The sequence below is a fragment of the Schistocerca nitens genome, chromosome 11 (assembly GCF_023898315.1).
Source record: "Schistocerca nitens isolate TAMUIC-IGC-003100 chromosome 11, iqSchNite1.1, whole genome shotgun sequence".
In the NCBI taxonomy this organism is placed as follows: domain Eukaryota; kingdom Metazoa; phylum Arthropoda; class Insecta; order Orthoptera; family Acrididae; genus Schistocerca; species Schistocerca nitens.
This window is the reverse complement of record NC_064624.1, coordinates 177,576,858-177,648,946: the sequence shown is the minus strand read 5'-3', so window position 1 is coordinate 177,648,946 and position 72,089 is coordinate 177,576,858. Positions and strand designations below refer to the sequence as shown.

The window sequence follows — 72,089 nt, the reverse complement described above, 5'->3', positions numbered from 1 at the left end:
GTTTGAATCTCGATTTTCTTCCATCTTCGCAAATCACTATGTGGGAACAACAACAGAGTCACGTCACTGCCACAGCTCTATTCCAAGAGCACTGATGTGGCTCATGTTTACAGGCAACAGTCCAATGAATATCATGTGAACGACTCGCACTTGCGCTGACATCTCGTGGTGGTTCCAAGAACTTTTCAGTCCACCTTCGTATTTAGCTTTCTTTATCACTTTCACAATATTTTTCTGTATGCTCAATGCCTCTTTGCAAATTGTGGTATTTCCCCAGAAAATAATTCTGCGCGTCTATAGTAGCTCTATACTGTAATTGGACATTGTCTCCGCTGATGAGGAAATTGTATTTTGAGGGAGAAGAGCTTTTTGATTTTGATTACTAGGATGGAAGTCCTCATTTAAAATCCTCCATAATACACTACTGGCCATTAAAATTGATACACCACGAAGATGACGTGCTACAGACGTGAAATTTAACCGACAGGAAGAAGATGCTGTGATATGCAAATGATTAGCTTCTCAGACCATTCACACGAGGTTGCCGCCGGTGCCGACACCTACAACGTACTGACATGCGGAAAGTTTCCAACCGATTTCTCATACACAAACAGCAGTTGACCGGCGTTGTCTGGTGAAACGTTATTGTGATGCCTCGTGTAAGGAGGAGAAATGCGTACCATCAAGTTTCCGACTTTGATAAAGGTCGGATTGTAGCCTATCGCGATTGCGGTGTATCGTATCGTGACATTGCTGCTCGCGTTGGTCGAGATCCGATGACTGTTAGCAGAATATGGAATCGGTGGGTTCAGGAGGGTAATATGGAACGCCGTGCTGGATCCCAACGGCCTCGTATCACTAGCAGCCGAGATGACAGGCATCCTATCCACATGGCTGTAACGGATCGTGCAGCCACATCTCGATACCTGAGTCAACAGATGGGGACATGTGCAAGACAACAACCATCTGCACGAACAGTTCGACAACATTTGCAGCAGCATGGACTGTCAGCTCGGAGACCATGGCTGCGGTTACCCTTGACGCTGCATCACAGACAGAAACGCCTGCGATGGTATACTCGACGACGAGCCTGGATGCACGAATGGCAAAACGTCATTTTCTCGAATGAATCCAGGTTCTGTTTACAGCATCATGATGGTCGCGTCCGTGTTTGGTGACATCGCGGTGAACGCACATTGGAAGCGTGTATTCGTCACCGCCATACTGGCGTATCACCCGGCGTGATGGTATGGGGTGCCATTGGTTACACTTCTCGGTCACCTCTTCTTCGCACTGACGGCGCTTTGAACAGTGGACGTTACATTTCAGATGTGTTACAACCCGTGGCTCTACCCTTCATTCGATCCCTGTGAAACCCTACACTTCAGCAGGATAATGCACGACCAGTTCAGAAAATGTTTGACTGCTGCCCTGGCCAGCACATTGTCCAGATCTCTCACCAATTTGGTCAATGGTGGCCGAGCAACTGGCTCATCGCAATATGGCAGTCACTACTCTTGATGAACTGTGGTATCGTGTTGAAGCTGCATGGGCAGCTGTACCTGTACACGCCATCCAAGCTCTGTTTGACTCAATGCCCAGGCGTATCAAGGCCGTTATTACGGCCAGAGGTGGTTGTTCTGGGTACTGATTTCTCAGTATCTATGCACCCAAATTGCGTGAAAATGTAATCACATGTCAGTTCTAATATAATGTATTTGTGGAATGAATACGCATTTATCATCTGCATTTCTTCTTGGTGTAGCAATTTTAATGGCCAGTAGTGTAGTTATGCCAAGAGTTTTTTCTCCTACCGTAGGGGTAAAAAAGATCTGCAGAATGGAGGTTTTATGCAATGTAAAAGTTACATGCCACAGATTTTTGAAAAATTATGATGAGCCTGTTAGTTCTCATCGTCATCATCGTGTTGTCTGGAGCATAGTCCCCCTTATAAAATTCCTCCATGATCCCCTATTCAGTGCTAACATTGGTGCCTCTTCTGATGTTAAACCTATTACTTCAAAATCATTCTTAACCGAATCCAGGTACCTTCTCCTTGGTCTGCCCCGACTCCTCCTACCCTCTACTGCTGAACCCATGAGTCTCTTGGGTAACCTCGCTTCTCCCATGCGTGTAACATGACCCCACCATCTAAGCCTGTTCGCCCTGACTGCTACATCTATAGCGTTCATTCCCAGTCTTTCTTTGATTTCCTCATTGTGGACACCCTCCTGCCATTGTTCCCATCTACTAGTACCTGCAATCATCCTAGCTACTTTCATATCCGTAACCTCAACCTTATTGCTAAGCTCCCATACAACAAAGTTGGTCGAAAAATGGAACGGTGCACAGATAACTTAGTCTCGGTACTGACTTCCTTCTTGCAGAAGAGAGTAGATCGTAGCTGAGCGCTCACTGCATTAGCTTTGCTACACCTCGCTTCCAGTTCTTTCACTATGTTGCCATCCTGTGAGAATATGCATCCTAAGTACTTGAAACCGTCCACTTGCTCTAACTTTGTTCCTCCTATTTGGCACTCAATCTGTTTATATTTCTTTCCCACTGACATTACTTTCGTTTTGGAGATGCTAATCTTCATACCATAGTCCTTACATTTCTGATCTAGCTCTGAAATATTACTTTGCAAACTTTCAATCGAATCTGCCATCACAACTAAGTCATCCGCATATGCGAGACTGCTTATTTTGTGTTCACATATCTTAATCTCACCCAGCCAGTCTATTGTTTTCAACATATGATCCATAAATAATATGAACAACGGTGGAGACAGGTTGCAGCCTTGTCTTACCCCTGAAACTACTCTGAACCATGAACTCAATTTACCGTCAACTCTAACTGCTGCCTGACTATCCATGTAAAGACCTTTAATTGCTTGCAAAAGTTTGCCTCCTATTTCATAATTTCTGTTCCACTCGTAACACTTCCCCATTATTTGCCGCAAGCTAAAGATCTGGTCTTGACAACCTCTAAGAGGCCTAAACCCACACTGATTTTCATTCAGTTTGTCCTCAACCAATACTTTCACTTTCCTTTCAACAATACCTGAGAATATTTTACCCACAACACTGATGAAAGAGATACCTCTGTAGTTGTTACAGTCTTTTCTGTTTCCATGTTCAAAGATTGGTGTGATTTCGTCCAGTCTGATGGAACCTGTCCCGACTCCCACACCATTTCAATTATCCTGTGTAGCCATTTAAGACCTGTCATTCCACTGTATTTGAAGAGTTCCAACTTAATTTCATCCACCCCAGCCGCTTTATTGCACTGCAATCTATTGACCATTTTCTCCACTTCCTCAAATGTGATCCTATTTCCATCATCATTCCTATCCCATTGTACATCGAAGCCTGAAACATTACTGGTCATATTTTCACCTACATTGAGCAACTCTTCAAAACATTCCCTCCATTTGCCCAAGGCATCAACAGGATTCACCAGCAGTTTTCCTGACCTGTCCAAAATACTTGTCATTTCCTTCCTATCTCCCTTTCGAAGACTGCTAATTACACTCCAGAATGGTTTTCCAGCAGCTTGGCCCAAAGTCTCCAACCTGTTTCCAAAGTCTTCCCAAGATTTCTTCTTGGATGCTGCAATTATCTGTTTGGCTTTGTTTCTTACTTCAACATAACTTACTCTGTCTACCTGAGTTCTATACGCCTTCTTTTTCCTTTTACGGGCTGCCTTGACTGTGTCATTCCACCAAGCTGTTTGCTTCATCCTACCTTTACACACTACTGTTCCAAGACATTCTTTAGCCACTTCTAGTACTGTGTCCCTGTACCTTGTCCATTCCTTTTCCAGTGACTGTAATTTACTACATTCAACTAACTGGTACCTTTCTGAGATCACTGTTATGTACTTGTGCCTGATTTCCTTGCCCTGAAGTTTCTCCCCTCTTATCCTCCCTACATATGGACCTGACCTCCTGCACTTTCGGCCTCACAATCCCAATTTCACTGCAGATTAAATAATGATCAGTGTCATCAAAGAATCCCCTGAATACACGTGTGTCCCTCACAGCCTTCCTGAATTCCTGATCTGTTGTCATATAGTCAATGACAAATCTGTTTCCCCTGCCTTCCCAAGTATACCGGTGAATGTTATTATGTTTAAAAAAGGAGTTTGTGATTACTAAGCCCATACTGGTACAGAAATCCAAGAGTTGTTTCCTGTTCCTGTTGGCCTCCATATCCTCTCCAAATTTACCCATAACCTTTTCATACCCTTCTGTTCGATTTCCAATCCTGGCATTAAAATCACCCATGAGCAGAACACTGTCCTTGTCCTTTACTCTAACAACTACATCACTGAGTGCATCATAAAAACTATCTATCTTATCTTGATCTGTCCCTTCACAATGCGAATATACTGACACAATCCTAATTTTCCTGCTAGACACTGTCAAATCTATCCACATCAGTCGTTCGTTTACATACCTTATTGCAACTATGCTGGGTTCCATTTCTTTCCTGATGTAAAGCCCTACACCCCATGTGCTATTCCTGCTGTGACTCCTGACAGGTAGACTGTGTATTCTCCCACTTCCTCTTCTTTCTCATTCATTACCCGAATGTCACTAACAGCTAAAACATCCAACCCCATCTTACTTGCAGCCTCTGCCAGCTCTGCCTTCTTCCCAGAGTAGCCCCCATTGATATTAGTAGCTCCCCCTCTCGTTACCATTCGTTTGCCAAGTCTTATCTTAAAGAGTCCCTGGTTTGTCAATTAGAGGTGGGACTCCATCACCTCCAAAGGTCTGAGGCATTTTGCTCTGATTGTTGCCAGCATCATATTTAAAGTACCAGGGAAGCAGGTTGCTAGCCTTACTTACCCTGGGTCCCATTGAGTTTTACCCCTAACGGTTGAGGGACTAACCGGTGGATTTGGTAGTCTTTGCCGTTTGAGCACAAAGGTGACCACGACTCAGAATATGTCCGAGATGCCCAGCCTTATTCCAAAGTAACTGGTATCCCGACTGCCGGGACCACTTACTTGGCCACTCATACGTTGCCCGTGGTTCATGAATGAGGACATGACAACAGGAACCCACACCATTCCTACTAGTTCTGAACAATTATATTAACCTTTATGAATATCACAGCTTCCTGCACATTTCTGTCACTGTGTAATCTAATTAGATTATTTATGTCATCAGCCAAATTATTATTATTATTATTATTATTATTATTATTATTATTATTATTTTAATATGTTACTCCACAATTTTACTTTTTGCTGTCATAATGTGTCAGTACTTTGATTTTGATTGATTTGTTATTTGTCCAGTTTTATCATACGTCACAAATTGTACAATTGACATTGGACAGTTCAAATTGAGGATAGTGTTATATGTAGTATCAGGAAAGGAAATGAAAGTGTGTAGTTAGGTTCTCTTATAATCTAAGTTTTTCAGTAACTGTTAAAGGGAAGGTCAAAATAAAGTTACAGTAATACATAGTACCAGTAGTGGGCAAATTAAAATCAGGTACCTATTCTTACAATTAAATTGTTAAGTAGCATTTACTACACATATTCAGGCATTATTTTTCAAAATAGACACTGTGCTTTATTAGATATGCCCTTAATTTTATTTTAAGTACTGGATATGCACCAATTTTTATGTCCTGTGGTATCTTGTGTATTACAAGGGTCATTCTTTAAGTCCTTAGAGAATCCAAGAGATGATGCTCATAATATCAAAACAGTTTGCTGTTAGTAAGTGCCATCTGTCACTAGAGAGCACGTAAAGTTCCAGCTGTGGTTTCATTTCCCAGTCAATTGAAACAACAAGCTCATGTTTATTTTGCAAGATAAAAAAGTGAGTTGTGAGCAGTGATTAAACACATCTATTTCAATGGCTTAACACAAAACAAATTAAAGTGGAGTTGAATGAAATTCACAGCACATCTGCTCCTGTGTCAGCAACTGTTTACAGTTTAAATGTGGTCATATAGCCACAAAAAGGTGAACAGCATTTGGGGCATCTGATGTAAGTGACTACCCCCAAGATGACTGACGAAATCCTCAATATGGTTTTGAGTAATCAACAAATCGGAGTGCATGAAACAGTTGAAGCTACAGGCGTATTGCAAGGTACAGTGTTTTCAATTTTTCATGAAAAAGTGTGTGTGAAAAAAAATCTTCGCAAGATGGATGCCGTATTTGCTCTTAGTGGAGAATAGATGCATCTTTACAGTCGACCTGGGGCTATTTTAGCACTTTTTCATCTAAATCCTGTCAGGTTTCTCCATCAGTGCATAATTGTGGACAAAAAATGGATACACTACTATCCTCCAGAGACTAAGGAACAATCAAAACTGTAGAATTTTTAGAGGTGAATGGGATTTGAAGGTGACAACAGTGAAATTGACCGGCAAGGTGTAGGCCATTTTTATTTGTGATGCACGCAATCGTCTACATCTGTGGTATCAAACCTGGTCCCTACTGCTGCCTATTGGCCATTTCTGCTTTCATGGCAGAGAGTAGAGTTTTGTAAACTGTTCCCTAAGGTTTTCATAAAATTTTGACACACAGTAGTTCTTAATTATTTATTGTTATAAGCTTTAACTTACTGTAGCTCTGCTTTATAAATTCTGTAAAGGAAGTTACTTCCCTACTTTATAAATCATTGGGTGGTTAGAAAATTTTAATACTAACAGAGATACGGAACTGGGCAGTAGGTAAAAAAGTTGACTGTCCCCAATTTACAATTATTACTTGAAAATGGGGCAGACAATAACTGTAGAGTATCAGGCATTATTATTGCACCAGCTAAGTTAAATAAAGGGAAAAGATCCTCTTTTGAAAAAGTAAAAGATGCTGTTCCATAAGGACAATGGATGGGTGCATACCTGCACAGATCTGATGGACAAAATTTATGGAATTAAAGTCGAAATTATTGCAAAATCCACCGGATTTATCCCCAGTGATTTTTTATTTATTTATTTATTTTTTATTTCTGAACTTGAAAAACTCGCTTGACAGATGACGGTTCAGATGAAATGAGCAGGTCATTGCACAAACAGATGCCTGTTTTGCAGATATTCCAAAATCCTTTTTTTTGAAAGGCGTAAAAAGTTGGGGCAATGCGTGGATAAGTGCTTAGAGCTAAAAGAGGATTATGTTGAAAAATAAAATAAAATCTGAAATAATTTGTTTTTCTATCAATTTGTAAGGACTTGTATGACACTCGTATGAGACCAGTGTTATTTATGCTGCTCTGCAGGATGTTATTCTGGAATAAGTTGTGGTGGTTCTTTTTTATGTATTGGTAGTTTGTTATATAAAGTTAGAGTTAGTATTATTCTGTCTGTTCACAACTGGACTCAGTAACGGTACTTCTCGCAGTTAGTTTGCCGGACAAGCTGTTTTTATATCAAAAGACACCACCAACACACAATATTCCAGATATACAGCTACATAATTACTTTTGTTAAATTGCAATGCTGAGGAGATTCTCGCAATGTCCGTTAAGTGGGGATCAAAAAAACTTACTGAAATCACATTATATGAATATGGTTCAATATTAGAAAAACTGACTACTATTACTGCTTCAAAAGAAGAACCGCTAATCAAGAGAAATCTCCTACATTTACATTTATTTCTGTTATTTGTCAAAATTAGCAAATATTAAAATATTTATTATAACTCTGGGCTGTTATCATATATAACAATGGTGTTGACCTCTGCACCAATGTTCCCCTATAAAAATTGCAAAAATTAATCAAGTGATTCACTTCATGAATATAGGAGTTGTTACAGTAAAACATTAGTGACACTTTTAAGTAATATTTGATTATATTTAGTCTAAATATTACATTAAACTTACACGTTTTCGTGCCTCATCACAAAATGGCTTCTTACACTAGCAAGAAACAAAAGGGAAGTGTGTCGATCCTTTTTCAAAAGGAACAGAGATTACAATAACATTCAAAGATCATATTAATTTATTACAGTCTTTGTTATTTTTCTGTGATAATATTTATTTCGTTACTACATCAGTTTTGTTAAATTTGCAAAATTCTTCAATATTATTTTTTCACGTTATGTGGTGTACCGCCACAATGTTTGGCATAAACCTGATTTCCCTCTAGTACAATAGCTTTGTATATTTTTGTTCTGTAATAGTTTACTCGTTTTAAAGCAGTAGTTCTGTTTTAAAGCATTAGTTCCTAATCAACAAGATAGTTTCATCAGTAAATAAGCATGGAACATTCAGAGCACCAAACTCAGTAAAGTGAAATTTACAGGGCTTCATTCTTTTAAATCACAAATTAGTCTTAGAGCTGTTTCTTTTTTTTTCTTTTTGCTTTTAAAAAGCATTTATACTATGAGTAGAGTGTCCTCAGAAAATGATCCCACATCAGAGCACTGAGTGGAACAGTGCATAGTTTGTCAGCAGTACTTTTGTTTTGTTTGTTGTGTACTTTAATTTTCTTAGACAATAGACTCATGAATGACAGTTTCTTTGAATAGTTATTTATATGCATGTCCCATTTTCTTGATAAACCAACAGACCCTAAAAATTTTGTCACATTTATATTTTCTAGGAGATTATTTTTAATAGTTCTTGAATAGACATTTGGCTAGATGACAGAAATAAATGGAAGTTGACACACACACACACACACACACACACACACACACACACACACACACACACACACACAGTTTTTTCAGTATTTGCACTTTTTTGTGGACCACTCTGTAAGTCTTTTCATAGAATATTCTCCTGTTGACTGCAAGGTTTCCGGGCTAGATCCAGTGAGCAATATGCTGGTTTCATTGACAAACAGGGTTTTTTCATGTGGTGGCTCACTGATAAAGCAAGCAGACAAGAAGAGCAGTGGTCCTAGGACTGAGTCATGAAATTCATACTGAAGTGATACCTTTTGCCTGTGTTTTTTTTTTAGGCGCGAACACAACCAGCTATTTGTGACACCTCTTACTCCCTGTCTTTCTTAAAAACATCTTTGTATAATTTTTGAGATGGAACTTAATTGTGGCACAGATCAGTTTGAAGTTTCATCGGCAGAGCCTTTTTTTTTAGTAGTAGCAGTGAAACTTTTGCTATTTTCAGAACATCTGGAAAGGCACCAGTTTCTAGAGGAAAGTTGAAAATTTTTGCCAATTGTTTTGCTATATGGTGTTCACATGCTTTTAATATTAAGTCAGGTATTTCATCGATGACTTTACATTTTATTGCTTAATCGTTTAATTTTTCTTATAATTGAATCAGGATTTATGTCATAAACATTCATAGAGGCATCTAATATAACCAACTTACGGGGAGGTTCCAATGAAATTTCAATCCATGTTGTAAAAAAAAACTGCAGTGGGGCTGACAATTTGTTTTATAACATATCTTGGTATGCTGAATTCAGCGGGTAAATCCAACCTGCTAAACAATTTATTCAACACTTCTGAATTTTTAGACTGTTGAAAAAAATCAATATTTTTTCAAACCCACACATGGAGTTGTTGGTCATTACAGAATGTACTCGCAAAAATGTTTTGTGCCAAAAAATTGTAAAATTGACAGAGGAGCAGCATTTTTTGTCTCAGACATTTTGACTGTTTTTTGTTAAAAAAAAAGAAGTATAGTGAGTGATCTTTTTAATAGTATTTACATATGAAAAGTGTAGATAAACATTCTGTTTTTATAATACATTACAAGAATTTAGCCACAAAATAGAAGTACTAAGAATTTACAGAAAATATGGCCCAGTATGAAAGAAAAGTAAATAAAAGATGATTTGACAGTTTGAAAATTTTACTCTTTGTTTTCAGTTTACATGAAACATCACATGTGCACTGTATATGTGTGATTAATACATAGTTACATCAAGACAACCCACCACCATAGCTTACACCATAATTTTAGAGTACAGCTTCTTCTCTTTGATATTTGGCAAAATCAATTTTTTGACAAACTTCTTTATATTTTTTAGAATTTCTCACATCAGCTTGCTGCAATGCTACTTTGTTATTTTTTGCTGGTGCTTGTGCTGTTCGATTAGCACGTTTGAGCCCTGATTTTGTCATTATTTCTGAAATAACTCTGTGAGACGCAACATTATACTCACAAACACTGATAGAAAAAACCGCTACTTGTACTCTCTCTACAGAAACATATGTCTCTTTGGGACACCTATTTTATATAATGGTGTGTAAACTCTCATTAACTTTTTATGTTAGACATTGTGTTAATAGTGATTCATCAGTCAAGGTAGTATAGCGAGGCAGTATTTTATCTAAACAAAATTGAGTTTTTTATTGCTGTTTTTATATTAGAAGCGGTAGATCAATTTCTCTGGCCGGTGCTGACTGATAAAAACACCATGATGACTCTCCTTTCGGGCAGTGAGAATGTTAAGGATTTTTCTCAGTATATGCGCAATAATGTATTGATGCATATATTGCATCTTTCATATTCTGTTAATAATAATTTAGTTGACACAATTGTAGCTGTATAATGAAACATATTGAAAAGTATTTTACACATACCTTCATATTACCTTTATTTCTATGTATTGCTTTTTTGTAATATGCTACAGTTTTTTTTGTCATAGTATCCTTCAGTTGTCTATGGCCCTTGCCACCCTACATAACTTTCTGCTTCTTTCTGTTTTCACAATTTATTTTGTACCTGCATAGACTCAGAAAAAAGTAAGAGTTGTATCATATCTGCATTTTTTATATAAATACTGAAAATAAAATGGATGCAATGTAGATATGTGTACACATCTATGTATATAGAAGAGACTTTATGTAGACATATTGACATATGATACCTTTTTGCAAGATGATTCACACATTATTCCTTTTGTATTTCATGATTATATCCATAAACTACTCAATGAGGCAACATGACTGAAAGGTTTTGAATCACCATCTGGAAGCATTTTGATATATTGAAATCCATAGCCTTCAGATCATTCCAATGTATTTTCAGCATTCCTACGGAAACTACCGTAGGATTCTGAGTGATTCATGAACACTTATTGATGTGCCCTTGAGTTCCCATGCAAATTTGACAAAACTTTGTTACAATATCAAAGGTGACAATTTATCCTGTGATCAAATTGGTAGAGCTGCCAAGACTGACTTTTGATCGGAGACCTCTAGTTGGCCAAGAACCATCATAACTCGCACCTAAATCTGTTTTGTCATCTCAACTTTGCTATATTATATCATTGATACCAATATTATTGTCACTAAGCTCACAATCAAAATTCACTTTCAAATTGCCCTCATGTTCATTATCAATAAGCTAGTTATCAGAATCAGTTTTGTATTTTCCTCAAGATCATTGTGAATAAGCTCCTTCTCAATATCTAATTTCAATTCTTCACCAGAGTCACTTTCGATAACCTCAATCACTGTCGAATTCTGACCTTTTATATGTGTATTTTACTACTACGCAATGTTCATCAGAAGTGAGATTTGTAGATTCAACAACAATAGTTTCTATACGTCGCATGTGTTCTTGGAAAGCGTGACAGGAGGAAGATCACATATTCATAATCGTCACAAACTGCCGAATGTTTGTACGAATGCATATTTTCACGGCGATATTCATTAATAAAACATTCTCAGGTTTCAAGCCGCATCAAGAGGTTTACTGCCCACAAGCTTTTGGCAGAGAGCTTTTGGCCATTGTTCAGTATTCAGTTTATTCACCATTGACCACTTACAGCGGAATAGGTCTGAACATTAAATATACAATTAACAATAACTTTACAGTAAAGTTTTTACAATTTAATTCCTTTTCTTTTAGGAATATTCTTATATACTAATGTCAATGATTACTTCGAAATATTCTGTTATCTTATAAAATAGATGTTTGAGTAACCAGTCATAAACCTTACATTTGAAAATATTACTGGTCAGTGACCGAGCAGATGCTGGAAGTTTGTTGAAGAGTTTTAAACTCATTATTTTGTGTGAGTTTGCAGTCTTTGTGAGTCTGTCTCTTGGTATGTCCAAGTCCAGTTTGCCTCTGGTGTTGTGGGGATGTATGTTCTCTCTCGTCCCGAACTCATTTAAGTTGCTTTTGACATAAAGCAGTGCTGTGTAGATGTATAGATTCACAACAGTTAATATCTTTTTGCTTGATAAAGAGCAGTGTTCCTTGGGCTTAACTTTGCTCATTATTCTGATTACTTTTTTTTTTTAATTTTCAGAATTTCACTGACAAAGCAAGAATGTCCCCATAACAATATGCCATAGGAAATGTGTGACTGAAAGAGGCCAAAATATACCACCTTTAGATACTCATCAGTGACTACATCTGTCAGTCTCCAGATGAGATAACACACTCTTGCTATTCTCTTGCAGATATGGCTAATGTGTTCCTCTCAGTTTAATTTTGAATCAATGTGGAATCCTAACAATTTTATTGATTTGCTTTCAACAGCTGTAGTTAAACCCAGAATTAGTTCTTGTGTTTTATCAGGATTACACAGGAGTTCATTAGAAGAAAACCAATCCATTACTAGTTCTAGTTTTTCCTGTGTTGCCTGATGCAGTTCTGTTGTGTCATGGTGTGTATTGAGCAATGTTGTATCATCTGCATAACACACAATTGAATTTGCTCCTACATGGTAAGGTAAGTCATTAATTGCAATGATGAACAGAAAAGGACCTAGGACCGAGCCCTGAGGCACTCCAGTCTGGACTTCCTTCAGTGAGGAGCATCTATTTTTAATTGATACAAACTGTCTCCTGTTACTTAAGTATGATTCGATTACATCCAAAGATGGTTTCTGTATGCCATAAAATTCCAGTTTTGCAATTAAGGTGTTAGATGGTATGGAGTCGAAGGCTTTGCTAAGATCACAAAGTACGACTGATACTAGATCCTTATTTTCGAATGCAGTTAACACCTGGTTAACAACTTCAGTGACAGCAGTAGTGGTATTTTTACCATGTTGATATGCAAACTGTCTGTTGGAGAGGAGATCATGCTTATCAAAATAGTCATTTAGTTGACTGTACATTACATATTCAAAAACTTTAGAGAAAATTGGGACAATAGTAACTGGTCGATAGTTTTGGGGCAGATGCTTATCTCCCTTTTTAAAGACTGGTATCACTTTAGCAGTTTTGAACGCATCTGGGAAAACTCCAGATTCTAAACACATATTAAAAATGAAAGAAAGAGGTTGACAGATAAGGTGTATTATTTTTTTCATTACATAGTTAGAAAACCAATAACAGTCCATACTTTTGGAGTTGGTGAACCTTGCCACAGCTTTTACAATATCCTCTGGGGTGACAACATTCCAGTGGAAAGTATACATCCTATGGGGCACAGCACCAAGATGATCTAGTGCACAATTGCCATTTTGCTTGATTTTGTTTTTCAGCTCACTCACTGAGGTTAGGAAGTAATTATTTACTTCTTCTGGGACCAGCATTGCATCTTGTCTATGGGTTTGTGAATTATATTGGTTGATGATATCCCATGCTGCTTTACATTTGTTGGGAGCACTTTCAATGTAATGTTCACATGCTTGATTTTTGGCCAAGGACAGTTTGTCTTTGTAGATTTTTTTACATTTTAGATAAGCTCTATAAGAAGTATTATCTAACTCAGATCCTTGTTTACAAGAATTTTTATATATTCTGTACAGTCCGAGCATCTCCTCCCTAGTGAGAGCTAGCTCATCAGTATAACATTTTAGCTGTTTGTTTTTCTGTTTATTCTTAGGGCTACTTTTGATTAATGGTGAGCAGGAGTACCATAACTCTATGAGTATTTCCAGGAAGTTGTTAAACACCATTTCACCAGAACCCTCCTCAGGTTGTGTGTTGTATACAAAGTCCCAGTTAACATAAGATATTCTGTCAATAAATAAATTAATATATTCATCTTTCTGCCCTGTTACCCATGTGGCATTAGACTTGATTCTGACTGATTTGTCTGATTTCGGCTACTGATCACAGCAGAATGTTAAAATCAATGGTTCATGATCAGCTAGGGCTCCACTGGCAAGTCTGACGTCATACATATCTCTAGAAAAATTTACTATAATATTATCTAAGCACGCCTTATCCCGTGTTGGTGTGTAATTTGTACATTGTAAATTTAGTGATCTTAAAATATTAAAAAACGTTCTAGTAACATGTTCATCACTGTTGGCCATTTCAATGTTGAAATCGCCACAGATAATTAGTTTTATGTTAGATTTTAGTATTTTCCTCATAAGCAGCTCAAATCTTTCGAAAAATGTATTCACATCTCCTCCTGGTGATCTATATAAGCTAACGATTATGGTATTCTCTACATTTAGTCTTATACAGCTAAATTCTCCATCTAGTTCTGCATAGTAAGAGCTAACATCTATTTTAGTAAACATTATACTATCTTTAACAAATATTAGGGCACCTCCATTCTTTCTTTCACTTCTACACATAATGTCTCCAACAGCATACCCTTGAGGAACAAAATATTGAACTTGATCTTCTGTCAGCCAATGTTCTGAGATACAAACAACATCAACGTTTTCAACACTGCAAAAATGTTCTAATTGTAATACTTTGTTCCTAATGCAGCGAATGTTCGTTTGCATCACAGTAACAGATTTATCTTTATTGTTTATTGTCTGTGAACACTCTCTCATTCGAATGTCGCTTTTAGCACCTAGTTCAAGTACAGGAGGTTTATTACCCGCCGATTCACAGACTTTTATACTAAAAAATGACGTGCATTCCAGGTATTACTCAAACCGCTACTTTCGTAGATTGTTTTATTCCGTGTGAGTCTTTCTTTAATTATTTCATTGACACGTCCGCACACAAACTTTTTCCCTTCATAGTTTAGGTGGTGCCCATGTCTGGTGTGAAGGTTACGCTGCAGTTTACTTATATCGACCACAGCACAATTTGCCTATTCAGAGCACAGTTTCTTTATTTTAATATTCGTTCTTCGAATTTCTTTATTAACGCACGAACTATAGATTAGATCGTGCCTATGAGGCACTGTAGCAACAACTGTATTCCTCGATTTATTTTTTTCGAGAAAGTTCTGAAGCACTTTTACGCAGACATCTGCTTCATTTTTCGCAACGTCATTTGATCCCGTTACGCATACGACAAAGTCATTTTCTTGCGTGGATTTTGTTTGAATGCAAGGGTCTAAAACGTTCCTTTAAAATGGCAGAGGAGATCTCTGCCGAAAGCTCGTGGGCAGTAAACCACTTGATGCTGAATGCTTGACTATCCTCTTCCTGCATATATTCACTGATCAGCCACAACATTATGACCATCTACCTAATAGCCAGCACGTCGACCTTTGGCAGGGATAGCAGTGGCACCGCATCACACTGAGGCCTTGTTAGGTCACTGGAGGGAGTTGGCACAACACCAGCACACACAAGTCACCTTATACCCGTAAATTTCGGGGAGGGGGGCGAAGAGCTCTGACGTGACATTCAGTCACGTCCCAGATACGTTCGATCGGGTTCAGATCGGGCGAGTTGGGGGACCGGCACATCGACTGGACCTCAAACTGTGTTCCTCGAACATCTCCGTCACACTCCTGGCCTTATGAATGGTGCATTATCTTGTTGAAAAATGCACTGCCACAATCGTCACAAAGGGGTGCACGTGGTCTGCAACGTGCATACGGTACTCCTCGGCTGTCGTGGCGCCTCGCGTGAGCTCCGTTGGACCCGTACGTGCCCACACGAATGTTCCCCAGAACATAATGGAGGTGTTGCCAGCTCGTCTCTGTCCTGCCGTACAGGTATCGAGGAGCAGTTCCTCGGGAAGACTACGGATTCGGCCCCTCCCGTCGGCACGATGAGGAAGGTAGATTCGTCAGACTGTGCAATGCTCTGCCACTGTAGCAATATGTAGTGCCGATGGACACACGGTCATTTCAGTCGTAGCTGCCAATGTCGTGATTTTAACATTGGCACGTGCGTCGGTTGTCAGCTGCGGAGACCCGTTGTTAGTGTGCTGGGTGCACTGTGTGTTCAGACACTTGTACTCTGTCTAGCTTTAAAGTCTGACGGTAGCTAGCCACAGTTCATCGCCTGTACTATTTTACCAGTCGGTGCAGCCTACACCGTCTGACATTTGCAATGAGGGGTGGCCACCCGACCCCGCGACAACTGGACACGGTTTCACCTCAGTTTTGCAATGTGTTGAAGACACTCTCCACAGAACCCCACGAACACCCGAAAAGTCGTGCAATTTTCAAAATGCTTGTGCTGAGCCTCTGGGCCGTTACAGTCTGCACTCGGTCAAACTTCCCCATTCTGCAGACAGACAACACGCTCTCTGACACTACGTGCATTGTGTGTGTGTCTGCCTAGCAATTATTCCGTGCCTGGTGATGCTGCTATCGGGGATGGGTTTATATTGGCAGTAGGTCGGTGTTAGTAATGACCTGGTTGATCAGTGTTAATACCGTGAGCAGATGTGTATTTACATCAAAAGGAGCTCTGCTTGCATTTTGTTTGAAACATCATCTCGACATAAAATATGTGATTTGAAAGATTCATTTCTACTCGGTTCACAAAAAGAACATTTTAACGTGATTCTACTTGGAAATCCCCAGGATGTTGGATTTAACACAAAATTCAAGGTACTTTGGTCGCAATCAGAGCACTTCATTTTTGATAATAATGATGCAAACAGCAAAAAAATCCAGTAAAATGTATTCAGATTCACCTGTCATTTCCTCAGTGTTTTTTCGTCACAAGTATTAGCAAATTTCCATTTTTCTATGCTATTCCAAGCAATACTGTCAGATTTGATTTGTATAGTTTTTTTCATACAATATGTTTACATTGGCACTTTCACTAATGTCATTGACACTTTTTTCCCCTTTGCTTTTCATATTTTTCCAACTCTTCTTCACTATCTCACTACAGTTTAGCAAGTGTCTCTCATGTCAGGGCACGTTTGGTACCATTAGTTACCAGTATTACACCATATCGAATAATGTGCATGCAAGTGATGAAGTAATGCACACAAACATTCAGCCTTCGAAGCAGAAATCACATTCCCATCCCTGCTGCGTCTGCATGGGTGGGTCATTGGCTGCTGGTATTGCAGACCATGTGGTGGAACAAAAGTGAGTCTTTTCTGGCTGCCAGGTGTCGTGCTGTCATCGATCACTGTGCTTGTGCACCGTGTTGGAGTTGATGGATTGCAGGGACATTGACCGCTAGAGTGGATGTATGTATGTATCACTGTATGAATAAAGTTATCTAAACAAACTGGACTGTGTTTGGATCACCTGCTCGTGCTAAGAACCTCACATCCGCCACCACCTGTCCTGTACCAGAAACCTTAATAAATGTGTACTTTACAGTTCACAGTTGAGTCTGCCATCCTGTAAATCTGAATGTCTGGGAAAAAAAGGATAGTAAATTATAGGCACATATACATACACAATTACTGGTGCATGTACAGGTTATGCACATATACAGAAATATTCAAATAAAATGAATGTTTCAGTTAAATTTGTGCACTGTCCATATCCATCTAGTGATAGAAAACTAACTATTCTTCAACTTTTCTGGAAAAAATCTAAGCATGCCAAGATATATTTCGAAACCAATTTTCAGTACTCGTGATTTTTTTATGACCTGGATCAAATGTCAACAGTAACTCCCCTTAATGGAGAAACATGGTGCTGTTCCTTTACATTTTATTTGAATGTGATCTTCAGCTCGGGAAGTGAAGTAGTCATTGTATTATTTCACAACTGATTTTGATTCTGTGACTTTTGAGTCCTCTATTGATAATGTTTCATTTTTTTCTTTTTTGCACTGAGCTACAAGTATCTTTCTTTATAATCCTCCACATGCATCTCATTATTTTGTATGAGTTTCTTATCAATTGTCTTTCCACATAATTTTTGCTTGTCTGACTACTCTACCATAGATTTGGTCCCATTATTATTAAACGTTTTCACTTCAATAGCAAATGCTACATAAAAATGATAAAGCAAGATGTTCTGAAAACACATGTACATTGTTCTAAATGGAAATGATCCACCCGTTTTACCTAGCCAGTAAGAAATTAAAAATTCTATATATATATATATATATATATATATATATATATATATATATATATATATATATATATATTTATTTTTTTTTGCGTCTACCTGCTGGCATTTCTATACACAGTAGCTGTGACTCGTGATCATTATAGTCCGTGTTCAGCACTCTGCTTGTTAATTTGTAGCTTTTGTCTGAGATGCATATTTGGTCAATGATGGAATTCTGTTAATCTTGATGCTCAATATATTGTGGGAGTAATATGCTTTTTATGCCGTACACAAGAAGGTTGTCTTACGAGGCGATATAACAAGTGACATAATTATGTCTGCAGTCCTTCCAGGAAATGGCTCCAGTAGTGATTGTACTGGTATTCTAAAATCTGCAGCATTTGTCAGAGTGAAATACCTGACTGTACTCCTGATGCATTCTGTAATAAGATTCCAGAATCCCAAAGTTTATTTTATAGTAATGTTTTTCTTGCCTCAGAAAAAAGCAGAAAAACAACCTCTTACACTATCTAAAAGCACAGAATATCTACAAAAACGTCTATAGAAACAACTGTACGAACAGCAGTAATCTTGTGGGTATAATGAAATATCAACAAAGTTAATTAAAGAATATGATTCCGAGTTAAGTAACATATTAAGCTATCTGTGTAACCAGTCGTTTATCAGTGGAATATTTCCTCAATGGTTGAAATATGCTGAAGTTAAGCCACTGTTTAAGAAGGGAGATAAAGAAATAGCATCAAATTTCCGTCCAATTTCAATTTTGCCAGCATTCTCAAAAATTTTTGAAAAAGTAATGTACAATCGGCTTCATAACCATCTTATCTCAAATAACATACTGTCAAAGTCGCAGTTCGGATTTCTAAAGGGTTCTCATATTGAGAAGGCTATCTACATTTACAGTGAAAATGTGCTTAATTCATTAGACAAAAAATTGCAAGCAACTGGTACATTTTGTGATCTGTCAAAGGCATTTGACTGTGTAAATCACAATATCCTTTTAAGTAAATTAGAATATTATGGTGTAACAGGAAATGCTTCAGATCTTAAATCTCTGGCAGAAAACAAAGGGTGTTATTAAGAAAGAGAGATGTATCAAGCTATCAGGCATCATCCAACCGGGTACTAATTACATGTGGGGTCCCGCAAGGTTCCATTTTTCTTGTGTATATCAATGACCTTTCATCAGTAACATTACTGGATGCGAATTTCGTTTTGTTTGCCGATGATACAAACATTGCAATAAATATCAAATCAAGTGTAGTCTTAGAAAGATCGCCTAATAAAATACACTCCTGGAAATGGAAAAAGAACACATTGACACCGGTGTGTCAGACCCACCATACTTGCTCCGGACACTGCGAGAGGGCTGTACAAGCAATGATCACACGCGCGGCACAGCGGACACACCAGGAACCGCGGTGTTGGCCGTCGAATGGCGCTAGCTGCGCAGCATTTGTGCACCGCCGCCGTCAGTGTCAGCCAGTTTGCCGTGGCATACGGAGCTCCATCGCAGTCTTTAACACTGGTAGCATGCCGCGACAGCGTGGACGTGAACCGTATGTGCAGTTGACGGACTTTGAGCGAGGGTGTATAGTGGGCATGCGGGAGGCCGGGTGGACGTACCGCCGAATTGCTCAACACGTGGGGCGTGAGGTCTCCACAGTACATCGATGTTGTCGCCAGTGGTGGGCAGAAGGTGCACGTGCCCGTCGACCTGGGACCGGACCGCAGCGACGCACGGATGCGCGCCAAGACCGTAGGATCCTACGCAGTGCCGTAGGGGACCGCACCGCCACTTCCCAGCAAATTAGGGACACTGTTGCTCCTGGGGTATCGGCGAGGACCATTCGCAACCGTCTCCATGAAGCTGGGCTACGGTCCCGCACACCGTTAGGCCGTCTTCCGCTCACGCCCCAACATCGTGCAGCCCGCCTCCAGTGGTGTCGCGACAGGCGTGAATGGAGGGACGAATGGAGACGTGTCGTCTTCAGCGATGAGAGTCGCTTCTGCCTTGGTGCCAATGATGGTCGTATGCGTGTTTGGCGCCGTGCAGGTGAGCGCCACAAGCAGGACTGCATACGACCGAGGCACACAGGGCCAACACCCGGCATCATGGTGTGGGGAGCGATCTCCTACACTGGCCGTACACCACTGGTGATCGTCGAGGGGACACTGAATAGTGCACAGTACATCCAAACCGTCATCAAACCCATCGTTCTACCATTCCTAGACCGGCAGGGGAACTTGCTGTTCCAACAGGACAATGCACGTCCGCATGTATCCCGTGCCACCCAACGTGCTCTAGAAGGTGTAAGTCAACTACCCTGGCCAGCAAGATCTCCGGATCTGTCCCCCATTAAGCATGTTTGGGACTGGATGAAGCGTCGACTCACGCGGTCTGCACGTCCAGCACGAACGCTGGTCCAACTGAGGCACCAGGTGGAAATGGCATGGCAAGCCGTTCCACAGGACTACATCCAGCATCTCTACGATCGTCTCCATGGGAGAATAGCAGCCTGCATTGCTGCGAAAGGTGGATATACACTGTACTAGTGCCGACATTGTGCATGCTCTGTTGCCTGTGTCTATGTGCCTGTGGTTCTGTCAGTGTGATCATGTGATGTATCTGACCCCAGGAATGTGTCAATAAAGTTTCCCCTTCCTGGGACAATGAATTCACGGTGTTCTTATTTCAATTTCCAGGAGTGTATTTGTGGGCATTAATCACTGGTTCCTAGCCAATTCTTTGTCACTAAACTTTGAGAAAACACACTACATGCAATTCAGAACTCGGAAGGGGTGTCCCATGAGTATATGCCTAACATACGATGACAAGCAGATAGAGGAAGTGCACAGTGCTAGATTCTTGGGATTACAGATTGATTATAAATTTAACTATGAGGAGTACACCACAGAACTGTTGAAGCGTCTTATCAAATCTCTATTTGCAATGTAAATTGTGTCAGACATAGGGGATATAAAAATGAAAAACCTGGCATACTATGCTTACTTTCATTCCATAATGTCCTTTGGGATTATGTTTTGGGGTAATTCATCAAGCCAAGCTAAAGTATTCCGAGCACAAAAACCTGCAGTAAGAGTTCTATGTGGTGCGAACAAAAGAACATTGTGCAGAAGTCCGTTTAGGGAACTAGGGATACTAACTACTGCTTCCGAATATATTTATTCCTTAATAAAATTTGTCATTAAAAACATATCACTTTTTCAAAGCAACAGCTCAATTCATGGAATCGATACTAGAGATAAGAATAATCTTCAGATGAATTTAAAGTCACTTTGTATTGTACAAAAATGTGTGCATTATTCAGGAACACACATTTTCAAGAACTTGCAGGATGCCATGAAAAGCTTAACAACCAATGAAATTCAGTTTAAGAGAAGCATAAAGGATTTATTGGTGGCAAACTCCTTCTACTCTATTGATGAACTTCTCAGTAGAACCAACTGATATGTGTGTGTTAAATACAATCTAACTTCTGCACCATTTCAGTGTAGTGATGTGTTCACTGTAAATAAGTATTATAGTAGTTAGATTACATGTTTATTACCTTACAAATAGAAAACAATTTTTTATTTTAAATTCAGTGCATTAGTGTTTGTAAAATGATTCATTCATATCATGTTCATTAAAAAAATTACGATCATGCCGCTTGGGACCTGTGGAAGGTACATTAGCTTATTTGTTTCGGTTTGTCATGTATTATTGTTTGTCTGACATGTTCTACACCATGGAGGGCCTCCTCACTACGGATCAATTGGAATGAAAGTAAATCTAATCTAATCAAAGGCTAATTGAATGGAAATTCTGAGAAATCGCCGCATATCAATTTTTCTTAACAAAATTAAGTTATCCTAAACACAGTGGCCGATCGTTATATAAGAGGAGCCATCTATGTTTCTGCCGTTTTCTTATTCATCCATTGTATCACTAAACCTAGTGGTGGGCAGGAAATCGCGTATCTGTTAGAAATCACAGTGATTGGGAAGTCACAGATATCACAATAACAACTTTACAGAATCTAATAGCGATTTCAGTCACAATTAGCATTTCACATTCACGCCGTTTGCCATCTGTTGGTCCAATTTCGTACTGCTTTCTGTTAACCTGGTGTCACGCTACGGAATTAGCTGCGATTTCAGTGACAAGTCGTTGTTAGAAGTCGCAAGTAGCAACTAAAAAGCGCAGTTAATAATGCCCGCTGTTGGCCAAAGTCCGTACTAAGCGCATTCACTGCGATTTGCTATCGAGTCCAAATGCGATTTATGTGACAAATCGCAACTAGAAGTTACAAGTTGCAACTGCATCAAACCAGTCTCAGGACTGAAGACTACAACAACATTCTTTGCCTAGTGCCATCTGTTGACCGACGTTCGCACTTCGTTTTAAGAACCTTGTGCCTCAAGAGATGAATTATATGACGACATGCACATTCAGCACCAGTTATGTGACTTTGAATGTATCATATCAATAAGAAGCAATATTGTCTTTTTCTCCTGAAAATATAATTTAGAGACAAGTAACCTAGAAAATGTGCTTGAGTCTGTTTCCAATTTGACAGTTGTGGTTAATGCTCCACATACCTACAGGACTTTGCAATGTTGAAATATCTTCAAGTATAACTGTGATTACCACCCTCATAATGGCCTACTAGGCAGAAGCATTATTTACATGACAATATAGTAAGTACAAACATTTGTAAGGGGAGAGTGTATCATACTGGCATAATGCTGTACAATGGCATACCATCCTATTTGAAACAGATGCAAAATTTACAGAAGTTTAAAGTGAAACTGAAAGAGTACTTGCTTGACCACTGCTTCTATTCTGTTTCCGAGTTTTTAGAGTACCAGAGAAGTATAATGTAACTGAACAAATATACCTAAATAATCTAGCATTTTATTTCATTGTATTAATTTTATCATCAATATTCAACATGTATTGATTAATTTTTAATTATTTATCTTTTCAAAATAACTATGTGTATGATGTTGTATATACTGCACCAACCTGACTTGTCCTACGTCGTTTGTACAAAATATGTACGTAAACACGATTTACAGGACCAATAAAGAAATACCAATTAACACGGCAGAACTCAAGACAGCTGTATAAGTGTAATGAAATGAAAACAATATTATTGAGTCATATGAATGCATCACTTTTGTTCTGACACAGTTCAATTTTACACCTATGTTCAACATGGCAACGGCATGCACAACTTTTTGCCGACACAACCACCACCTACACAAGTAAGCTTTTCCTGTCCTACCTTCAAGTATTGCACCTAAACTATTCCCGATTTAACTGGAAGACCGGTACTTCCCAGTCATATCAACAGCATCAAAACACATACTCTAGACCTCGGGCTATGTTACAGGTCAGCATCACCACACCGAGATTGTGGGGAAAGCGTCAACACACCATGATTGTGGGGAAAGGGATTGGGAGGTGGGAGGACGGGGGCACGTCACTCCCCAAGTCTTTACCAGTAATTAAATGGAGGAAAATTTACGGGTATAGGACGGCTTAGCATTGTGAAAACTAAAATTTCATTATTCACTCACTGTGTTTAACATTTATTTTATCTTTCCTTTTAAAAACGCATAATAACTTCAATTACTCACAGTTCACTCACTCATTCTACACACTTATTTCATAATTACGGCACTTTTAAACTGCAAATCCTCTTAAGAGTTGTCTTGAATCTTCACTATTCTCTCTCAAGAGCCTTGATGGGATAGAAAAGTACTGCAACCAATAATCAGAGTCGGAACTGCGTCTGCAAAATCACAAAGATTGTCAATCATTCATGCTGTCACTAATTACAAACAACGTAATTGACAGAGTAATACTGCTAATATTTCCTGTAATGAAAGCCACTCATTAGGGGATAGCTAATTTCCACTCGAAGTCACGGGGTCCAAACGATACATATCGGGCGTGTCTAAATCGATCACGCGACTCTGGTGGCGGACGTTATGATCAATTATTTGTTATCGTCATTTTCATATGTTTTCCGTCGTTCCCATAGTTGCTCTAAGTTAGACAGCTCCGCAAATTAATGGCAAAAATGGAATTGCTCCCTTAGCGTACACATCAAAAGGACTTTCACATGGCGACAACACTGACAACGAGTAAGGAAAGTCTTCTACTTTGTGATTACAAGTATTTTTGTAATGCTCTTCTATTGTCTTTGCTGTAGTGACCACCGTAAACATACTCATAACGCCCGCCACCAGATTCCCGTGATCGATTTAGGATCGCACGTTCGCTATGTATCGTTTGGATCCCGCTATTTCGAGAGGCATTGATTCTTGGAAATTACCGGGGGATGTTTCTCATTGGCAATAACGATCTCACTTAAGTTCATCGAACCACTTAGAAACTAAACTATCGTCTGACGAAGACAGTCTAAAGACGCAGTGGCAATTTCTTCAGATTTGTTGACAATGATATTTCGATTTATCGCTATACTGGAGTGACTGAAAAGTAGTTCGGGTGCCTGTGAACATAACAATACGTTAGAATTCGTTTTCTACATACGAACTATTACGGTACTTGTGGCTACTTACATATTAATTACACTATTAATATCTTCACAATTGTTTCTTTAATACAAAATTAAAGCCAACGGAAGAACAAATGTATAACATACTTACTAATGACAGTCTTGTTGAGATGCAATTTTCTGTGTGGACAAGTGTAACATTTACATACGGTGATAAATCGCAGGAGTACAGAAGTAGCAGGATGGCAAAAATAGCAGTGTTTGAGTGCGGAGGGATACAAGAAAATGGCTCTGAGCACTATGGGACTTAATATCTATGGTCATCAGTCCCATAGAACTTAGAACTACTTAAACCTAACTAACCTAAAGGCCCGTCCACACGCAACGATCTGTCTTCACATGTGCGCAGACAGATCGTTGCGTGTGGATAGAAGATTTGCACCAACCTGAGGTGTGTGCAAACCTGGAAGTTGGAGTTGGAGGTTTGAGCGAAACCTCTCAAATCTGTGGCTTCAAACCACATCTGCGCAGACAAGTTGGAGCGTGTGGACAGAAGATCGCCGCAAATCTGGCGCGAAACAGCTGTTTGCTCAGTCTAGTGTTTGTATTTGTACGCACAGAGCATTAAAATGGCTGATACTCGTCAGTGTTCTCGAGAGTTTGTAAGTGAATTCATTGAAATTTACAGAAACCACCCATGTTTGTGGAAGATTAAAAGTAAAGAATATAGTGACCGAGACGAAAAGACAGCAGCATACAATGCTCTAATTGAAAAATTGCGGGTAGTTGACGCCTCGGCAAGCAGAGAAACGGTAATAAAAAAATAATTTCGTTGCGAATTGGCGAAATTATTTGCGGATGGATGTCGAAACTTATAATTATCTCTTAAAGCTTGTAACCCCTCATATTATGAGAAAAAATACTTGTATGAGAAGGGCAATTTCTCCTCATGAACGGCTGGCGGTAACATTAAGATTCCTAGCAACAGGAAGGAGCTACAAGGATTTGGAATTTTCATCTGCAATATCGAAACAAGCATTGAGTGAAATAATACCCAACAGATGTGAAGCTATTTACGCTTTCCTGAAGGATGAGTCCATGAAGGCAAGTCAAGTAAATTGTCTGTCAGCGAATTGTTTACCGAAAAGAGTTATCCAAAGTTCAGAAATCTAGAAGATCTGGTGTAGGAGTAGATCAAGTATACCAGCCAACGTTATGGTATTTTGATCTGCTTGTCTTTCTTAGTGATCAAGAAACGCCAAGACCAAGCAGGAATACAATTGAAGATGAAATTGGAGTGCCAATGTGCGAAGAAATGGAACACGAGGTAATGTAAAACAAAACTGGTTCGCCCTGCAACTCTCGCAGTAAATTTACGTGAGAAAACTGCTTTCGCTTTAGCAGCCACTGTCTACACCATTTTGACCGCTTTCTCTGTTTCCTGCGGTTGGTCTAAATGTTTTTTGCAACACAAGTTGCGAACACAGACCACAACAGAACTTCCTCCATTTCTATATTTCAAAATAACTGAATTAAATTTTGACGTTTACGGGGATCGTAGTCGCTTGCCACTGATATTTCATTTCTAAACCGACAGATGGCAGGCGAGTAGTAGATTGGGGTTTGTATCGTGTGAACACACCACATTTGCAGCGATCTTTTGCATGTACAGATATCTGCGCCGATGTCTGCGCAGACAGATCGTTGCGTGTGGACCGGGCTTAAGGACATCACACAACACCCTGTCATCATGAGGCAGAGGGATACAAGAACTGGATTCGTTAAATGCGACAAATCACAGTTGAGAATAACACATACTGAAAAGTAGCATTCACAGAAATCACTGATATCGGAAAATCGCAGTTTAGCCGATCACTACCTAAACCTATGAAGGACTTCTCCACCGTAAATGTAAAAAATGGTGGATTTGAACTTCACCCTTTGCAAGATCGATCTTCGCCACCCCGTATTCAATATAATGATCACTGCGTTCCCGTGCGGTCTTCTCTCTACTTTTGCTGATCATATCCCTTGGAAACTAATTTTCTATACAGATCATGCAGCAGCTTCGTGATTAATGATATTCAACATACTAATAATTTCTTCTGAACACATGGAAGAGTACAGTTGGTGTCCTCATACTCGCAGCTGTTGGCAATGCTGTGGGCGTGGTACTATTCAGCCACTTCCTTTCTGCGTTGCAGTTTATTGTTAGTGGTTGGAATTGAGGAGAAGTTGTTGACTGTTTTCGGTATTTCTTACAGTAATACTTACACGTTATTCCTCAACGTTTTGGAAAGGTAAACACGTCATAATTGTGCATGTTTTGAATTTATGTCTTTAAGTTATTTTTTCTTTCGCCATAAGTTCGAATGTGAAAAAGAACGAGTCTTGTTTCGACCATTATGCGTTAAAATTAGTTTCGAATTTCGTATTAAAAATGTTAACCTATTTTCAAAGCCGTGGCTGTACTGCGACAATTTTTTCTGCCAGATCTTATCTGTGGTCATTAACAGTACTGCACAGCAAGCAGTGTAGTCTTGTATCGAAGTCACGCCATTTTGTTGAGAAAATTGGAAGAAAACGTAATATCATTCGTCTGTTAATAAGACGTACAAAAAGTTTGTGCCGTGTATTAGTAAGGAGTAACGCCATAGGATGATTCAAGAAATGATTTATTAGACTATGAAATTTCTTTGTGTTCTGTGATATGAGGATACACTTCACTGATCAAATACTGAAATGTATGGTCATCCATTCTTAAGTAATTATGTACGAGTTGACGTCCGCCGCTACAAGCTCACGTAACAAGTTTTGTTGAATGCTTTTATTGTGTCGTCGTAAAATCCACGGCTTCACACAGGTACGTTCCCCCTTTCTCTTCCAAATGAGCACAGAGTGCAATTGTGGTACATGCAACTGCTGCGGTTAATCTTGAACTTTGACCAAAAATATGATAGTGTAATACCCCTTAATAGCGCCACGTCGAAGATCTTTGTCAAATACATTTGACGAATATTTCATCATATCTTGGATCAAATCTTTGGGATAGGAATTTGATAATGTAATTGAATTATTGATCCATCTTTAAGCATTTTTCATGCAATTGATGTCGTCATTTTACATACATTATATAATTACAAAATAAGTCATACATTTTTAACATTCTGAATGAGTAAATATGTTTTATACTGCACATGTTTAGTAGTCATTAAACATAAATGTCGTGCAGAATGACAAAAGGAGATACTGTATGTGTAACACAATACACATGCTAAGAAAAAATAATTTTAACAAATATAAATGAGACAGGCTTAATACATGTTAACCATTGGGGAAAATGCATCATGTAAATAAATTGGGGAAAATGCATTATGTAAATAAAGCACAACAGCATGGTACAATAACATTTTCAGAAGAACTTATGTAATAGGGTGGTCATGTCATACAGCAGTTAACTATTGAGTAAAAATACATTATGTAAATAAAGCACAACCGCATGAAACGATAACATTTTCAGAAGTGCTCATGTAATATGGTGGTCATGTCATACAGCAGTTTTAACAGATTAGATCATTTTTATTACATACTTTAAATTCTTCTATTGTATAGAATGCTTTTTGTCCAAGCCACCTTTTTGTAATATTTTTGAAGACATTCAGTGATACACTGTGTGCTGAGGTGGTAGCATGTTAAATAATTGTATCCCTGTGTATGTGTAACTCTTTTGGGTTTTTTTAAGCCTAGTAACTGGGATGTCCATCATCTGCCTTTGGCGTGTGTGATGACTATGTACAGACTCGTGCAGTTTATAGCTTTCTTGGTTTTCCTTTATGTGCACTAAGCCACTGAGAATAAACAGTGATGTAAGTGTCAGTATTTTTAACTCTTGGAATAGTTTCTACATGATACATGGTTTCTCACTCCAGCAATACACCTAATGGCCTTTTTCTGCCAAAGAAAAATTCTTTTTGCTCCAGAGGCGTTGCCCCATAACAGTACTGCATATGTGAGGCGGCTATGAAAAAAGGCATAGTAGGCATTTAGCAGTGACACAAGTCCTGAGCTTAGTTAGCAGATAGGTGACTTGGGATAACTTTTTGCTTACATAATTGGTGTGAGTTTCCCAGGTTAATTTTGGGTCCAGATGAATGCCAAGAAGCTTAACTGAGGAACTACATTTGTCATTGTTACATAGGCTGAATAGAATGTTTACAGTGTTAGAGTGGTTAATTTGTAATTCATTTGCTCCGAACCATACACCGGATATTCTGAGTTGTTCTGCACTTTTGTGCTTGAGTATGTCCAAGGCCCTATCTGCTGTAAGAAAGGTGGTGTCATCTGCATATAGTATGGACTTACAAGGCATCATATTGGACAAATCATTTACATAAATTATGAAAAGCAAGGGTCCAGATACGGACCCATGTGGCACACCTCGTGTTACACCCAGTGTGTTTGATTTGTTTCTGTAATACCGGCCTTAGCTCCGGTTTCCCCCAGCAGTTAATCGATGTTAAAATAAATGAAAAAGTTCAAGAGAGCTTAAGTGGCCCCCAAACGGTCAGTTGTACTACGCAATATTATTGACGGTCTCCCTTCACTGCTCAGTAATATTGTGCAACAGTAATGTGGCTCTGACTGTTGCGGATTATCATAACTTTTTTTGTGGTGATGGTCGAACATTTGATACATTACTGGAAATGGTTATCAACATACTTGGACATCCCCATACCCATGTATTTGCACCCCTCTCCTCCATTTTGAAATCTGGAATGCAGTGTTTTCATTCGTCATCAAATTCCTTTACACTTTCCTGTGATTTCGCTAACCTTCCCGTTTAGCCAGACGTGGCACTGCGTGGCTGATGGACGTTACCATGTCTTTAGCAGTTGTCGTTTAACCTTTCATTTGATGTTGGGTCATTCCATGTCAAGTCACCCAGGCCTTGACACCAACCATGTCAGATTTTGATGAAACTTGGTACAATTACTTCTTTTATCATCCTGAAAGCACTTGTAAAATTTTTTTGCTCTATCTCTTATAGTTTTTTTTTAAATAAATTTTTAAAGTTTTTAGATTTGGCGTTGTTTCAGCAGTCGGAAATCGTAACTTAAACGTGTCCTCAAACTAAAAAAATTTGTATCTTAAAGAATACTCAAGATATCAGTATGAAATTTTGGAATAAGTTTGTGTATTATATCTAAATGTTAAAAAAATTACCATAAAGATATATTAAAATCTTCCAAATGAAAAAAAAAAATTACAAGTAGTTGTTGTGGTTTTTTTTGTTTAGTTTTACAAAAACTGCAATATCAAGAGTCTCAGACCTGATAGAAAGCTCAAATTTGTTTTAAAATACTCTTAATTGTATAGGCTATTAGATAAAAGAAAAATTATGTTGGCTTTTTAACCTGTTCAATAGCTATCTAATTTTTTAAATAATATTAATTATATTTTAAAAATAAAAAGTACCAAGTGACTTAGACACCAAAAATAAGTTTTTGTCTTCTTGGAGTAACAATGTATGCTTGGATTTTGTTTTGTTATTCCTGTGTTTTGAAGTAAAAAATTATTACAGTGTTAAATAGTGCTTGGATAGCATTTTATTAAGTTTATTCGAACTTTCAGTAAGTACTGTTACTTAGTTTACAGAGATTCTTTTCCAATATCCTATAAAAGTAACCAGAACAGTAATCAGACCAAAAGTGAAATCAGTATGTCAGATATTCAAACCTGTAGTGTAGGGTTATTTAAAAAATCTGACTGTTTCCAAACAACCTACACACCTTCAAAAAAGTTACAACCGGGACCTGAATTGAGTGAGGAAGAAAAAAATTTGATCCACTTACGATCTGGAATTAATCTGTGTGAATTTAAGAATATATGTTCACACCACAGCTACTACTTTTTAAATGTTTTTGAAAAGTATCAAACAACATGTGTAGACCCACTAAAAAAAACACAAAAAGCCCATCAAAAGTCGTTGAGAAGTGTAGGCTTGGATCCTTCTAAACATTACTGACAAAAAATAGTAGCATAAAACCTGGACAAAAGCTTTGCTCAACATGCCGTAACTTTTGTGAGGAAAAATTAAGAGTTGAAGTCAATGAAAGTGAAACAGATGATGAAGTCATGGTTGAATTAGAATCATTGGAATCCAGAAATGAATCCCTCGTACAAACAAACATTGCTCTTGATAATTTAGGTTTAACACCGATAAAGCTTCATGGCTTGTCAGAACAAAGTAAAGGGTCTTATTTTAAAAGGAAGGTTAGTAGTATTGAAAAGACTGCAAAAAAGGCGGTTTCAAAAGCATTAAAATATGATGCACCAAGTTCTGATGATGACGAAGAAGATACAAGTGTGGTTGAGAAAGCAAAGGATTTTGATGTAATGATTTCTCTTATGAAAGAGAAGATGTCATCTGTTGGAGGTCTAGAAAAATCCAGATTCTGACCTTGGCTCCAGATTCTTGGAGTCGAAATAAAGTGATGAAAGAATTTAATGTGAGTGAGTACATGGTGTGACAAGCTAGAAAGCTAAAATCTGAAAAGGTATTTTGGAAACTCCTGGTCCAAAAAAAAAGGTAAAACTCTTTCTGAAAATACAGTAAGACTTGTAACAGATTTTTATGAAAAGGACGAAAGTTCCAGAGTGCTACCTGGAACAAAAGACAAAGTAAGTGTTCAAAAAAATGTGTACATGCAAAAAAGACTCATTTTGTGTAACTTATTGTTTCAAATGGGATAATCCCGAGGTAGAAGTAGGATTTTCAAAATTTTGTTTCTTGAGACCTAAATGGTGTATCCTTGCTGGTGCTGCAGGCGCACACACTGTATGTGTATGCAGTATCCACCAGAATGTTAAACTATTATTGGATGCTGTGAAAACTGAAGAATCTTATAAAGACCTAATTAAGATGCTTGTGTGCAACACGGAAAACCAAAACTGCATGCTACATCATTGCGACAGCTGTCCTGCAAATGCTGCACTAACTGAGTACTTAACTGAAAAACTAAGTGAAGATTATGATTTAGAAGAAGAAATTGTAATCAGTCAGTGGGTTAACACAGACAGGGCAGAAATGATCAAACAGTCTATCAGTGTTGAAGACTACATTTCTTTATTGGTTAGGTCATTGGAAAAGCTCACCCCACACTCGTTTATAGCAAAATCCCAATCAGCAGCCTTTAAAAGATTGAAAGAAGACCCACCACCCAAAACAGCAATTATTGTGATGGATTTCAGTGAAAATTATTCCTTTGTTATACAAAATGAGATCCAAAGTTACCACTGGAATAGAGGTGGTTGTACTCTGCACCCAGTTGGAATTTTCCTAGGAAATGAGGAAAACAATGTTTTTGTTTCCAACCACTGTTTTATTAGTGATGACCAAGAACATGACACTGGTTTTGTTAACTCTGTACAAAAAGGAATTACAAAGTGGCTGTCATTACATCATACTGACATTGTCTCAGTTCACTACTTTACAGATGGTTGTGCTGGGCAGTACAAAAATAGAAACAGTTTTAAAAATTTGACTGAACACTTGAGAGACATTTGAACCCCCAACACTCTTTTTTTGCAACAAGTCATGGGAAGTCAATTTGTGATGGCCTAGGAGGAACTATTAAAAGAATTTTAAGGAAAGCCAGTCTACAGCTTTCAGATGAAGAACAAATAATGGCAGCAATCAATGTGTACAAGTTTTGTGAAAAAAATATTGAAGACATTCATTTTCACTTTATTGACAAAAAAGAAGCTGATTTGCTACGGTTAAAACTAGAAAAACGTTTTTTCAGCAACCCGAACCATTCCTGGAACAAGAAGTTTTCATAACTTCAAACCACTTCCAACAAACAACCTTGAAATTAGAAGGACTACAGATAGTGTAAAACCCTCCTTAGTCTTTTCTTTCCATTCTTCTTCTGATTGGGTTCGTGTTGAACCATGCGAATCATGATGGTAACTGGTACTTTGGACAGGTAAAAACAATATTCAATGATGAAGAAGATGCAGAAATTCTATTTCTACATCCTTCAGGACCAGCTGCATCATTTTATTGGCCTGAAAGAGAAGATTCTTGCATAGTGCCTTTGGAGCACATAGTCTGTGTAGTAGACGCACCTCAAACAAGCGGCACTGGAAGAATGTATTACTTCAAAAAAGACCGTATCAAAAGAACTGAAAGCTCTTGGATGAAGTGGAAAAACAGTTTGAATCAGCATTTATGTTTATTAAAAAGACAAAATTACTCAAAAAATTCAGTGTTTCAAGCAATCAGTTGGGTTATACATAAGTGTTGTAAGAACACTATCTTTGTACACAATTCTAATGTAATCTACTATAATTAATAAACATGTTAAAAAGCCATCATTATTTTTGTTTTATCAAGTAGCCTATATGTTTAAGAGTAAATTAAAACAAACTTGAGCATTCTATCAGGTCTGAGACTCTAGATATTGCAATTCTTATAAAACAAAACATCCGTTAAAAAAAAAGAAAAAAAATACATATATATATATATTTTTTTCATAGAAAATATTAATGTATTTTAATAGTATCATTTTTATCTTAAAATATGTATAATAAATAAACTTGCTGCAAAAATTCATGATGTTATCTAAAAGAGTTTTTAAGATAAGCAATTTTAAAGTTCTGAATACAAATTAAATTTACCATTTCCAAAGGTTCGTAAAATGCAAAACATAAAAACTTTAAAAATTTATAAAAAAAATTATAAGAGATACAGCAAAAAAAATTTTGCAGGTGTTGTCAGGATGGTATTAGAACCATTTAAGCCAAATTTGATGAAAATCTAAGGAGGTGGGTGTAAAATTTATTTTTTATTGGGTGATTTGATATGGAATGACCCTGACATTGTAAGTACGGTGTCGAAGTAATGTTCGTGTAACAGATAGAGAGAGGATTACCATCAGTTCTCTGGTATATAATGTTTTGTGTCGTAACTGGCCAACTTTTCCATCAAAAATATATATTTTAGAGTCACACACTTCCCCCCTCACCCAGGTTAAATTTCTGCCGGTGCTCAAATCCCCAAGATCAAAAAACAAAGTAGCAACCAAATCAGCGTTTATCTGTTATGCTACACCATATTGCCAGTGGCAATTCTTTCGAAGAATAAATTTGCAAGTGCAGTGTCACCTTAAAAGTATTCCATGCATAGTTATAGAAACATGTCACTAAACTATTATGTGCAGATAGGTAATTTAGACCCACACAAATATCCATTTTTACATTATCTATAATTTCGCAGTACTTACTTTTTAAAAAATCATTGGTCTTTGTAGTCTTTCCTTGTGTTTTAAGAGCAGCTAATAATACAATTCATTCGTAACGTTTCCATTTTGTACTCGTACGCCTGACATCCCACAATGCTGGCAATTATTTCGATGGTAGTCATAACCCTCATTCGTCTGGTTTTGAACATATTTTCAACACCGTAAGAACAACAACAAACAGTGAACACAAAAGATATCCATGAACTAGTACAATACTGCTCACAGAGGACGAAATATTTGAAAGGTTTTTGAAGTTCTGGCCGGCCGCGGTGGTCTCGCGGTTCTAGGCGCGCAGTCCGGAACCGTGCGACTGCTACGGTTGCAGGTTCGAATCCTGCCTTGGGCATGGATGTGTGTGATGTCCTTAGGTTAGTTAGGTTTAAGTAGTTCTAAGTTCTAGGGGACTGATGACCACAGCAGTTGAGTCCCATAGTGCTCAGAGCCATTTGATTTTTTTTTTTTAAGTGCTCAATATTATTGCGCAATCTATCAATCTCACATCTATATATTTGGGGCCGCTTTAGTATTTATGATGTAACAGACTGCTCATGTTTTTATCTATCGAGATATTTCCAAACATGGAGCTTTTTGAGTTTCTTTATGTACCGGTACCATTATGTTACAACCGGTAGCCAGGGGTGATGGCAAGGGGAAGGGGGGGGGGGTATATAGCCTCCCCCCCCCACACCATTGGAGTATAATTTTTCACTGGATAAAATAACTTCAGAAATCAGCGAATATATTACTTCGACAGTTTCAATCATTTTTTGATATATATAATTATGTAGCAATATAGGTTGCAATGTATTTCAAATACATTGTAACAAAAGAATAATAGTGGCAAATAGCTTACTATCGAAACAAATAAATATCATTAAACTTAAAATGGGTGTCTTATTATTTATTTATATATCTAAAAACAAAGATGATGTGACTTACCAAACGAAAGCGCTGGCAGGTCGATAGACACACAAACAAACACCAACATACACACAAAATTCAAGCTTTCGCAACAAACTGTTGCCTCATCAGGAAAGAAGGAAAGACGAAAGGATCCGTCCTTTTTCCCCCTAAGGTTATTCTTTCCGCTCCCGGGATTGGAATGACTCCTTACCCTCTCCCTTAAAACCCACATCCTTTCGTCTTTCCCTCTTTCCTGATGAGGCAACAGTTGCGAAAGCTTGAATTTTGTGTGTATGTTTGTGTGTCTATCGACCTGCCAGCACTTTCGTTTGGTAAGTCACATCATCTTTGTTTTTAGATATATTTTTCCCACGTGGAATGTTTCCCTCTATTATATTATTATTTATTAATATACACTGGATGTGTATTAATGTAAGAGTATAATCAAGAAGGCTATAATGCCGGGTATCCTACCAACCCTTAATTTGCTGACCCTCAACACAAACTTTGAAGTTGCCGGACATCTTGGTCAAATCGTATTATTTTCCCAGGCGCACACATTCCGTAGACTTGTTTATACCTTGAACTCCAAAACAGTTACCAAAAACTTTAAGCAACACCAAATTTTACCAGTTTGTCAGTGAAGGATCCCAACTCTCCTTTTGTTAAGTGGTATTTTCCATCCCCCCACGCCATTATCAACCCCTTGACTAACTTATAGAATCGCCCCTGCTGGTAGCACTCAAATTACGAAAATCACAAAGTAGGCCCAGGGGCGATTCTACAAGTCGGTCAAGGGTGGGGCTAACAGGGAGGTGGTTTGGGGGAATGGAATATCACTTAACAAAAGGAGAGTTGGGGTCCTCCACTGACAAATTGGTAAAATTTGGTGTTGGTTAAAGTACTTTATGGTAACTGTTTTGGAGTTCAGGGTAAAAAATGTGTATTAATAAATAATAAGATGCCCATTTTAAGTTAAATAATATTTATTGGTTCAGATAGCCGCTTTTGTTCTTTTGTTGAAATGTGTTTGAAATACATTGCAACCTGTATTTCTACATAATTAAAAAAAAAAAAAAATTGAAAGTGTTGGAGTAATACACTGTCCTCCATAGGTTTGGAAACACCATGCTGCATATTACAACGGAGCAAGATGGAAGTGATCTATGTGAGTTATTGGTTAGAATACAAAATAGCAAATGGTTAATAATAACACGTTCAAAATTGTACACTTAATTATTGTACATATACATACATATTGGAATATACTAGTATTGCTCCATTTTATGTAAACCGATGTAACCTGTCCAAGCAGTTCTACTGAACACACCAGGTGGCATGATTAGACATCATGGCTATGTAGGGGTACGTCGTTTACATTTCTGGTCACTTGTAGTTGCGTTTACATAAAAGTATAACACGTCACGAAAGTAACTGAAAATTGCCCCAAAGTGCCAGATTCCATATGAATCATGGGTAATGGTAATCCCTTTGCACCAAGAAGTCAATAGTGTCTTACAAATAGCAAAGAAATTGATGATTTCCATCAGTGGAGTTGTCAAAACCATACGCTGGCATCAAGAAACAGGCTCCTATGGAGATCATCCTCACTCAGGTAGTGACAAACATAGCAGATCAAAAACTGTCCCTGAATTGACTGCTGAACTAAACGCAACAAGGGATACACCGATGAGTGAGTCAACAGTGAGATGACACCTAGCAGACAACAACCTCAGAGGTTATGTAGCAACAAGGAAACCACTGTTGCACCCTGTTAACAAGAAGAAAAGGCTTCATTGGGCTAAGACACACCAACATTGGACAACGGGGGATTGGGAAAGAGTCTTATTCACTTGTGAACTCAAGTTCGAAATATGTGGAAGTAAACGCCGTCAATTTGTACACCGTTTACCCCATGAAAGCTTGAATCCTCATTGCATAATTTCCACTGTATAGCATTGGGGGGGGGGGGGGGGTTCTGTGATGGTATGGGGATCTTTAAGAGGGAATAAAGTTGGGGATTTGGTAAAAATAGATGGAAAAATGAACCAAAAGGATTATCATGCAATTCTCCAGTGACATGCTAAGGCATCTGGTTTGCGTCCGATTGGGAAAGGGTTTGCCTTGCAGCAAGACAACGACCTGAAACATATGTCTTGCTTGTGTCAGAACTATGTGAACTCTCTAGAGGTTCGTGGTGGTGATGTTGTCTTCAGTCCTGAGACTGGTTTGATGCAGCTCTCCACGCTACTCTATCCTGTGCAAGATTCTTCATCTCCCCGTACCTACTGCAACCTACATCCTTCTGAATTTGCTTAGTGTATTCATCTCTCGGTCTCCCTCTATGAGTTTTACCCTCCACGCTGCCCTCCAATGCTAAATTTGTGATCCCTTGATGCCTCAGAACATGTCCTACCAACCGGTCCCTTCTTCTTGTCAAGTTGTGCCACAAACTCCTCTTCTCCCCAATTCTATTCAATACCTCCTCATTAGTTATGTGATCTACCCATCTAATCTTCAGCATTCTTCTGTAGCACCACATTTCGAAAGCTTCTATTCTCTTCTTGTCCAAACTATTTATCGTCAATGTTTCACTTCCATACATGGCTACACTCCTTACAAATACTTTCAGAAACGACTTCCTGACACTTAAATCTATTTAAAAACGTGGAATGGCCGCCCCAATCCCCTGGTGGTAACACAATCGAGCTGCTTTGGGATGAATTGGACAGGAGGATCCGAAAACGGGAAATCATGAGTGGTTCACAATTGTGGGAGGTCGTGCAGCAAGAACGGAGATTAATTCCAACTGAAACCTTGGAAAAACTGACGTAGTGCATGGCGAGTGTGTGCAGGGCACTGATGAAAGCAAAGGCTGGCTATTTTGAGGAATCGAAAATTTAATTGTTGCGTCTTCCTGTGTCTTATTTGAGCTTAATAAACATTTGGAAAACAACAAAATGCATTTTTATACTGTATTTCCTTTCCATTGTCTACAATTACTAGGTGTTTCCAAACTTAAGGGAGGGCAGTGTATATTTGCAGATAACTATAGCCCCCCCCCCCCTTTCCACCACCCCTGAGTAGGCCCAGTGGCACCTCAAATTGATACTAATTTAGTTTAATATGGTATCCATTCAGTCCAATAAATGTAAAAATTAGTAGGACTGTTACCCAATATAATGCCAAAAAAAGAAACAGGTTGCAGCAAGTAAACATGTTCTGTTGTTGCCTGTTATCGAATCCCTGCTTGCAGTAAGACTAAGGCGTTTCATAAAAAGATCAGCTTTTACTTGTTTCAGTTTGAAGAATGGTTAGATGCAGCTGCACCTGCATATCTGAACAACTGCTGCAGCCTACATGTAAGTGAATATGCGTTCATGCCTTCGTCTCTTACAGTGACCCCTCCCCTCCCGTACCAAATTGATAACTGCTTGATGCCACAGCATGTGTCCTATTAACCAGTCCCTTCTTTTAGTCAAGTTATGTCATAAATTTCTTTTTGTGGTTACGTAATCTACGTATTTAATCTTCATCATTCTTTTATAGGACCACATTTCAAAAGCTATTGTGCTCTACCCTGAACAGCTTATCGTCCACTTGTCACTACCGTGCAAGGCTAAACTCCGAGGAAATACCTTCAGAAAAGACTTTACAAAACACAAATTTATATTCTGTGTTGACAATTTCCCTTTTTCTGGAAATGCTTTCCTTGCTATAGCCAGGCTGAATTTTATATTCTTCGCTTCAACCATCAGCTGCTATTGTGCAGCTCAAATAACAAAATTACCACCACATTACCTGATTTATTTACACTATATTCCATTACCATTGTTTTACTTCTGTTGACGCTCATTTTATATCCTTTTTTGAGGATACTACCTATTCCAGTAAACAGCTTTTCCATGTCTTCAGATGCCTGTCAGAATTATAATGTAATTGGCAAACCACAAAGTTTTTGTTTCTTCTGTCTAAACTTTCATTTCTTCTGTGAACTTTTCTTTGTTTTGCTTTGCTTGCTTGTTCAGAGGACAGATGAATAACACCGGGGGTAGGCTACACAACTGTCTCATTCTCTTCTCATTTGCAAACACGCAGAATAGAATAAGAATCATTCACGTTTATGCTCTTCAGTTATGCTGCCGCATATGACCATCTTCACTACACGATATTTCAACAATCCATCTGGCCGCCATCATCAGGTGGGATCGCTGAGTACGCAATCACGCTGAACCTGAATGAATATCAGAAATGGCGGCTTATTTATAGCCCGGGTCCAGGCCACTGTGCCTGTGCGAGAAACGGAAGAGCTGCCCACCTACGAAGTGAAGAATTGCAGCACCGCCAGTGGTAGAAACTGGCAAAAGTTATAAATCGCAAACTAAGATGTCGCATGTCGAAAACAAGACTTGTTATTATATCAGATAAAACAGGGTTCCATATCTTGCTTAAAGGAAAACCTTTATCTCTATTAATAATGTCCTCAGGTAATCATATTTCGATGGATTCCTTGAGCATACAATCCCAGTAACGAGAAGCCAGAGCAATAATTTGCATCTCTTTAAACAACATGTTATGCCCTTCATTGAGACAGTGTTCAGCGACGGCAGATTTTTCAGGCTGGAAGTGCCGCAACATGATGTGGCATGAACTCGACTAATATCTGAAGTAGTGATGGAGGGAACTGACACAGTGAATCCTGCAGGGCTGTCCGTAGATCCGTAAGAGTATGAAAGGGTAGAGATCTGTTCTGAACAGCAGGTTGCAAGGCATCCCCGATATGCTTGATAATGTTCATGTCTGGGGAGTTTGGTGGCCAGTGGAAGTGTTTGAACTCGGGAGTGTTCCTGGCACCACTCTGTAGCAATTCTGGACGTGTAGGGTGTTGCATTGTGCTGTTACAACTGCCCAAGTCCGTCAGACTTGTTGTTTTACCAGATCCCTTGTGTTCACGGTACACTCGACAAATAGTCGTAAGGGAGAATCCCCACTTCATTGCTACCACGAAGATTCTGTGTGCCATTGCTCGTGCGCCGACTATAACGCCATGTTCAAACTCACTTAAATCTTGATAAACTGCCTTTTTGGCAGCAGTAACCGATCTAATAGCTGTGCCAGATACTTGTTATCTCATATAGGCGTTGCCGACCGCTGCACCGTATTCTTCATGTTTACGTATCTCTGTATTTGAAAACGCATGGCTATACAAGTTTCTTTGGCGCTTCAGTGTATTACACATACTGGATTTCAGTGACTGTCTTATGTCTGCCATTTAGATGATGCAGTGGATCAAAATAGACAGAGGGTATCGATCGGTGTAGCGTTCGAGTTGCAAGTATGGGCAGTCTTGTAGACTGCTGCTTGTAATTTTCATTCATGCAATTTGTAAAGCATTAATTAAGGTATGTATGATTAAACTGAACTGTCTGTCTGGATCAAAAAATAAATTTATTGCTGTTCATTATATGCTTATGCTCATGCCCATGTCTAACGCAGACTTTTGAACTTAGTCATAGGAGGAAAGAAGTTACTGTGCTAATTATCATTAGTTTCTTAATGGATTAACTCAGTAATAAATTTATTTTGCTTTGTAGACAAAATAAAACAAAATAATGATTGACACGCACAATTTTCTTTCCTTTAGGCCTATTAATAATGATTGACAATACTGACAGAAATTTTCTTGTGCTTTGTTGGCTGAAAGAAGCAAGCCAAACGTTTGCCAGATTAGATTCAGTCATTGTACAGTATTTTGTAGTTTTCACATTTTAATTTGTGTACTTTGACAGTGGGTTTTACTTTTCCACTCTTTACATCTCGGGCCTGTTGCTCTTCTGTTCACTGAAACTAAGAAGTTCCTGGGACTCGTGCTCAATAGGAAACTTTCTCGGTCCTCCTACGTGTCTTACCTGACCGACCACTGTACCCGATCCCTCAGTGTCCTGTGTGTCCTCAGTGGTATTTCCTGGGGTGCTTGTAGCGGGACTTTGAATTTCCCTCAAATATAAATTATACCGTCGCAGCTGTATGAGCGCTCGACGGCAGAGCAAATACTAAAATTGTAACTCTTTTTTTTGTTTTCTATCCGTCTACTGTCTCTCAAGAGCGGAAGCTCAATGCAGACATAAAAAACTTATTTGCTAGTCTTGACCTGATTTTAATGTGTAGACATATTGCGGAAATTGTTATGAAATTCGGAGGATGGAAGTAGCAAAGTAAATTAAATTGCATTCAGTATCAAGATGATTTTAATTTGTATAAATTAGTGATTCCTGGACGATTGCAAGATTTCGGAGCAGACTTTTCACGCAGAAATGAAGTAGGAGATTTTTTAAGACCTGGACGCCGCACGAAAGAAGACATGTTAACGTGGTAAAGGATGAACTCTTATCCACGCCATTTCCCCCTGTCAGTTACATTTGTTATTCGCTGTCTCTTTTCAAATAATTTTTGTAGTGGAAATTGGTTTGACTTTTGCTCAGAAACGCCACAAGGACCAACCCAACAATAGCTTTTCCGAATCACGAAGTCCGATAACTTTTCTGTAATAAAAAGTCCAATTTGCATTTCATTCTTTCACTTTTTTCACAGTCATTAACGATTTTAAAACCCACTTTTTATTCACCTTTTCTTCCCACATTTTCAATCCTTTCTTTTCTTCTCTTTTTCTTTTTTATTATTTAACCACTACAAGCTGATCGTAATACTCCCCTCCGTTTGTACTCGTCCCTTGTCCGTTTGAAACTAAACTGTGGGTGGTCCGTTTGTACCTCTGCACATCTGTCCATCTCGCACCTTCCCAACGCAGTCCACCGTCGTGGCATCCATTTGGTTACGGGCGCCTTTTGCGCAAACCCGGTTGAGAGTGCATACAGAAGCTGCCCAACTACTGCTGTCATACCGACACGATGTTCTCCTCTGTGTATGCGCATGCTGTTTGTCTGCCACGCCTGGCCACCCGTCCTAAGCCACCTTCGTGCAGGCCTCTCCCAGGGACTCTGTGGTTCTCTGCCAGCTCCGCATTGGCCACGCTCGGGTGGCACACGGTTACCTCTTGCGCCGTGATGACCCACCTCCGTGTCGGTGCGGCGCCCGGCTGACAGTGGTCCGTATCTTGGCTGCCCTGCGAAGGACTCTTCAGGTACCGGACTCGTTGCCATTAATTTTAGCTGACGAGGCCTTATCAGCTAATTTAGTTACACGTTTTATATGTGACGGTGCTTTATCATCCTGTGTAAGTTTTAGTGCATGTCCTTTGTCCCTTTGTGTTCTCCACTCTAAAGCTGTTAGGGTGGATGTTTCAGTGTGTCGCAGAGTGGCTGGCTTTTCCTTTTTATTCGTGTGGTCAGCCAGCCACAGTCATCTGCTTTCCTGTTTTTACTTCTTCTAACAGTTCCTTGCTTCTGTGATTTTCTTTTCCTGTTTTGTCAACGGTAGTGCTGGTTGTCCTTCTGTTGTTCTTCTGGTTCTTCCTTTTTCCTGTTATTGTGCTGTACGTCTCCTTTTCTTCTTTCCCTTGTGTAATTATTTTACCTGGAACGAGGGACATGACCTCACAGTTTGGTCCCTTCTTCCCCCCTCTTTTAAACCAACCGACCAATCAACCGAAGCATCTTTCTTCAATGACTTGTTTGGCTACCAATATAGGGTGCATCCCTCTTCTATGTTACTTCACGGAGTTTGCTTTCAGCTATTGCTCCGGCAGCTTATCTTCACACTACCTATAACTTTCCCGACAGGTGTGAACCCTTCACCACCTCGGCTTCGTGCGGCGGCCGGTGCTCACCTTGGACTTCATTTGCTTCCTTAGGATACTACCCCAGACACTTGCTATAGCTGTAAGTTTCTCGACCTTTGCACGGATTCTTGTGATAGTACCTTTGCGTACACTGGTGGCTGTCGGAGTGACTGTGGTACCGGGTGTGCCTTCGCGTCGGCACTGACGATTTTCGGTATCGGCTTCCGGAACACTGCTCAGTAGTTACAGCAGAGTAATCTGCCTAGTATCTGTTTGCTGTATACAGTCCATCCTGTAGTGCAACAGGTCCAGGGAATCTTCCAATTGCTCAGTCTTGATGGACCCACTGTGATGTTTATGTGGGTCCCGGGTCATGTCGGTCCCGTGGGAAACGAGGCCACTGGCACTGTTGCCGAGGCTGCAGTCCTCCTACCCTGGCCTGGTAATTCTTCCAGTGCTCTTTGTTGCCACCTATCGGCAGGTGGTGTCACTTTGGCATCACCACTGATCTTCCCTTCACGGGCACAAGCTCCGGGCAATTAAACCTCTCCCAGTGACTTGACCAGCCTTCTCTCAGCCCCTCGCCCTGAGGACATCATTTTAGCTAGGTTGCATATTGGGCAGTGTCTTTTCAGCCATTGCCATTTGTTAAGTGGTGCTCCCTCGCCATTTTGTGCTCACTATCATCAACCTATGAGGGTTTGCCATTTCCTGACTGTTTGCCATTTCCTTTTTTTTAACCACTTACATTCTGATGTGTGTTTGCCGTCTTGAGTTATTGGCTGTCTTAGCGAATGACACCCGGTCTGTCAACCGTGTTTTACTTTTTATCCATCGTAGCAATATGGCAGAGAACATTTAATCCTAAGTTCGTGATTGCCATTGTCTCTACAGTGTATTTTGTGGTTCTTTCGCTCTTTCCTTCCATCAATTAGGAAATGTGTAGTTCCTTTTAACTCCTTTTTCGGATTAGTGTTCCGAGGTTCTGACATGGGCGTGTAGGAACTTACTTGTTTTTTGAGACGGGGTTGTAGCCTCTCCCCGATGCTATTCAATCTGTATATTGAGCAAGCAGTAAAGGAAACAAAAGAAAAGTTCGGAGTAGGCATTAAAATCCGTGGAGAAGAAATAAAAACTTTGAGGTTCGCCAATGACATTGTAATTCTGTCAGAGACGGCAAAGGACTTGGAAGAGCAGTTGAACAGAATGGATAGTGCCTTGAAAGGAGGATATAAGATGAACATCAACAAAAGCAAAACGAGGATAATGGAATGTAGTCAAATTAAGTTGGGCAATATGCGGAGGATAATTAGATTAGGAAATGAGAGACTTAAAGTAGTAAAGGAGTTTTGCTATTTGGGGAGCAAAATTACTGATGATGGTCGAAGTAGAGAGGATATAAAATGTAGACTGGCCATGGAAAGGAAAGTGTTTCTGAAGAAGAGAAATTTGTTAACATCGAGTATAGATTTAAGTGTCAGGAAGTCGTGTCTGAAAGTATTTGTATGGAAGTGAAACGTGGACGATAAATAGTTTAGACAAAAAGAGAATACAAGCCTTCGAAATTTGGTGCTACAGAAGAATGCTGAAGATTAGTTGGGTAGATCACGTAACTAATGAGGAGGTATTGAATAGGATTGGGGAGAAGAGGAGTTTGTGGCACAACTTGACTAGAAGAAGGGATTGGTTGGTAGGACATGTTCTAGGGTATCAAGGGATCACCAATTTAGTACTGGAGGGCAACATGGAGGGTAAAAATGGTAGAGGGAGACCAAGAGATGAATACACTAAGCAGATTCAGAAGGATGTAGGCTGCAGTAGGTACTGGGAGATGAAGAAGCCTGCACAGGATGGAGTAGAATGAAGAGCTGCATCGAACCAGTCTCAGGACTGAAGACCACAACAACAACAAATGGAAACAAAACTTTACGCGTGTACGAAGTACGCAGCGTGGCGTCTCGTGTTATAAAAAAAAAATGGCACACCCACTTAAGTCTGGAAATCTGACCCAAGATCTCTAAAAATGAAAAGCTGTCCCCTGATGATGACACTGTTCGAAATCGGGAGAAGGGATGAATGACAGAAACGTTAATGCTTCACTAGCTGTGATACATAAGAGAACTATGTCATGGCGGGCCTTCCAAACCACCAGCGAAGCTTTGCCTTGATGCATTTCATGGTCATCTCACTGACGACATAATAACAAAGATCCACAGCCTAACCAGTGCTGGAGGAATGACTTCTGTGTTACAATCTCTGGATGTTAGTATAAATAAATCTGTCAAAAGTTACTTTCAGGAACAGTATGAAAATTGGATTTATTAATCAAACTGTGAGCTGACTCTGTCAGGGAAAATTAAGAGTGCTGCGCCCAAGATTATTGCAGACTGGTTTTTGGCTGCCTGGAAAAGCATCGAAGCACCTGCGATCATTAAATTGTTCAAGAAATGCTATATTTCAAATACTCTGGATGGCAGTGAAGATGATGTGCTCTGGAAGGACACAGAGAATGATAGGGAAAGAGTAAATTGAACCTATTTCTGGTGCAGGCTCCTCAGAGGATACCAGTAATTATGACATTTGTGAATAATGATTAGTAATGCCTGTAATTTATGGTATGTATGTCTCCATGTCATGTAGGTAATAAAGTTGAGCATTCTTTTTTAATAATGACTGTATCACTTAACAGGGGATTAAGAGTTGTTGTTTTGGTAGTTTTGTGTATTGTGTAAAATAAATTTTGTGTACCTGTGATGTGCCAACAAAGTCTTTCTTATTATTTTAATTTTTAAAATAAGTGTCCATATTACATTCAATTGCGCTTTAGATTTGCCTAAATATGGTAGATTTGATTTTCGTTATTCTGGCTACTTTTGTCAGGTGATGGAATCTGAATGGCATGACATACTTATTGCAGGTGTGCTTAAAAGGACTCTTAAAATGTCTTACATGTCTGATTAACTGCAGCATTACTATAAATATGCATCCAACCATTCTAAAAGTGAGTACTGTGAAACCACTGTATAAAAATAGAAGTGCGGAAGCACTCTCCAACTATAGACGACTCATTAATTCCCATATTTAGCAAGATATTTGAAATGATTGCCCTTTCCAGAATATTGACTCTTTCACAAAATTCAAAGTGGTAATAGATTTTTGTCACAGGCTCCAAAAAAGAGCTAAGCATGACCATAGCTTTCTGTCTGTTGGACCAGAGGATGCCTATTACAGACGTATTTTTAGACCTGGCAAAAGCTTTAGGCTTTGTAAACCATAGGTTACTTCTAAGAAAGCTGAAGTCATAATCTACCGGGGATCGATCCGTGCGCATTATAACCGCATACCTGTTGAATCGTAAGCAATGCGTTAAACTAATATACAAATTGATGTTAAACTGTGAACTTTCAATGTACCATTGAAACAGTTACAGAAGGTGAACCTCAGAACTAGATCCTTTGTCCATTTCTCTTCCTGATATACACTGCCTGACAAAAAAATTGAAGCATCCACAATTGGATGTCAATTTAACTTTGTACATGTATGTGCTATTGGTGGGTATAAAAACTATTTGAGTTGCAATTCTCTGTGAGAGTAGAATGGCCAGCAGAGCACATTAATGTTAGTGTTGTTAGAAAAGGGACACAAACACGATCGGATGTTGTATGATCAATGTGATTGACATGTAGGTGACTGTTAACAGAGGTACAAGCATGTGGAATCGGTTCCCAAATACGGGTATGATGTTACAAAGCTATGCGAAATGGAGCGAGCGTGTAATGACTGCAGTAGGAAAGGCAACTTGCCAGCTTCAGCGTATTGGGTGAGTTTAAGGAATCTGTGGACCGTCTGTAAAGGCAACTGCGTACAGAACTCTAGTGCGACTCATTCTTGACAACTGCTTAAGTGGTTGGGATGGAACAGGAAATGAAATGACTAGTGGTGGTTCAAGGTACCCTCTGCCATACATCACGTAGTGGCTGGAGTGTAGATGTAGATGCCACATACTTGTGTGAGGGAGCAGTATCAGTATTGGACAGAGTTGGAAAGGAGCGTCATTGTGATTCTCTTTGGCCAGTTGTTCAGATCTTGCAGTATCCAGATTTACGGTGCTTTCGATTTGACAGTGGCTCGATGTCGTCTGCACGGGTATCTGAAGGCGCTCGTACTCACTGTCGAAGTACCGGTCGACCACATCTGACTACCATAAGGGAGGATAGCCATGTATACTGAGCACATTGTAACCCCTTCACAGCTGTCGCTGCAGTTTGAGAATAGGTAATGGATTCCTTGCAACTTCTGTCATCCCACACGATTGGTTGGAGATTAGCAGCAGCTGGACTAGGGAATGGTCTGCCATTAACATCGTAACACTGACAGCTGCGTTTAGAGTTGTGAGAGAAACAGATGAAATTGTAAAATTGAACGGAGCTACAGCGCCCGATGGATTCCCTGTCGGACTGTGTACTGAATTTGTGGCCGAGTTAGCCTCTCTTCTAACTATAATCTATCGTAGGTGCCTCGAACAAAAACCGTGCCTAGTTCTTGGAAAAAGACACAGGTCACACCTGTCTACAAGAAGAGGAGCAGAAATGATGCACAAAACTACCATTCAGTATCCTTGACGTCGATTTGTTGTAGAATCTTAGAACATATTCGGAGCTGAAATGTAATGAGGTATCTCGAACAGAATAACTTCTGCTGTGCCAACCGGCACAGATTTAAAAAACATTGATAGTGTAACACCCAACTCGCACTTTTCTCTCGTGACATACCGAAAGCTTTGGATCGAGGCAACGGGTTGATGCAGTGTTTCTTGATTTCTGAAAAGCATTTGACTAGGGGAAATTTAAGTTTTCAGACAAGGGCAGTGCAGATGGTCACAGGTTTGTTTAATCCATGGGAGAGTGTCACAGAGATACCAAAGGAACTGAACTGGCAGACTGTTGAAGACAGGCATAAACTATCCCGAGAAAGCCTACTAACGAAGTTTAAAGAATTCGTTTTAAATGATTACACTAGGGATATACTACAAACCCCTACGTACCGTATTTACTTGAATCTAAGCCGCACTCGAATCTAAGCCACACCAGAAAAATGAGACTCGAAATCAAGGAAAAAAAATTTTCCCGAATCTAAGCCGCATCTGAAATTTGAGACTCGAATTCAAGGGGAGAGAAAAGTTTTAGGCCGCATCTCCAAATCGAAACAAAGTTGGTCCATTGTAATAGGAGACACAATTTAGGTTGAATGAATGACGAAACAGCTACAGTGGATTGGTTCGAGTCGTAACCTTAGCAGTTAAGCTTTACCAGGTAGCCATTGCTATGCGTCAGGTGCTCCGTGCGTATTTATACGGGTACCCTTCCTTTTTCATGTGCTTCAGTTTGAATTGATTGCTTATTTTTCTTTGATCTGAAAAGCGTCGTTTTCTTTGTTATAAGTGTTTACGTCACTCTAAGCTGAAAATGCATTACTGTACTGTGTCATGCATTGTTTGTCGCATTCTAATGGTGCGTGTTTACGGCCTGTCACCGCTCGCGCCTTGCGGCATGGCTTGATTTAGTGCGCACTACCACTGTCTCATTAGCGAAACAATGGCAAGATACTGCTATTTGTTGTTACTTACACTGCGTTTGATAGAAGATGTTCTGAACGAGATTTTAGCGACAATTTTTCTCCGTTTGAAAATCGTTGCAGGCGCCTCTTTAGTACATTACATTCTGCACAGAAATTAGAGTCATCTTAGATTTAAAAATCTAGTCAATTGCTGTGCTTCATTTCTGACTGTATCACTATTAGGCGTAAGAATAATACGAATATAAACATGACATATGTATATTCTTCTGCGTTTGGAGTTGTCTCATTCTAGTTTCGTAGTTTATTAGGCAGACAGGATTTAAATGAGATAGCAGCAAACACGAAACAATACATGGCAAAATGTTTATATTCATATTATTCTTATGGTGAAGAGAATACTGCATGCGATTCACAATTCATAGAAGTTCCTATTAGCAACCATCTCTTCTCACAGGTAGGATAAAATTCAGAACGTAGAGTTGGCCATATTGACAAACATCCCAAGTAGTCTTGCCACTTGCCAGTCGGATTTTTGTAGTACATTGAAATGCTGCTACATTCGAAGATGAACAATACGGAATTTGTATTTACTTCGTTGGATAATGTATGAAAATGCAGTGGTCGAAACTCGGAGCGGAGAAAAAAAGCTCGTCTTCCACCTTTTTTTAAATTTATTTACTGACGCAGAGGATTTGGTGCCAGTATTTATCTTTGTGCCTCCTGCCTACAGAGCTTGCCTGTGTAGCGCTACATATATTCAACGGCAGAAGTTAGTTGTGGCGGCACCCACCAACGTTTTTCAGAACTTCCGCTTGCTTTGCACTCGATTCTAAGCCGCAGGCGGTTTTTTGGATTACAAAACCCGGAAAAAAAGTGCGGCTTAGATTCGAGGAAATACGGTATCGCTCACAGGTGGACCTTGAGGATAAGGCAAGAATAATTACTGCACGCCCAGAGGCATTCAATCAATCATTCTTCCTGCACTCAGTGTATGAGTGTAACAGGAAGAAACCCTAATACCTGGTACAATGGGATGTACCCTCTGCCACGCATGTCATGGTGGTTTGCAGAGTATATATGTAGATGTAGATTACTAAAGAATGGCCTCACATTGTGTTTGATGAATCATGGTTCTGCACTACTCCAGATGACAATGGTCGAGTACGGTGCTCATCTGGGGAGAGGACCTATTCTTAACAATGCCACTGTGGTGTTACTCCTGGCATTACGATTTGGTGAGCCAGGGCTTCACACTACGAGGTGCATTCAAGTTCTAAGGCCTCCGATTTTTTTTCTAATTAACTACTCACCCGAAATCGATGAAACTGGCGTTACTTCTCGACGTAATCGCCCTGCAGACGCACACATTTTTCACAACGCTGACGCCACGATTCCGTGGCAGCGGCGAAGGCTTCTTTAGGAGTCTGTTTTGACCACTGGAAAATCGCTGAGGCAATAGCAGCACGGCTGGTGAATGTGCGGCCACGGAGAGTGTCTTTCATTGTTGGAAAAAGCCAAAAGTCACTAGGAGCCAGGTCAGGTGAGTAGGGAGCACGAGGAATCACTTCAAAGTTGTTATCACGAAGAAACTGTTGCGTAACGTTAGCTCGATGTGTGGGTGCGTTGTCTTTGTCTTGGTGAAATGGCATACGCGCAGCCCTTCCCGGATGTTTTTGTTGCAGTGCAGGAGGGAATTTGTTCTTCAAAACATTTTCGTAGGATGCACCTGTTGCCGTAGTGCCCTTTGGAACGCAATGGGTAAGGATTACGCCCTCGCTGTCCCAGAACGTGGACACCATCATTTTTTCAGCACTGGCGGTTACCCAAAATTTTTTTGGTGGCGGTGAATCTGTGTACTTCCATTGAGCTGACTGGTGCTTTGTTACTAGATTGAAAAATGGCATCCACGTCTCATCCATTGTCACAACCGACGAAAAGAAAGTCCCATTCGTGCTGTCATTGCGCGTCAACATTGCTCGGCAACGTGCCACACGCGCAGCCGTGTGGTCGTCCGTCAGCATTCGTGGCACCCACCTGGATGACACTTTTCACCTTTTCAGGTCGTCATGCAGGAGTGTGTGCACAGAGCCCACAGAAATGCCAACTCTGGAGGCGATCTGTTCGACAGTCGTTCGGCGATCCCCCAAAACAATTCTCTCCACTTTCTCGATCGTGTCGTCAGACCGGCTTGTGCGAGCCCGAGGTTGTTTCGGTTTGTTGTCACATGATGTTCTGCCTTCATTAAACTGTCGCACCCACAAACGCACTTTCGACACATCCATAACTCCGTCACCACATGTCTCCTTCAACTGTCGATGAATTTCAATTGGTTTCACACCATGCAAATTCAGAAAACGAATGATTGCACGCTGTTCAAGTAAGGAAAATGTCGCCATTTTAAGTATTTAAAACAGTTCTCATTCTCGCCGCTGGCGGTAAAATTCCATCTGCTGTACGGTGCTGCCATCTCTGGGACGTATTGACAATGAACGCGGCCTCATTTTAAATCAATGCGCATGTTTCTATCTCTTTCCAGTCTGGAGAAAAAAATCGGAGGCCTTAGAACTTGAATGCACCTCGTACAGTCATATGTTTCCTCATTTAACAGAAAATCTGGGACACTTTTGCACCTCGACCGACCTACTTATTAACCTGATCTCGAACCTGTAGGAAAGATCTGGGACTATTTGAAGCACTGGGTGAAACATAGGAATCATTAATGGATTGGGTAGCTCTGTGCAATTTAATCATTGCTAAGTGACTTTGGCCTACCTGATAAATTTGTCAATTTTCTTCCTCACTGAATTGAAGCTGTTATAAAGGCCATATTTTCTGTTACATGGTATCAGTATGATATGTCCTGGATGGACCAATTTTTTTCTAGTGTGCTTATTAGAGATGTAGGAATAAATATGATTCTCTCTCTCGCTCTCTCTCTCTCTCTCTCTCTCTCTCTCTCTCTCTCTCTCTCTCTCACGCACACCACACCACACACACACACACACACACACACACAAAGTTGATTTGATCTCTCAAAAGTGAGGAAGTGTAAATGAACTTTCAAAGTGTATTCATATCCCCTTTCACATGTGTTCCACTCCGTGACGGTGTTCTTTCAGAAATGTGTGTGGCTTATATTGTTGTTATGCAATAGTATATAGTAAAAACCCATCTTAGCATCTTACAAAGCCCGTTATTATTTTAGAATTAACTATGTTCGAAAAAGAATGCTCTCAAAATGTAGTCTGTTTTTAAAATAGTTCATACAATCACCATGTGATGCACTTGGCTGCTCAGTAGCCTTCGCTGAGGTCATTCAGGTTTCAACTTCGTTGCAAGATGAGAGAGTACCTAGTGCTAAGGAACCGTGAAGGCACTGGGGCGCAATATTTCATCAGGGGAAGAAATTTCCCATTTGATGTGATTCCCTCTGTGCACAACAAGCACCAAAACTTACGAACCCAGCAGAGAAAAAAAAACCAGAATACAGAAGCCTCTCTTTGTGTCTCACTACAGTAGTACATATTGTGCTGCCGGATATAGAGACATGTTCAAGTATGGGGAAACGAGCTAACAGATACCTCAGCCAAGAAGGCTTGCAGGGGAGCCTGTGTGACAGTGTGTGCCAGTCCCCTGCTCTCGAGTCAGAAAGTCAGAAACTCTTACAGCAGGAGTGTCTGGCAGTGAAAGACGACAAGCTACGGTCGAGGAAATGGACTGTCTGGCCGTGGTGTAGCTCACAGCATCCACTGTGACGACACAAAGTCACCTTGAACTCTGTGATTTGTACGTTATATATAAAAGCGTGGCTTTATACCTGAATTTGTTTTTGGGGTGGGGGAGGCGGGATCCCACCCACTGCAGAATATGGTACTTATGGTGTACAGTCACCTTGTACCACATTTTAATAGTGCATTTTATCTTCTTTCCAGGTGATAACACTAAATTTGACTGGTGAAGCTGACCTCTTTATTGTCTGACAGTCAGACGACAGTAAGAAAGCATATTTGGGCCACAGCCTAAGCTCATAGGTGGGAGGTCGAGTGTCACCAAGTGGCTGGCCCATCCTCTTGTAGTTCAGTGCTCATCCAGACACATATATCTGCCTTTTGATCAGTTATTGTTTCCTCAAGCTCTTGCCTCCATTTCAAGTGTGTGTGTGTGTGTGTGTGTGTGTGTGTGTGTGTGTGTGTGTGTTCTGGAGGAGAGGCAGGGAAGTATTCCCCAGATCTTCCAGGGAAATATTTTTTTTATTTTGGTATCACTTTTTTTAACTTTTTAAACAGTGTAACCAAACACATCATTTAAGCGGGGCACGAACCGAAACATTCCTGTCACCGTCACACCAAAGGGGACTTCTGCTGTGTTTTTTCTCTCTGAAATAGTAAACGGTTTTTCATTATGCAGTGTTTGATAGGAAGTTTTTTCCTGGAATGAATACTGGCTCATCCATAAGAAGCAGCTCTGGTGACAGATCTCATGAAGGAAAATTGTTTCATATACACTCCTGGAAATTGAAATAAGAACACCGTGAATTCATTGTCCCAGGAAGGGGAAACTTTATTGACACATTCCTGGGGTCAGATACATCACATGATCACACTGACAGAACCACAGGCACATAGACACAGGCAACAGAGCATGCACAATGTCGGCACTAGTACAGTGTATATCTACCTTTCGCAGCAATGCAGGCTGCTATTCTCCCATGGAGACGATCGTAGAGATGCTGGATGTAGTCCTGTGGAACGGCTTGCCATGCCATTTCCACCTGGCGCCTCAGTTGGACCAGCGTTCGTGCTGGACGTGCAGACCGCGTGAGACGACGCTTCATCCAGTCCCAAACATGCTCAATGGGGGACAGATCCGGAGATCTTGCTGGCCAGGGTAGTTGACTTACACCTTCTAGAGCACGTCGGGTGGCACGGGATACATGCGGACGTGCATTGTCCTGTTGGAACAGCAAGTTCCCTTGCCGGTCTAGGAATGGTAGAACGATGGGTTCGATGACGGTTTGGATGTACCGTGCACTATTCAGTGTCCTCTCGACGATCACCAGTGGTGTACGGCCAGTGTAGGAGATCGCTCCCCACACCGTGATGCCGGGTTTTGGCCCCGTGTGCCTCGGTCGTATGCAGTCCTGATTGTGGCGCTCACCTGCACGGCGCCAAACACGCATACGACCATCATTGGCACCGAGGCAGAAGCGACTCTCATCGCTGAAGACGACACGTCTCCATTCGTCCCTCCATTCACGCCTGTCGCGACACCACTGGAGGCGGGCTGCACGATGTTGGGGCGTGAGCGGAAGACGGCCTAACGGTGTGCGGGACCGTAGCCCAGCTTCATGGAGACGGTTGCGAATGGTCCTTGCCGATACCCCAGGAGCAACAGTGTCCCTAATTTGCTGGGAAGTGGCGGTGCGGTCCCCTACGGCACTGCGTAGGATCCTACGGTCTTGGCGTGCATCCGTGCGTCGCTGCGGTCCGGTCCCAGGTCGACGGGCACGTGCACCTTCCGCCGACCACTGGCGACAACATCGATGTACTGTGGAGACCTCACGCCACACGTGTTGAGCAATTCGGCGGTACGTCCACCCGGCCTCCCGCATGCCCACTATACGCCCTCGCTCAAAGTCCGTCAACTGCACATACGGTTCACGTCCACGCTGTCGCGGCATGCTACCAGTGTTAAAGACTGCGATGGAGCTCCGTATGCCACGGCAAACTGGCTGACACTGACGGCGGCGGTGCACAAATGCTGCGCAGCTAGCGCCATTTGACGGCCAACACCGCGGTTCCTGGTGTGTCCGCTGTGCCGTGCGTGTGATCATTGCTTGTACAGCCCTCTCGCAGTGTCCGGAGCAAGTATGGTGGGTCTGACACACCAGTGTCAATGTGTTCTTTTTTCCATTTCCAGGAGTGTAGTTTATACAGGCAGCACAACAGTGAATTCAGATTAATCTGAGCAGTGCTCGAATAATGCAGTCCACAGGACAATTCAGGGTATGAAATAAATACATGAAGACAAGTAGTTGTGACCGGCACACAGACTACAATTCTGCTAAATAAGGATGAATGCTGGGAGGAGAAATACGTGTTTGTTTGATAAGAGATGTAAAGAATCTACAGATTTGCTATTTAGTAACGTTTGAAAATTAAAGTTGTGTCACGTGTGTTTCAGAAGTGATCGTAATGGCTACAACCGACACTAAGGACGGCAGTTTCGCGAGCGATATGGGTGCTCTGTTAGAATCCGGCGAGGGTGCGGATGTGACTCTGGTGGTCGGCACCTCGCAGCTGCCGGCGCACAGTCTCGTGTTAGCGGCGAGGAGCCCCGTCTTTGCCGCCACGTTCCGGAGCGACACGAAAGAAGCCCGCAGTCGTCGAATCGAGATAACTGACGTGCGGGAAGCTGTGCTGAGGCAGCTGCTGCGTTTCGTGTACACCGACGAAGCTCCGCAGCTAGCGAGCACGGCAGCCGAGCTGTTGGCCGCCTCTGACAAGTACGACCTGCCGTTGCTCAAAAAGAGGTGCGAGCAGCAGCTGGCGCAGGGCCTGAGTGTGGACAACGCTGCCGCCACTGCAGCCCTAGCTGTGCTGCACTCCTGTTCGCAGCTCGAGAGTGCAGCTGTGAACTTCATAGCGAGCCACCCCGAGGTGATGATCTCTGCCGGTTGGATAAATGTGCTGCGGAGCAATGCAGAGGCCGCAGTACAAATCTGCACTCTGGCGGCGGCGGCGGCAGCAGCACCAAACATCAGGTCTGAGCAGCATTGTGTGTGTGTGTGTGTGTGTGTGTGTGTGTGTGTGTGTGTGTGTGTGTGTGTAAAAAAGGCAAAAAAATTCCCTGTACTCATCACATGTGGGTTTTTTAGGTCAGAGAATTCCCACCCTAGGCCCAACAAGACGCCTCCTGAGACGCGGCGCGGTAGGAGTAGGCAAAATGCAACAGGGAATAACAATATTAATGTGCTAATAGTAAACTGCAGGAGCGTCTATAGAAAGGTCCCAGAACTGCTCTCATTAATAAACGGCCACAATGACCACATAGTACTAGGGACAGAAAGTTGGCTGAGACCAGATGTAAACAGTAATGAAATTCTAAACTCAGATTGGAATGTATACCGCAGAGACAGGCTGACAGTGAAAGGGGAGGCGTGTTTATAGCGATAAGAAGTGCAGTAGTATCGAAGGAAATTGACGGAGATCCGAAATGTGAAATAATTTGGGTGAAGGTCACGGTTAAAGCAGGCTCAGACACGGTAATTGGATGTCTCTATAGGCCCCCTGACTCAGCAGCTGTTGTGGTTGAGCACCTGAAGGATAATTAGGAAAATATTTCGAGTAGATTCCCCACCATGTTATAGTTCTGGGTGGAGATTTTAATTTGCTGGATATAGACTGGGAGACTCAAACGTTCATAATGGGTGGCAGGGACAAAGAATCCAGTGAAATTTTTTTAAGTGCTGTACCTGAAAACTACCTTGCGCAGTTAAACAGAGAATGACTCGTGGCAATAACATATTACATCTTCTGGTGACAAACAGACCCGAACTATTTGAAACAGTTAACACGGAACAGGGAATCGGCGATTATAAAGCGGTTACTGCATCGATGATTTCAGCCGTAAATAGAAATATTAAAAAAGGTAGGAAGATTTTTCTGTTTAGCAAAAGTGACAAAAAGCAGATTTCAGAGTATCTGTTTTAAGTACAGATAGTGTTGAGTATCAGTGGACAAAGTTCAAAATCATCGTACAATATGCGTTAGATGAGTATGTGCCAAGCAAGATCGTAAGATATGGAAAAAAGCCACCGTGGTACAACAACCGAGTTAGAAAACTGCTGCAGAAGCAAAGGGAACTTCACAGCAAACATAAACATAGCCAACGCGTTGCAGACAAACAAAAATTACGCGAAGCGAAATGTAGTGTGACGAGGGCCATGCGAGAGGCGTTCAATGAATTCGAATGTAAAGTTCTATGTACTGACTTGGCAGAAAATCCTAAGAAATTTTGGTCTTATGTCAAAGCGGTAGGGTGGATCAAAACAAAATGTCCAGACACTCTGACCAAAATGGTATTGAAACAAAGGATGACAGACTAAAGGACGAAATACTAAATGTCTTTTTCCAAAGCTGTTTCACAGAGGAAGACTGCACTGTAGTTCCTTCTCTAGATTGTCGCACAGATGACAAAATGGTAGACATCGAAATAGACGACAGAGGGATAGAGAAACAATTAAAATCGCTCAAAAGAGGGAAGGCCGCTAGACCTTATAGGATACCAGTTCGATTTTACACAGAGTACGAGAAGGAACTTGCCCCCCTTCTTGCAGCGGTCTACCGTAATTCTCTAGAAGAGCGTAGCATTCCAAAGGATTGGAAAAGGGCACAGGTCATCTCCGTTTTCAAGAAGGGATTGTGCAGAACTATAGACTTATATCTCTAATGTCGATCAGTTGTAGAATTTTGGAACGCATATTGTGTTAGAGTGCAATGACTTTTCTGGAAACTAGAAATCTACTCTGCAGGAATCAGCATGGGTTTCAAAAAAGACGTTCGTGTGAAGCCCAGCTCGCGCTATTTGTCCACGAGACTCAGAGGGCCATAGACACGGGTTCCCAGGTAGATGCCGTGTTTCTTGACTTCCGTAAGGTGTTCGATACAGGTCCCCACAGTCGTTTAATGAACAAAGTAAGAGCATATGGACTATCAGACCAATTGTGTGATTGGATTGAAGAGTTCCTAGATAACAGAATGCAGCATGTCATTCTCAATTGAGAGAAGGCTTCCAAAGTAAGAGTGATTTTTAGGTGTGCCACAGGGGAGCGTCGTAGGACCGTTGCTATTCACAATATACATAAATGACCTTGCGGATGACATCGGAAGTTCACTGAGGCTTTTTGTGGATGATGCTGTGGTATATCGAGAGGTTGTAACAATGAAAAATTGCACTGAAATGCAGGAGGATCTGAAGCGAATTGATGCATGGTGCAGGGAATGGCAATTGAATCTCAATGTAGACAAGTGTAATGTGCTGTGAATAAATAGAAAGAAAGATCTGTACCAGATAGGGTTGATAGAAGGAAGAAAGATCTTTTATCATTTAGCTACAACATAGCAGGTCAGCAATTCCATAAATTATCTGGGAGTAGGCATTAGGAATGATTTAAATTGGAATGACTATATAAAATTAATCGTCGGTAAAGCAGATGCCAGACTGAGATTCATTGGAAGAATCCTAAGGATATGCAATCCGAAAACAAAGGAAGTAGGTTACAGTATGCTTGTTCGCCCACTGCTTGAATACTGCTCAGCAGTGTGGGATCCGTACCAGATACGGTTGATAGAAGAGATAGAGAAGATTCAACGGAGAGCAGTGCGCTTTGTTACAGGATCATTTAGTAATCGTAAAAGCGTTACGGAGATGATAGATAAACTCCAGTGGAAGACTCTGCAGGAGAGACGCTAAGTAGCTCAGTATGGGCTTTTGTTGAAGTTTCGAGAACATACCTTCACTGAGGAGTTAAGCAGTGTATTGCTCCCTCCTACGTATATCTTGCGACGAGACTGTGAGGATAAAATCAGAGAGAATAGAGCCCACACAGAGGCATACTGACAATCCTTCTTTCCACGAACAATACGAGACTGGAATAGAAGGGAGAACCGATAGAGGTACTCGAGGTACCCTCTGCCACACACCGTCAGGTGGCTTGCGCTTGCGGAGTATGGATGTAGATGATCTAGTTGCTTGGTAACATTAACTAATTACGTGGTTGAACACTATTTGCCCTCGAGGTGATCATCTGTAGCCCTTGAACTATTATCAGAGGGCATCATAGGCAGGAAGACAGTACTGCTCCATCTGCAGCTCCTTCAAAGCTTTCACAAATGGCTTCCGCAGTGTGTTCTCGGTGGTAGTATATGTTACATTATCTTTAAAATTAACTATGATGGAATGAGGGGGCACTGTTTTAAAGACACTGGACTCATCTGGAAGGAGTGAATTTAAGTCCCTGTTCGGCTGTTTATGTTGAGCACTGGTGACAAATGTTTGAGACAGTTTATTTATAAGGCCTTCAGTCGCTCTCTTGCTCCCAAATGGGATTCTCGTGAGGATGTGCTCTCTGACGATTTTGTCATTGTTGTGACATTAAAAACTCATTTCCATCTGTTAACAGTGGCATTGTAGGTGATTTGTGTAATAAATCAGTGACTCATTTGCTTGTATTGTTACTTGTGTTCTTCAAAATTTGGGAATGATCTAGAAAAATTTGCATAATATTTTGGTTCTCTGTTTGGACAGTGTTATTTCATTTCATAGAATTATACGTCTGTAGGATTGACTGTCATGAGAAATTATGTGCGTAAGCCAGAAGAACAGAATAAATTTTCATTTGGCAATGGAGGGATTAAAACTATGTGCCAGAGTGGGACTCCACCCAGAACCTGTGCCTTTTGTGGGAAAACGCTGTTTCTGACTGAGCTAGTGAGGTACTGACTCATTAACAGCTCTCGAAGCTGTGACAGTTTTAATCTACCGGGAAATTCAAATTGTTGCACATTCCACTGCACATTCTGGACGCAGTCCCTTAGGTTGTAGCTAAGCCATTGCTATACGGTATGCTTTCTTCCAGGAGCGCTAGTACCGTCAGGTATGCCTCACAACTTCTGTGAAATTAGGGAGGTAGATGATGTTCCAGTGGAGGTATAGTTGTGAGGGCGTGTTGCAAAATGCAAAGGTGCTGTATTCAAGTCTCAGTCTGGCACACAGGTTTAATCTGCCAGGAAGTTTCAAGCAGTCAGATGAAGGTCAGCATGCAGAAATTGCTGAGATAGTGACGAGGAGTAGATGCTGATGTAGGTTGGTGGAAGTCAGTAATATTTATTTGTCATCGAGTTTTGTCTTGCTTAATTACATCTGTGCCTATGTTAATAGGAACCTAGACACGTTCTCTTACTTCAGTATTGTTGGCTCCCACATTGCTGCTGCAGTCATCAACTGAACAGTACATGCTTGACAGTTCTGCCCTTCGTCTCACTGTAATTTTTTGTTTTTGAATTTTTTGTAATCTTTTGAGTGGTGAAGGTGGTCAAGGAACAGTTGTAGAGTTTTTGTGTGAGGGTAATATCTTTTCTACACAAGTCTACATGTCTAGTGCAATATTAATCTTTTTGTCTTTGTTATTGTTTCTTGAAGTTGCCTCGAAAGTGCCAATATGTTTTTAACCTTAGTATGCCACTGCAGTTTACTACATTACTTATTGTGTTCTAGCTGTTGCCTGCAGATGTGCTTGCGTATCACCAGCACCATCACTGCCCAATAAACGAGCAAGCACCGCATCACACTCTTCAGGACAATTTCTTTTTCTTGCTTTTAGGGATTGATTTTTTTTTAAGTAGCCTATGCTCATCCTCAGCGTTCAAACTGTCTCTAAACCAAACGTCATCCAGATCTTCAACTTTTGTACTCCTGTCTTCCTCAGTTGCATGTAATATTATGGTATATTGATAATTTTTATTTTTTGGACTGTCTGACTACTACTGAATCAAACACAATTTTCATGCCATACGCGTTTCGCCTTTATTCTCTGCAAGGAATCTTCAGTGGCCTGGAATATGTACATATTTTTTACTATTTAGTTTATATTTTGGGGCAATGTACCTATAGGTTATAAACTGTTCTGGTGGTTGCCAGAATGAGATTTTCACTCTGTAGTGGAGTGTGCACTGATAGGAAACTTCCTGGCAGATTAAAACTGTGTGCCAGACCAATACTCGAACTCGGGACCTTTGCCTTTCGTGGGCAAGTGCTCTGCCATCTGAGCTACCAAAGCATGACTCACGCCCCATCCTCACAGCTTCACTTCTGCCAGTACCTCGTTTGGAAGGTAGGAGACAAGGTACTGGCAGAAGTAAAGCTGTGAGGACGGGGCGCGAGTCATGCTTGGGTAGCTCAGATGGCAGAGCACTTGCCCGCGAAAGGCAAAGGTCCTGATTTCGAGTCTCAGTTTGGCACACAGTTTTAATCTGCCAGGAAGTTTCAGTTCTGGTGGTTGGTTTTTGTTATGATGTCATAATATTTTAAATTCTACTTACAGGTTGAGCATACAATTTTCTACATATTACATTTCTATTCCATTTTTGGTGTTGATCCTTTTCTTATAATTGCCACTTTGGGTTTTTTCCACATTTCACAGCACTAGGAACTGAACACCTAAAGATCGGGATGCAAGGTTTTGCTTTGTGTTGCCAATTGTCGGATGTTGTTACCAAAGATTGAATGTTATTGTCAACTTTTGAGCGTAATTTTGGAAGTATTTGTGATCTGATTGCATGCACACATTCAATCGTTGGCAATAACATCTGGCAGTTGGCAACACAAACCAAAACATTGCACCAAAACAAGTGTTCAGTTCCTAGTGCTGTGAAATCTGGAAAAAAAAAACCAAAGTGGCAATTATGAGAAGAGGAACAGCTCCAAAAATGGAACAGAAACGTAATATGTAGAAAATCGTCCGTGCAACCTGTAAGTAGAATTTAAAATATTACTAATGATAGCAAAAACAACCACCAGAACTGTTTATAACCTATAGGTACATTGTCCCAGAATGTAAACTAAATAGTAAAAAATATGTACATATACCAGGGCACTGAAGATGCCTTGCAGAGAATAAAGTCAAAACGCGTATGATACGAAAATGGTTTCATTCAGATGTAGTCAGACGGTCCAAAAAGTAAAAATTATCAATATACCGTAATATTCATCAAAATCATTTCACCAGTTTAGTTACAAAAATTTAAACAATAAAGATACTTTTTCATTTAATATTATTAGTATGGAAGTATGAATTAAACACGTTGACAATTGTATGAGTATATTCTAGCTGTTAACATGGCAACACTCACATGCCTGTGTAATGAAATGAAATGTGCGTATTGCTTTATTGGCTGGGAGACCCCATTTGGCAGTCCCGAGTGGAGAAAATCTGACTGCCCGGGAATCGAAGTTAGGTCCTCTTGATTGAGGGTCAGCAAAGATAACCCAAAGTCTGTGAGCCGGTGATGCATATAGGTAGTTTTGTTATGGTGAGCGACGGTGACGGTACTAAAATAAAATGTGGTCTTTCTAAAATAATTAAAATAGCATTAAACTAATGATGAAAGAAAAATAAATGATTTGTAGTTTGTCGCAGTGGAAACTATAATATTTGTACGTACAATAACATTATGTGCCCTCAAATATCTTTGTTACCCGTGACAGTGCTCGCATATCGTAATCAAATGTAGCCTCACTATGTATCTCTGTTTATCGTAGAGCATTTCAACGATGCTGTTGTGAGTCTTCGAGCATCTCAGAAGGTATAAGAGATGTGTGACACTAAATGGCTAAAATACGACACGTTTATGTGTCGATACGAAAGAAGGAAAGTTGCTACTCACCATATAGCGGAGATGCTGAGCCGCAATAGGCACAATAAAAAGATTCACACAATCATAGCTTTCGGCCATTAAGGCCTTTGTCAGCAGTAGACACACACGCACACAGCTTCCACACACATCTGCGGTCTAAGAGAGCTGAAACTACACTGTGAGCAGCAGCACCAGTGCATGATGGGAGTGGCGACTGGGTGGGGTTAAGGAGGAGGCTGCGGCGGGGAGGGGGAGGGATAGTATGGGGGGAGTGGCGGTCAGTGAAGTGTTGCAGTTTAGACGGAGGGCAGGAGAGAAGGTGCGGAGGGGGAGGGGATAAGTAGCGGAAAGGAGAGAAATAAAAAGTAAAAGAAATTAAAAGACTGGGTGTGGCAGTGAAATGACGGCTGTGTAGTGCTGTAATGGGAACAGGGAGGGGGCTGGATGGGTGAGGACAGTGACTAACGAAGGTTGAGGCCAGGAGGGTTACGGGAATGTAGGATGTATTGCAGGGAAAGTTCCCACCTGTGCAATTCAGAAAAGCTGGTGTCGGTGGAAAGGATCCGTATGGCACAGGCTGTGAAGCAGTCATTGAGACAAGGGATACCACGTTTGGCAGCGTGTTCAGCTACAGGGTGGTCCACTTGTTTTTCGGCCACAGTTTGTCGGTTGCCGTTCGTGCAGACAGACAGCTTGTCGGTTGTCGTGCCCACACAGAATGCAGCACAGTGGTTGCAGCTTAGCTTGTAGATCACGTGACTGGTTTCACAGGTAGCCCTGCCTTTGATGTGATAGGTAATGTTAGTGACCAGACTAAAGTACGTGGTGGTAGGAGGATTTATGGGACAGGTCTCACATCTAGGTCTATTACAGGGGTACGAGCCACGAGGTAAGGGATCGGGACCAGGGGTCGTGTAAGGATGGACGAGTATATTGTGTAGGTTCAGTGGACAGAGAATACCACGGTAGGAGGGCTGGGAAGGATAGAGGGTTGGACATTTCTCATTTCAGGGCACGACGAAAGGTAATCGAAACCCTGGCGGAGAATGTAATTCAGTTGCTCCGGTCCTGTACGGTACCGAGTTACGAGGGGAACGCTCCTCTGTGGCCGGACTGTGGGAGTTTGGGAGGTGGTGGGAGACTGGAAAGATAAGGCACGGGAGATTTGTTTTTTTACAAGGATGGGGGGATAATTACGGCCAGTGAAGGCTTCAGTGAGACCCTCAGTATATTTAGAGGGGGACTGCTCGTCACTGCAGATGCAACAACCGCGGGTGGCTAGGCTGGATGGGTGGCAGTTGTCGAAGAGGAGGTATTGCTGGTGGTTAGTAGGTTTGATATGGGCGGAGGTCAACATCTAGGAAGGTGGGTTGTTGGATTGAGTAGGACCAGGTGAAGCAAAAGGGGTAGAAGTTGTTGAGGTTCCAGAGGAATGTGAATAAGGTGTCCTCACCTTTACTATCTGGATTGATTATTCGCATTCCTCTGGAACCTTAACAACTTGTCCCTCATTTGCTTCACCTGGTCCTACTCAACCCAAGAACCCACCTTCCTAGATGTTGACCTCCACCTCAGAGATGACTACATCAGTACCTCCGTCCATATCAAATATACTAACCACCAGCAATGCCTCCAGTTTCATACCGAGAAGTCCCTTCCATCCAGCCTAGCCACCCGCGGTTGTTGCATCTGCAGTGACGAGCAGTCCCTCTCTAAATATACTGAGGGTCTCACTGAAGCCTTCACTGACCGTAATCGTCCTCCCATCGTTGTACAAAAACAAATCTCCCGTGCCTTATCTTTCCAGTCTCCCACCACCTCCAAAACTCCCACAGTCCCTCCACAGAGGAGCATTCCCCTCGTAACTGAGTACCGTACGGGACTGAAGCAACTGAATTACATTCTCTGCCAGGGTTTCGATTGCCTCTCGTTGTGCCTTGAAATGAGAAATGTCCTGCCCACTATCCTTCCCACCCCTCCTACCGTGGTATTCTGCCGTCCTCCGAACCTGCGCAATATACTCTTCCATCCTTACGCGACCCCTGCTCCCAATCCCTTACCTCGTGGCTCGTACCCCTGTAATAGACCAAGATGCAAGACCTGTCCCATACATCCTCCTACCACCACCTACTCCAGTCCAGTCACTAAGGCGGGGCTAACTGTGAAACCAGTCATGTGATCTACAAGCTAAGCTGCAACCACTGTGCTGCATTCTATGTAGGCACGACAACCGACAAGCTGTCTGTCCGCACGAACGGCCACCGACAAACTGTGGCCGAAAAACGAGTGGACCATCCTGTAGCTGAACACGCTGCCGAACGTGATACCCCTCATCTCAATGACTGCTTCACAGCCTGTGCCATACGAATCCTTCCCACCGACACCAGCTTTTCTGAATTGCACAGGTGGGAACTTTCCCTGCCATACATCCTACGTTCCCATAACCCTCCTGGCCTCGACCTTCGTTAGTCACTGTCCTCACCCATCCAGGCCCCTCGCTGTTCCCATTCCAGCTCTAGACAGCCGTCATTTCACTGCCACACCCAGTCTTTTAATTTCTTTTTATTTCTCTCCTTTCCGCTACTTACCCCTCTCCTCCCTCCGCACCTTCTCTCCTGCCCTCTGTCTAAACTGCAACACTTCACTGTCCCCCACTTCCCACCCCAGCCTCCTCCTTACCCCCACCCAGTCTTCACTCCCATCATGCACTGGTGCTGCTGCTCACAGTGTAGTTTCAGCTCTCTGAGACTGCAGACGCGTGTGCAAGTTGCGCTTGCGTGAGTGTGCGTGTGTGTATGTGTGTGTACTGCTGACAGAGACCTTAATGGCCGAAAGCTATGATTGTGTGAATCTTTTTCTTGTGCCTATCGCAGCTCAGCATCTCCGCTATACGGTGAGTAGCAACTTTCCTTCTCTCGTATTGTTACATTCCGTCCTGGATTTCCCCTTCTTTGACATGCTTATGTATAATGTTTGTACGCAAGTACGGATTAAACACATTTAGGATTGTGTTAGCTTTGTATTTGTTATGTTGAATCAAACAATAAAAGTCTTTTCACAAATATGATAAAGCTCAAAAATTGAAGAGTAAATAGTTTGTCCAAAGAGTGCTTGTTGTTCCATATTTTGCATTATATGCTTCAAGTCAGTAAATATCTTGTACTACACGTGTTCTAATGTAGCCTTTATTCTTCCTCAGCATTCCAGCTATCTCCGTGCCAAATTTCATCCCACTCGGTTCAGCGGTTTAGTTGTGAAGCGTGACAGACAGTGTTACTTTCGCATTCGTAACATCCGCAATAATTACACGTGCCGTATCGCCAGTGTAGAGAATTGTGCTAACTGTGGTGTATTTTGCAGGACTTCATCTGTGAAGCAGACTTCACGTGTGAACCAGACACAGAACATGGCAGCAAGGCTGAGAGAGGAAGCTAAATGTGGCAGAGTGGATGAGCTGCAGAACCTGCTGGCCGAAGGTGCACCAGTTGATGCGAGAGATACCAGTGGGTTTACAGCCCTGCACCTGGCAGTGATGAACGCTGGTACAACTATGTTCTCCAGTTCGAACAAAGCCTCAGATGTGGGACTGTGCACTGTCAAGTGTCTGCTGAATGCGGGAGCAAATGTCAATGCGGAAGACTCGAACAAGCAGACACCTCTGCACATGGCTGCTTATCGAGGTGATTTGAAGATCCTGTGGGTGCTGCTAACGTCGCCAGTGCAGTTAGATGCCCGCGATCGTTGGGGGAAAACGCCACTCCACTGGGCTGCCACCACCACAAAGAAAGAAGCGACGCGGATGCTGCTGCTTGCCGGAGCGGACAAGAAGGCGAAGGATAGCGAAGGTTTTACCCCGGAAGATATGGCGAGCTCATCCACTAAACAATTATTCAGTGTGTGTTGAATGTTGTGTAAATAAGCTTTCTGCTTTTGTACCTCTTAAATTTTGTGAAAATGAGTAATTTAAGTCTACTTTTCCAGTTGTATCAAAGAAAACTTTCTAATAAAATATTTTGCAGGATTTCTACTCCATTTACTGCCTTCCGGGGGGTAGCTGCTATTAATGTAGTGATGAAATTACAATGAAATGAATACCCCTAGCTGCACACAGGCGTCACTACATGTCGACGGGTACAGTTGAAAATGCGTGGCCCGACCTGGACTCGAACCCGGGATCTCGTGCTTACGTGGCAGACGCTCTATCCGTCTGAGCCACCGAGGACACGGAGGATAGTGCGACTGCAGGGACTTGTGTCTGGCACGTCTCCTGTGAGACCCACATTCCCATCTCACATCTTCATATATAAATAATGTAGTGACAGTTTTGTTGTTACCCTCGACACTGTGAAACTAATTTGTTAATCACCATTAATAGTATGAATTTGCACTTCTGTGGCATTTATAATCAATATTTATGTGCTGGGTGCACCAGTTACAGGAATGTAATTACTTTTCGTTAAAGTAATCTGTTTTATTTATGAAGTGATTTGTTTTGGGCCGTGCAAATCTACCAATCCGTGTGTGGTAAGTCAGGGATTCTTCACACACTGTTCTGTCCATATCTAAGTACTTATTTTAACGCTGAAGCATGTTACTTTGGATATGCAGAAGAGATCAGGACTTGCATTTATGTCTTCAAAGGGTTCCAGAGGTCAATGCAATGCTTCATCAAACACTAGTGATGAGATGTCAAATTAGTAAAACAGGTAGTCTACCATAGAAAAGATGGTATTCTATTTTGTGCTGGTATATTGCAGTGCCTGATGCTCTTTGTATATTTAGCTCCTTTTGAATCGTCAATTTTTTCTTCAGGAAAGTTCAGTTGATTGAAGTGCAGTACGAGACATTTGTCAACAGCTTGTTAGAAGTTGGGTATTTTTCTAGTACACAGCATACTGTTTTCTCCATTTCCCTAGCTGATAGGAAGTACAGATGATATATTCACTTGCCACTCAGAAAGTCACACTAATATATATATCTTGATGAAATTTTGCACTTTGCACAAGTGACGTGCAAGACAAGAGGAAGATCAATGTCTACATAAGATTTTTGTAATCTGACTTGAAACATATAGTATGTATATAATGTATACCATATTTACCCAATTATAAGACAAAGTTTTTCCCAAATTCATTGTTAAAAAAAATACAGGGTCATCTTATTTTTGCAGATTAAACTGTTGCTCCTGAGGTCAACATTTTTATGTTGTTTAGTAGAGTATATAGGTGTAGGCATACATTTTTCGGGGGCTGTCTTACATTTAGAGGTGAAGCTTTGGTTATTGAGGTAAGTGCAGATTTATTTTAAAGAATTTGGAAGGGCAGGGCTCGGGAAACAATACTTGCGTTCCAACACTCTTGATATTTTCCGGTACAGTGAAGTGCTTGATACAGGATTGATGTTGCTCAAATAATCATGCAACGCTGACATCTGTGGTGCTACTGCAAGAGATATGCAAGAAGTTATGAAGTAGCCACTACAGCAGTCTACTGTTCTGACTAAAATTTCAGTTTTGTGAGACACGCGAGGAAGTAGCATTAAATTCTATCGTCTCACAAATTTTTGTTGTATTTCAACAGATTTGCAGTAAGGTACTCATACGTGCACGCATAACATGTACGAACATTAATGCCGCTCTTTGAGTAAAGGTTAACATTCAAAAACGGAAATGTTGTCCTTCAAAAAATATTAGTTAATTCAGAACTCAGACCAGTATTTTATTTTGTTATGAGAGACTGTAATGATTTACTTAGTGGATTGCAAATGAGAAATTCGGTCACTGTTAGTGTATTAGAATACCATTCAAACATGTCATGGAATTTGGAAGGCAAATAGTGACCCCAGCGGGAGGGTTGCGTTGAACGAGCAGTAAATTTCGTAGTGTTGCCAACCGTGGGAATCCATGCCACATACTTTGGCTTTTATGAACATCATTTTTATACCACATTTAAACTGCGTTTGCCTGAATCCATTTGTAGTCAGAATCAAACTGACTTAAAATTTGACAAATACTAACAATAGTATTCATTTCTCCAGGAGACTGTAAAAGCCTGGACAGTGGCCAGCGGTGTATTTGTGTGTTTTGTGTTGCAATGTTGTTGACACTCACCATGATGTATGACTAGAATGAAAGGGGATGTCCAGTTAGTTCCATACAGGAAATGATAGTGCGTCAGGTGGGTGATATCGTTGGAAGCAAGAAAGAAAGTAAGCAAAATCTGATAGATATTTAGGGAAAAAAACCAGCTGTGTTCTCAGGTCCCACCTCAAAGACAATGTCAGAAAGAGCAACACATTACGAAGAAACAGCCAAATGTTTGTGACAAAGAAAATATAAATTTCACAGCTGTGCTATTAGGAGGATGATAATGATTAAAAATAATGATACCATTGACTAAAGAGTTTGCAAGCAAAAAACGTAGGAAAGAAATGGTCCCTAACTTTTAATGTAGACCATTTCTTTTCATTTATTTTACTTCTAGTATTGTCAAAATGTAGACAATCAATACATGGCATAAGTTTAGAATAGGTATGTTAACTTTTTGGCAGATACTTTGCCAGTAAAACCAGGTATAATTTTGAGTAGTCAGAATATCTAAAAACTAATTTTTTTCTCAAGGAGCCTCATAAAAAAACATCGCCTCGTATTCAGGGCCATCTCAATTATTTGCCGATTTATTTCAGTTTCTATATGATCCCCAAATGAACAATTGGGCAGACACAGGTTATATATTTTGTAATGTACACAATATATAAATATCTAAAAACAAAGATGATGTGACTTACCAAACGGAAGCGCTGGCACGTCGATAGACACACAAACAAACACAAATATACACACAAAATTCTAGCTTTCGCAACCAACGGTTGCCTCGTCAGGAAAGAGGGAAGGCGAGGGAAAGACGAAAGGATGTGGGTTTTAAGGGAGAGGGTAAGGAGTCATTCCAATCACGGGAGCGGAAAGACTTACCTTAGGGGGGAAAAAAGAACGGGTATACACTCTCGCACACACACACATATCCATCCACACATATACAGACACAAGCAGACATATACAGAGGCAAAGAGTTTGGGCAGAGATGTCAGTCGAGGTGGAAGTGCAGAGGCAAAGATGTTGTTGAATGACAGGTGAGGTATGAGTGGCGGCAACTTGAAATTAGTGGAGGTTGAGGCCTGGTGGATAACTTCCCGTTATCCACCAGGCCTCAACCTCCACTAATTTCAAGTTGCCGCCACTCATACCTCACCTGTCATTCAACAACATCTTTGCCTCTGCACTTCCACCTCGACTGACATCCCTGCCCAAACTCTTTGCCTCTGTATATGTCTGCTTGTGTCTGTATATGTGTGGATGGATATGTGTGTGTGTGCGCGAGTGTATACCCGTTCTTTTTTCCCCCCTAAGGTAAGTCTTTCCGCTCCCGTGATTGGAATGACTCCTTACCCTCTCCCTTAAAACCCACATCCTTTCGTCTTTCCCTCTCCTTCCCTCTTTCCTGACGAGGCAACCGTTGGTTGCGAAAGCTAGAATTTTGTGTGTATATTTGTGTTTGTTTGTGTGTCTATCGACGTGCCAGCGCTTCCGTTTGGTAAGTCACATCAACTTTGTTTTTAGATATTTTTTCCCACGTGGAATGTTTCCTTCTATTATATTCATATCAATATATAAATACATATATGAATTATAAAAATGTATAAATGTATGTATGTGTGTATGAATGTATGTTCTATGTCTCCTAAACTGCTGGACTGATTTCAATCAAACTTGGTATGCATATCATTTACTGTATGGAAAGAATCACTGTGGGGTAAGAACGACCCACCTATCAAACGGGTGGGGGTGAGGGTGAAACAGCAGTGTATCCCATTATGCGAGAATACCCATACTTTAGTCATCCGGTGTCTGTGAATGAGAGCATTTTGACTTGCAACGAACTTCACACACAATTCTCGCTGGTGACCTCTTTACAAAATTGTGAAAGGAAGAAAGTTTGTCACTTACTAAGTTTTCGCCGCTCGTGCAGTAAAACTGCCTCATGAAGAATGATGTTTTAATTTATTACTTCTAACTGTATTCATTTCACATTTTGCAGGCAGTATTCATTTATCCCACTGAATGTACCAGAAAAATACATCGCGCAAAACTTAGTTCAGGAGATACAGCATCATAAACACTGAATGGATGAAAAACTACTGTATCATGCTAGACATTTTAATTTATTACTTCATTGCAATCAAGTCAATTGCAACACATTTTGCAGACAGTATTCACATATGCCATTGGATGTACCTACAAAAATGTTTCATTGTGTGGCACACTTATGGAGATGCAGCGTCGTAAACGTGAGCGTGAGGAAGTGTCGCATCGTGCGTGACATTTTAACGTATTATTTATTTACTACTAAATCTATTCACAATACATTGCAGACAGTAGTCACATATATTACTGGATGTACCTGGACAGTTGGTCATTGTACATAACATAGCTTAGGGGATGTGATGTCATAAATATTAATCTGCTTGAAAATAAAACTGCCAGGGTGAAATTTGCTAGACATACAGATGTAATACAAGGTGTGTTGGGAAAGTAGTGATGCTGCGTTCTCAGAATTCTATACAACAATTCAAGCAAATAACACAAGTAGTTTTATTTCAATAAAGCAGATTGACAATACTTAGTGTCGCAAGTGATGGGCGACAGGCAATATAATGCACTGTTGAGGCAAGTCTGTCGCACAGTTTGTGGATCACTACTAATTGGTCTCGTAGCACTGTCTGCTAGGCCGTGCTAATACCCCGCGATTACTTTCCAGTAATGTCTGTATACTGAGCGGATCTCGGCAGCAGAGGGTGGCAGGAGCGGCTCTCGTATTCTTTTCGGCTCGAGGGCGCGCCTGTTGTGGTGAGGTCCTATTCGTGCACCATTGGCAGACACCATTTCGCTGCCTTCTCTGGTCTTGCATTCTTAGTCTTTGTTCCGGCACTTGTGATTACACCAGAACATTTTTATCCACTGAAGTTTTTATATTTGTTTATTTTTTTTTGGTAATATTGTCCCTTTTCAAAGTGGTTCCCTTTGACAGCTACACACCCACCGAGTCGTACGTAGTCAGCGCTGCTTAAAGGCTTCAACTGGTTGGCATTTAACATGTCGGTAACACGCTTTTGAATGCTCTTCAGAGTCCCAAAATGTCCTTTTAGGGCTTTTTCAATTTAATAAGGACTCCGATCAGGTGAATAGGGGATGTGTAACAACTGGAATGCTCTTTGAGGTCAAAAGTGCCACGATGGAAGTGGCTGTGTAACATGGGATTTTGTTACGGAGCACCCACTTGTCTGAAATTGTCACTCAATTCACCCTCTTCCTGAACCTTCAGAGGATATACTTGTAAAACACTTGATTGTCAATTTGTTCTACCGAGCGAGGTGGCGCAGTGGTTAGACACTGGACTCGCATTCGGGAGGACGATGGTTCAATCCCGCGTCCGGTCATCCTGATTTAGGTTTTCTGTGATTTCCCTAAATCACTCCAGGCAAATGCCGGGATGGTTCCTCTGAAAGGGCACGGCCGACTTCCTTCCCTATCCTTCCTTAATCTGATAAGACCGATGACCTCGCTGTCTGGTCTCCTTCCCCAAAACAACCCCCCCCCCCCCCCCCCAACTCAATTTGTTCTGGAGGAACAAATTCTTTATGTACAATATCCCTACCGTCAAAAGAAGCAAATCAGCTTTGTTTTCATCTTTGATTTGCTCGTATGAGCTACATTTGGTCAAGATGTCTCTGTGTGCTACTCCTCACCCTGTCGCTTTCTCAGAATCGTACTCGCAAATCCAGAATTCGTCATCTGAGATCGCACGACTAATCCATTCTTGGTCTTTGGAAATCCTTTCAAGAATAAGTGTGCACACATTTTTTCGACTGTCTTTCTGCTCGGTCACGAGGTTTTTCGTCACCGTGTTGGCACAAACATTTCGTATGTGCAAATCTTTGGTCAAAATTCCTTATTGTTAAATGATCTGATCTCACGAGAGCGTGCACATCCTCAGTGTTTTCATCTGGTTTTGAAGTGGAGGGTCTTCCTGAGTGAGGTTCATCTTCAATGTGTTCTCGACCTTCTAAAAATAATTTGTGCCAGCGAAAAACTTCTGCTCTTATTCTCCGTAGTGCAGAGGTCCACTTAATTCCGCTATTCCATTTTTGTAACACACGATAAAAACAAAACTTCACTGATAGCGCTTTCAAAAATCACTCGATGACTATATGGAGCTGAAATTGGGACAGAGTATTTGGATGGGATAAACACACTGGCCTGCACAAGCAGAGCAACACAGCGTTGCCAGATCAATATTTTCAGCCTCATTACTTTTCTCACATCTCGTGTATGCGTGAAGTGTGTTCCGTAATGTGAAGGCAAACAAAGCCGTGGGTAAAGAGCTCATCCTAAACCGCTGGAATGATTTTGATCAAATTTATTACATACTTTATTTACAATCTGGAAAGATACTGTGAGATTAAGAACCGCCAGCCTTGTACTGGTGTCAGTGTGATAATGTG

At 40.8% G+C, this 72,089-nt stretch overlaps 1 protein-coding gene across 1 annotated transcript; it reads left to right on the top strand.

Annotated features, from left to right (window-relative positions):
* The first annotated feature begins 26,766 nt into the window (after positions 1–26,766).
* On the top strand, positions 26,767–65,553 carry LOC126213007 (uncharacterized). Its single transcript, XM_049940561.1, has 3 exons — positions 26,767–26,894; positions 54,301–54,880; positions 64,893–65,553. The coding sequence occupies exons 2-3, from the start codon at positions 54,312–54,314 to the stop codon at positions 65,434–65,436; spliced, it is 1,113 nt and encodes a 370-aa protein (XP_049796518.1). The 5' UTR covers positions 26,767–26,894; positions 54,301–54,311; the 3' UTR covers positions 65,437–65,553.
* Positions 65,554–72,089: the final 6,536 nt, after the last annotated feature.

Excerpts from the sequence above, each read along its gene's own strand:
- LOC126213007 (XM_049940561.1), top strand. The coding sequence starts at position 54,312 with ATGGCTACAACCGACACTAAGGACGGCAGTTTCGCGAGCGATATGGGT. Across the intron at positions 54,881-64,892 it reads GCAGCAGCACCAAACATCAG|GACTTCATCTGTGAAGCAGA; the intron begins GTCTGAGCAGCA and ends TGTATTTTGCAG.